Genomic DNA, 72,089 nt, shown 5'->3' on the forward strand with positions numbered 1-72,089 from the left:
CTTTGATTGTTATTGCTGCTGCTGCTGTGTGCTTTCAAGTCATTTCCAACATCTGGTGACCCTAAGGCAAGCCTATCAGGGGGGTTTCTTGGCAAGATTTGTCAAGAGGGGGTTTGCCTTTGCCACCCTCTGAGGCTGAGAGAGTGTGACTTGTCCGAGGTCACCTAGTGGGATTACATAGCCAAGTCAGGATTTGAACTCTGGTAATCAGAGTCCTAGTTCAATGCTCAAACCACTAAAGAAGAAAACAGGCAAGAACCCTTTGGCATTTAAAGAAAATATATAATTGCCCATGCAAAAGAACTTACATGTGCATAAAACACCAACAGGATTACAGCCAATCTTTTGTATAATTTTGAGTTGCACATGCATTTGTTACTAACAGGATCCTAGCCTTATGTAAGTAGCTGCTGGCTGTCCTATGGACGACCTGATGTTAAGTACCTTTTCCAGAGATATAAAGGCTCTTGTTTCAAACTCAGAACGAATTTCTAAAGGAGAGCTTTCTGCCCCCTTTGGAGGACTAGCAAGAAATATGATTGCACAAAACTTGTGCTTTAATTTTGCAAACTGTTCTTTTTCCTACTTTAAAAGTAGTCCATATGAAAACCAGTCTCTGGAGTGTAAGAATTTAGACTTCTTCAAGGTTGTGAGTGTGTGTAGTGACATTTAAACCCACAAACCTTTATCTTTGCAATAACAATACTTATGTGGTTTTAAGTGTTCATTGGGTGCCAGATTTCATTCTCAAGCAGAGTACTGGTTCACATGAAATCCTGCTGTAAGCTTAAATATAATAGTCTTACGAAGCGATGCAGAAGGGAACTAGAGGAAATGCTAGCTAAAAACACAAGCTGCAAATCAGCATGTGCTAATGCGAGCCTCAATCCCTTGGGAATTAGTGGGATTTAGCTTGCACATGCTGGATTCCAGGAATTTAGAACCAATAACTATGCTTTTTTCCAACCAGAGGCCTCCAGCGGCCTTTGATTACAACCTCCATCAGCCCCATCCAGGAAAGATGGTGATGGGATGTATAGTCCCAATGCATGGGGGGAAGATCAGGCAAAGCTGTGCTGGATCATTTTGCTTTTTACTTGTTGCTTTCTGGTATTGGACTGAAAACGAGACCGGTTCTGTGCCCAAATTCTCTGCACTTAATATATCTGATCTCCGGTATTATTTTGAATGGGAAGTTTGTTCAGAAATAATGCTTCTTTCTGATATTTAAAAGAGTTTGCAACTCTAAATGCGTAGCATTTTCCTTATGGTTTCTGCAATGATGAAGAAATGAGATGCTAAACTGCCCTCTTCTGGACATCAGGCTTTAGAGCATCAGGCTTGAAGTTTTGTTTCCCTTATATTTTAGGGATCTTTTGAAAGAAGTTATCTCGTTGGTGTCTCGAAAAGCTTGTTCACACTTTTGGGATGCTTTCTGTAGACCCAGTAAATAGTATGCATTCTATGGAGTTAATTTTGAATAGATTGACATGGTTCATTCCCCCACCTTTTTCATTTTATCTTTTTTTGCAGTGTTTTGAGGAATGTTGAAATTAGCCAAACTAGGAAGAGATCCTTCTACAGCATAATTATAGGACTTCATTCAAAACAGGGGTAGGAATCATAGCACTCCAGATGATGGATTCCAGCACCCAACACTCTTCACTATTGGCTATGGAGGCTGATGGGAGCTGCAAGCCAACAACACTTGGAGACCATTTCAACCTACACTTACTGCTTTCTTGTATCCTACCCAAAGCTAGGCTAGTTCTTGTGTCCAAGGTGTCTTATGTGATTCACAACTTAAAGGGTCAAGGGGCTTTTTGACCACTGTGCAACACTACCCAGTTTGCACCAACTGTTACACACAATATTACCATTACCCCAGTGGCTATTGGTGACTCCAGTGATGGCAGGGAATGTTGACAAGTTGCAGTGTGTCCAGAGGAAGGCCAGCAAAATGGTGAAGGGTCTGGAAACCATGTCTTATCAGGAAAGACTTAGGGAGCTGGGTATGTGTAGCCTGGAGAAGAGATGGTTAAGATATGATATGATAGTCCTGTTTAAGTATTTGAAGGGGTGTCACATTGAGGACGGAGCAAGCTTGTTTTCTGCTGCTGCAGAGAATAGGGCTCTGGAAGCTGATTCCTGAGAGTAACAGCTGTTTGACAGTGGAAGACACTTCCTCAATGGAGAGTGGTGGGGTCTCCTTCCTTGGAGGTCTTTAAACAGAGGCTGGAGGGCCCTCTGTCAGGGATGCTTTGATTGAGAGTTCCTGCATGGCACAATGGGGTTGGACACTTTATATTTTTTTATTATGGTTATTAATAATTTCAATTCGCTCATACACACACACATACTTCAATGCATATTTAAAATACAAGGCTTCCGTCTCCTGTCCAGCCTGGAAATCACACCTGGAAGCAAAACGAACATAGTAATCTGTTTTACTAGGAAGATATAGGTCAATGGTGCTGGCTAAGCTGGTTCGGGGATTCTGGGAAATTTTATCCAGAAAAAATAAATTTTCCAAAACTCAGGGATATTTTTAAGAAACTACAAAGTTTCTCAGGTTCCCTCCTGAAACTCAATATGTGGCATCCCACTTTATGTTATATAAAGCCATCAATTTTGTTTGGCACAAATTGTGTCCCATAGCAAGAGCACCAGATCTGAAGTCAGCTTCTCAGAGCTAAACAGGATTTATGACCCTCATCAGGGCCAGGCCCACAAATTATTCCAAGATTTATTCAGAGAGCCTTGTTCATTGGAGACTCAAATCTTGCCTTCATCTGCCCCCTTGTGGTGATGATAGGTATGACTATTATTGCAGGTCATGATTCCATCCCCAGCTTTAAAGGATAAATAATGTTTTAACAGTTCAACTGTAAAAGTAAAATCAATAGAATTACTATTCAGTTGATCTTTCCATAGGTTTTGCCTTCTTAATTTAGATCAGCTGATATAAATTTGCTTGGTGTAAATCCCCATACATGAAATCTTACTTGTGCTATATAACCCTGGCCTCTGAGGAAGTAGACTCAAGTCTATGAAAGCTCATGCTTCCAGCTTCTATCTTTCGGTTAGTCCCAAAGGTGCTACAAGATCCCTTTGCATACCTTTGGCTGAATGGCAAGATTCTGCCACTGAACTCAAAGACACAAAACTTACAAAATGTACCACTACAGAGACGTAGGAGATTATCACATTGAATTTAAAGTGACTTATCCCTGGCAGGATAAAGTCACATTTAATTTTAAAAGTGGGTGTTATTGCATGCTGCTGCAGCTGGTTAAGTGCAATCTGTATGCAGCCTGTGTCCCAGCTGTGCTTATCCAGCAGTTTTCAAAAATGGGAAGCCACAGGATAAGAGCGGTTGAGATCTGGCCTACATACTGGTTGCACTCGCCCAGCCACGGCTGTGTGCCATAACACTCGCTTTTAAAGTTAATCATGACTTTATCCTGTTGGGGATAAGTCACTTTAATTTTAATGCAATAATCTCCATAGTCAGTACATCCCTTAACCTTCACCTTTTTCTCCAGATCTTTCCATAAAATCCAAAGCCCTCCAGAGCGATGGGGGTGGCTGTTTGTATGCACATCCCACTGTGCCACCCTCTGCCACTTCTGTCGAGAGTCACAAGTCAAAACAAGGTGCCTGGGCATGTGAACAACACTGGGCATGTTGTTTTGGGGCTCAGCAGGGGTGACTGGCAGTGGTAGCAGGAAGCACAGTGGGACGCATGTGTGAACAACTGCCTGGTGTCAATCCAAAGTGCCCAGTAATGGTGGGAAGTCACAGCAGCTCCAGGCCCAGAATATTCAGGAATGCTCTAGGAATATTCTGGCCCATGCAGATACTACTTGTATCTGAACTGCAGAATTAATGCAGATTGACACCACTTTAACTGCTATGTAGCTTTGTGAGATAGTCAGCCTTCTCTGTCAGAGAGCTCAGGTGCCACCCCAAATTACAAATACCAGAATTCTATGGGAGGGATTCATGACAATTAAAGTGGTGTCAATGTGCAGTGTGGCAGGAGCCTTAGGGTCTGCTGGCGCTTGTTTTTGCTCTCCAGGGATGGCATGAGTGCGCCATTGGTAAGTGCTGCATGGCACCAGGCAGACACCGCATGGTGCTTACATCACAATGGTGGCACTCATGTACATGGGGCGCCGCCATTGTTACGCTACCACCACATAGAAGGCGGGCAACCCTAGTACATGTTCAGGCCAGCACAAAGCACCGGTCTGGATCAAGCCTTAGTTAATTACAGATGAGCCAAAAGGGCTAGGTTGAGGGCATGACGCTTGCATTCCAACCTGTCATTCCAACCTGGAAGGGCCAGGCCAAAAAGGAGCGGAAAAATTTCACTCCTTCTTGATGGCCTCATTCAGGACTATCATGGCAGGCTGGGCATGCAGTTGCTGTGGTCCCAGCATAAATGGCAGTGCCATGATCCCAGACCAGACCTTTTGGGCCGTCCACTTAGCTGATAGAGAGCTTATGCCCACTCTGATTTAAAGTGAATTGCTGATTGGTTTATATGAACGTTGTTCCCATTGGAAACCAGTTCCGATCCTACTTTGATTGATTTCTGTCACGATAAAGCGAGGCAAAAACAAAACAAAAAGAAACAGTTTTTCCAGACACTAGGTTTCTAGTGTTTCTTTTGATTCCGGAGCATGTTCAACAAGTGGGAATGACAGATCTGAATCACATTATTTTGGAGGGAGGGACTAATGGCAGAGGGGTGTTTACCTTCCCTCCTCAGTTTTTAGTAGATCCACTATACCCCCCCAGTGCTGCCTTTGTACTTGTGGTGTGACCTATGGGCACATGATTATTTTGTAAAAATAAAATAAAATAAAATTGATAGAAGAGTCGATTCATTGATTTTGCAACTCCTTTCCATCAGTGAGGCAAGTAGTTGCAAAACCAGTGATTTGAATTGTCTAGCAATTTATTTTAAATATATACGTAGTTCCCAAGTCAGGCTGCCCAGGCTGCTGCTTCCATCACTGATGATGCACAGATGACTGACATGTATTTCGAAGTGGCACAAACTAGCAGGGATGACAATCATATCAAAAAAGAAGTGATTACAAGGGGATAATGAAAAGATCCACTTTCATAGTGGGAACAAAGGACCTTTTGGAATCGAGAATACAAACCATACAAACAATATTTTAGTGGCATCTTTCATGGCTATCGATCTTTTTCTTCAGATGCATTGATGGAAAAACTAACTTGAAAGTTACTTCCCAAGATGTGTTTCTCTCTCAGTTGGCATTACTGCTCTAGTTTTAATTCCCTCTCGAAAACAAACACAGTTTAACTCTGGACTGATAACCTTTTGCCTGATCCTTAGACTGCATTTGATATCAAAATCCACTGCAACCTTCAGACTTTGATTTCTAGTCTTCTTTCTTGGAAAGGCTTAAAAGATACTGGGTGTCTCTCCCAGATACACAAATTCCATTGTACCAAGAGTTTACTTATGCTGGGAACAAAACTATTAAGGGATTTTTCAGAGTTAACATTCTCTGAAGTTTAAAGTGGTGAAATGAATGGTTAGAAAACCAAATACATTTCCCGGAGAACCATTCAATTTTGTCTTCAGTAACCTTGTTAGGTAATATGCTTCTCAACTTTCAAACAGTGGTTTCACTGAAAAGATGACACAATAATCTTGTGCTATCTGCCTTATGTGTAGAGATCTTTCAAGTCAAGAATATGCTTCTCAAACAATGGTATCTTTGGTGCAGTACAGACCGCAGGGAAGCTGCAGCTGCCAAACCATGCCAGTTACGTTGTGAGTGTGCCAATGGCGCACTCATGACGTTACTGGCGAGGCGCGACGTGTGGACACTATGCATCTGTTACATCACAATGGCAGTGCCTGTGTACACAGGGCGCTGCCATTATTGCGCCGCCAGAACGTGTTAGGGTTAGGGATCATGTGGTTGCTGTGCGGTCCCATAACCCTAGTACGGTGTCAGCATGGTGCTTTAGTGCCATGTGTACAGCGCCTATTTCTACATCTGCAGTGTAGAAATAAAGCAGTTTGACACAGCATTAACTTCCTTGGCTCAATGTGATGGAATTCTGGGATGTGCAGTTTTGTGAGATATTTAACCTTCTCTGACAGAGAGCTCTGGTGCCACAACAAACTACGAAGCCCAGGTTTCCATAGGATGGAGCCATGGCTGTAAAAGTAGTATTAAACTGCATTAATTTTGCAGTGTGGCAGCAGAACTGGTTTCTATGTCTGAGTGGGGATTTGAACCTTGGTCCTAGTCCTACACTAACTAATATCTCCAATTGTTTTTCCCCCCCTCCTGTTTGGTTTGTAACATCTTGCCTAGTGAAGAAGCCCATGGAGCTTTGAAAGCTTGCAACAAGTATATTGTGCATTTCAGTTGGCCAATAAAGGTATCACTGATGGATTTTTGACACTACTACTGTTTGACTACTGGATGATGTTTAAGGTAAGCGGAATCCTAGAAATTTCCCAGCTATTAGGAGGTGAAGAGCCTTGCAGTGACTCATTAAAAACCTTTAACATGTAGGGCATCAAATCATCCTGCAAAGCTTTATAGAAGCCATTTGTCAACCCATCTGGGCTTGGAGACTTGCCCATCTTCAAGTTCTTAATTGCATCCAACAATAAAGGGCCATTCAAAGGGGAGTTCTGTGCTTCACTAATTTTCTTAGGGTGAAGCATGTTAATAAAGTTCTGTATGTCCAGATCTTTTGATGATTCTGGCGCATAGAGAATAGTATAAAGACATTCAAATTCATTTAAAATACCTTCTACTTTAGATTTTATTCTCCTTGCAAATTGGAGATAAAACTTTTTGCTGCTCAACTTTTAATTGCTCTAGCTTAAAGTCCTCGGTTCTTGTTACTGTTCTCATAGTAGTAAGCCTTCATAAACAACAATGAAGTTTGTATTTTATGGAGATCAAGCTCTTCCAATTCCATCCTTTTTAAAAATTTAGTGCGAGCAGAGTCTTTGACTCCTGGGAGGCTTTATGAGAGTGAGTGTGCTTTGCAGGCTCCATCAGAAGTGATGCAATAGCAATATTATATTATTATTATTATTATTATTATTATTATTATTATTATTATTATTATTTTTGCAAAAACTTATCTGCCAACAGTCAGGGTCTGAAATACCAAATTCTACTTGTAAGACTCCTACAAGTGACTAAATTAGAACCAAAGGACAGTGGTTCTAATACTGCAGTGCTTCTTTAGATATTTTATTACTTTGCAGTAGAATGGACTTACTGACAAAAACGTGTTTGATGCGAAAGTAGGACTGATGGAGTGTGTGTGAAAAATGTGTAATCCTTTTTATTGGGATAAAGAGTTAGCCACAGATCAATTAAACCTGCTTCTCTTACCACTCTTAATAGCACTGACCACTCTTTTCATTTCTATGGCTATTTGTACAGTTTCATTATAAAGGTCCTTCCTTGGCATTAGTTCCCTCCAGGCATCTGAGGAAGTAGACCAGGTTTATGAAAGCTTATGCTATAGCGTCTTACACACAGTAAGTTTCAAACGTACTAGGAGAGCCCTTTGCATACTGAAACTCTAGATGAGACTAATCGAATTCAGGCCATTGTTTTAAAATATGTTATAAACTGAGTCTCGTTATTGGGAGAAAGGGGCAGTATAAATGAAACAACAACAATAGCTGAGAGTCTAGATCAGTGATTCCCAGATTTTGGCCCTCCAGATGTTTTGGACTTCATCTCGCATAATTCTTGAGTTGGCTGGACTTCTGGGAGCTGAAGTCCCAAATGCTCAGAGAGCCAAAGTTTGGAAATCCCTGTTCTAGCTATACTTAACAAAGGTCCAAAACACACCTCAGAAATAATTCAGTTTGAGACCACTTTGACTGCCCTGGCTCAATGCTAGGGGATTCTGGGAACTGTAGTTTTGTGAGACATTAGCCTTCTCTGTCAGAGGTTTTTCGTGCCACAATAAACTACAATTCCCCGGATTCCCTAGCACTGAGCCAGGGCAGTTAAAGCGGTCTCAAACTGGATTATTCCTGCAGTGTGTTTTGGACCTAAGTAGCCTTTCCTGGCCTGATCCCCATCCTGCTTCTCTAGGTAGCAGTTGTTGCAAGCAACAGGGGTCTATTGTCCTGTCAATTGGGGTACAGCAGATCTCCCTCCCACCAATGCTCTTCAATGTGACAATCAGAAGTAGGATCCCTGTTGCAATTCCTCCTCACACTGATGATCATTCAAGGGAGACAAGTGGAAATGTCAGTCTACTATGTCCTTATCAATAGGTAACACTGTCACTTGCAGCGGCTGCTGCCTAGTAAATCAAGTTTGAGGGATTTTTATGATTCCTTGCATTATTGAATAAATATGGATCATGAATGCAAATCAGATACCAATGCATTACCCTTAGCATCTCTGCAGTTGCCCACCCTTACTCACATTTGTGATGGCAATAGTAAATTCTGTCTAATAATAATAATAATAATAATAATAATAATAATAATAATAATAATAATTATTATTATTATTAGAGATATGTCTAGGAAGGAAAGAAAATACAGCACAAAGTGTAGCTCATGGTTGCTTTCTGCTGTTTTATTTCTTTTTTTAAAATTTGTACAGCTCTATTTTACAGAACACATTAATGCGGTTTGTCGCAGCCCAGACCCTGTCTCCCGATATTGACTGATTGTTAACACAAGTGTATAAAATGAGACCAAATTATCTTATTTTCTTTGTAAAAAAAAAAAAAGAAAGAAAAAAACACAAAGAACCACCTGACATTTTCCGTCGAGAGGCTGCCATGAACCCTTTTCACAACATCAGACCGTACCTCAAACAGGGCTCAAATTTAGTTGCAAAAGAAAGGCACTGTGAGAAAAACAAGAAGTAAAACCCCAAACAAACACTTTACATATATATACAGACTTGGGGGGGGGGGGAACCCGAAAATTATTATTACACTTTATATTATTTTAAACTCCTTCTGCAGCTTTGTTGGTTTTAATACACACTTTTTTTTTGTAAATTGTAAACCTTCACTTGCAAAAAAATACAAATACACACTCAATGCTCTTAGACAAAATATTTTCTCACTAATACAGATGCAATACTTTTTAAAATATCTTGTTAAGTGCTCTGTCACAAGAAAGTCTCTCTGATCGGTCGTCTGCCTGCAGAGACTCAGCGTGAGACTTCAATGCATTTTAATATATATATATTTATATATTTAATATATCTTTTTAAAGGTTTATATTTTTAATATATATATATATATACTTTATTTATATATTCATATATGTACAACTCTGCCATAGATTTCCTTCACCTTTGGTTAAAAAGTTAAAGCCCTCTCCTTTCTTATAGCATATACAATCTTTTTTCCTCTTTTATTAAAAACATACCATTCTGCATAAAAAGAAATAGAATTTGTTCCCGTAAAACGATATACATTCCTCATTTTCTGGCTGTGGAGGGCCGACATTTTGACACTCCACTACACAGACATTTTAAGAAAGGTCTCTATTCAACCGCTTCCTAACGAACACACCCAAGCTCACACACACACTCTGATGCAGATATATATATATATATATATATATATATATGGCCAGAGTCATATTGATGTCTTACATGAGTCTAACATCCCGTACAGAAGCGGTTGGACATTTTTATTTAATGCATAACAGCCACATTCAGACCAAGGTTGCAGAAGTAGAATTGTATAAGTAGTGCCATAGTGCCTGGATGGGCACATTGTTCATAGACACACAATCCACATAGAAGTGCACACTGCACATCAATGCACACTGTACACTGATGTGCAGGACCCTTTGGTGTCACATCTGATGTCTTGGTTCAGTGGCACAACCCAGCCATTCAACACAATTCATCTGTAACTCCGCATGTGGAGCATGATGTTATACCACCGTAATGCAGGATTGTTGCCATACATATACATATATATATGTCTGTCTGTCTGTGTGTATTGAAAAATTCACATAACTGGGAAACAAACCAAAAAAAGTTAAAATCAAACATAAAACCCGTGTATTTTCATTTAGTCATTTTCCTCTATTCCACCTGCCTGCATTCTGGGCTTCTAGAGGCACTCCATTGTGTGACCAAAAATAATAACGAAAGCAGTGGAGGCGTGGCTAAAGTGTTACAAGTATCCTTTGGACATCATTTGCCCCTTCCATGCCATCCTCTCCCAATCTGAGCCCCTTTGTCCTCCACCCACTGACTAGCCACGTCTGGTTCTAGCAGGTCTTGGAGAGTTCTGGTGTGACTTCTGCGGAGACGCGGTATTGCACCTTGGTGTTGGTGATGGCCCCGTGCTTCTGGCGCAAGTGGAGGCGGAGTTGGCTTTTGTGGCGAAAATGGAGGTTGCACTTTTCACACTGAAGGAGGAGCCGGGTTTGGAGGGGAAGGACAGGGAAAACAAAACAGAGGAGGAATTAATCCAGATTGTAATAAATCAATCAGAATTTGTTTAAAAAACATTTGATAATATTCTATATTGGTTATTTAGTTATATAGTTGGCCCTCCGTTTTCATGGGGATCCGTTCTGGACCCCTCCCATGTGAAAATGGAGACACACTTATATTCAAACCCCTTAGGCTTGAATGGGGTGCATGCCTATGGACGCGCACAAGGCGTGCACCACAGGGGTGAATCTCATTGAAACTATAGGAGGTCGCCCCTCTGTGAATATTCAAGACTGCGGACCTCAAGTCCACAAGAAAGGAGGGGCAACTGTAATGTAATAAAGTTTATTCGGTCATTGACCAGCAAATGAGGGGCAACTGTATACATGTAACTTAGTACTATATCCTGGACTGTTACAGTCTACTGTAACACCCAGCAGCCACAACAGGTAAAGAGGTTTTGGTCAGCTGCCCATTGCTTAACTGGGCAGCAAGAAGATGTCACTTTGAGCTCCTCCAAGAGCAAAACAGCAGAGGATAAATGGATGAATGGATGGATGGATGGGGAATGTACTTACATGGTAGGGCTTCTCTCCAGTGTGGATGCGAAGGTGACTTTTGAGCGTCTGCAAATGCCTGAAGCGTGTGCCACAGATTTCACATGGGTAGGGTTTCTCACCAGTGTGGATCAGCACATGAGCTCGGAGGTGCGCTACCTAGCAAAGGGACACAGTGATCAGAGACATGGTTCTCACTGAGGGTGTAAATCTTCATTCAATTTGTTCTTGGAGGCATAATTTCATCCAGGGAGGGAGAAGACTGGACATTTTTTCATTCTCAAACAGGGGAATGAAATAAGTGAAGATAATGGCCTGAAGCCCTTTCTTCATCTCAACTAGAGCAGAGCCACTGAATCACTTGTTGGATGGTGAGTCAATACTTATTTGCCTCCCATTAATTTTATGGGCCTGTTCTAGTTAATGTTAATAGGATTCAGACTGTACCTCCTTACTTCTCTGTATTCGTATAGTTTGTTCCAATTCGGTGTGAATTTCACAAGTTGTGGACAAATCCTGGAAAAATTACCTCAAAACTCCACTCAGTTTCTTTGAAATCTGAGGCCAGGGTGGGCAAAGTGTGGCCCATGGGCTAAATGTAGCTTTTGGGGCACACTTTTGTACTTATGTAGCTCCTTCTGAAAGCCCCTCACTCCCCAAAACTGTCCAGAAGCTTTGCAGAAAGCTACAAAATCATGAAAAACTTCCTCATCCCCAGTGAGAAAGTCCCTTATCACCCTCTAATACTTCTATTTCCATCCAAATCCTTCTCAAAATAGTAACAGGGAATCACACAACATCACTTCAGGTTGCCATTTTGGGAAGGACTCCAATGAAGGTAGATGTAGTCCATAGAGTGTGTTCGAAGGGGTATAAGCTGGCCCTTAGCCCTCCAAGCAATGGTTCACCCCTGCTAGAGACATAAAGAGGGTGGAACAAACTACTCTGTGCACAAAGTTGCTTCTGTGCCTTCCAAACACCACAGGAGGTACACAAGTGGCAAGATCTTCAACCACATGGATAAAGGAACTTCCATAACATGGCACCCACCTGGACAAATCTTGCCCCGCAGGTCTCGCATTTGTAGGGCTTCTCCCCCGAGTGGATCCGCGTGTGAGTCTTCAGGTTGGCTGGCCGGTTGAACTGAGCCCCACAAATACTGCAGCGATAAGGTTTCTCACCTGTCTCAACAAAACACAGCCTGTTTAGGGCCTCAATACAACAGAGAGCTGGCATGGTATAGTGGTTTGAGCACTGGATTGAGTAGAGATCAGGGTTCAATTCCCTGCTTGGCTATGGAAACCCCACTAGGTGACCTTCAGCAAGTCAGTCCCAGAAAACTCAGTGAATTTCTAAGTCCTCCAGCTCAAATCTATAGTCAACGACCAACAGAAGTTGACCATAGAATCGTCCTGGAAGATCTATAGATTCCTCTTTAGAAATCCCTAGGCCCTCCAGTGCAACTTTATGGTCAATTTGAAGGCCTCAGCATTACTCTAAATCAGAAACAACGTGAAGGCATACAACAAAACAACGAGGAAGCAGAACTCTTGAAAACATGCAGCCAAAAACTCTGGCGGTGCCCCGACAACAGGAAACCTGACTGTTGCATTAACAACCACCACCACAATAAAATTAAAACTATCTCCATGGTGCTAAAAGATGGACCTGACAGGCAGACATTGGAAAATTTACTTCTTGGGACTGCAATCAAACCAGCATGGTTTGTAATTTTCCCACCCTGCCCTATAGTAACAACACTGTGAGGTAGGCCACTGTTGCCTGCCTACTACAAATGGAGAACTGAGGCTACAAGACAGTAAATCTGGCTAAGTCCAGCCAGTGAGCCCATAACCTGGGTAAGGTAAATTGAATTGGTGATTCCCTGGCTCAAATCTCAAATATCGCTGGACATTTTGGATCCTTCCTTTGGCATAGATCACAGAGTGCTTTACAAACCAAGAGGATTTGTAGGGAACAAATATGGTTCACTCTCTCCCTCGTCCAAAATTTTGGGGAAAACAAATCACATTTTGAACTGCCATTCCCAAAACATTGGGAGTGGGCTAGGGGTTCATGGGAAACGAAATCCATATATTCCAGGTTCTGAAACTGGATTTGAACCCAGGTCAACCACCCCTTTCTTAACAGACCGAGCTGCTTGGGTTAATCCAGAGGCGCACTTGGTGAGGCTGTACCTGTGTGAACAGTTTTATGGCTGGCTAGGTTCCCCTTGTAGCGGAAGGAGGCTTGGCAACAGTCACACTTGTAGGGCTTGTCGCTGTGCATTTGGAGGGAGTGTCGCTTGAGAGCAGCCTCTTCTGAAAACCTGCAGTGACACTCATTGCAGAAAAAGGTTCCGTTTTCTGTTGGAGACCGAGAGAGGAAGAGGGGTTGGGAGTGAGATGAGCAAGCGCAGGGCCCCAAGTGCACACAGACACACATGGGAGGGGTGTTACTTGGGCTGTTGTTCTGAGGATGCTTAAATGGGAATCCCAGATCTTGGAACAACATGACTCTTGGAATTACAACTCCTAGAATCCACCAGGAGTTGCAGTCTGGAAAAAGAACTATCCAAGGTTCCCATTTCAGAGACAGAGTACAACTCCTTCCACATTAAAACCTGGAGTGGACTCATCATCCCACTGACCTGAAAGCCATCAACTACCCTGGGGCATACTGAGCTGGAAGCCCATAATGAATGCTCAGTAGAAATGTTTGCCCAGGGGTAACTGCCAGATTGCACAGGTGTCTTAGGTGGGCCTAGCAACAGTAATAATGGGGGAAATAAAAGGGTCCCCTACAGCAAGATGACTAGCACCACATTCACAGCTGAGTTCTGGTGGATCTCCAAGTGTGGTCATTAATATGATGGTGCCAAGCAGGACAAACCAGATCTTGAAAATAATGCATCACAAGTACACTTTGCCCTCCACATTTGCTGGTTTCCTGTTCACAGATTTGATAAATCATGGCTCTGATGAATAAGTTCTCTCTAGGAATCTCAAGGTCCTTTGGTACAATTCTATATTTCAGTTGCGCTGGAAGACCAAGAGTTGTGCTGCAGGGCCTAAGAATTCCCAGAGAGAACACTTCTCTATGAATCTCCAGATTCTCCAAGGTGATCCTATGGTCAACTTCCAGCAGAAGCTGACCAAATAGTTGTGCTGGAGAACCTAGAGATTCCTGGAGAGAACTCATTTCTGGGAACCTTTAGAGCCTCCAGCACAATCTATGGTCAATCGTCTGGTGGAAGTTGACCATAGAGTTGTGCAAAAGGACCTAGAGATTCCTAGAGAAGTGTTCTCTAAGGTAATATTGATATTTGTGGCTTTTCCACTTTGGGGGAGAGGGGGGCTGTGCTCCTAACCACCATGAATGTTGTGGAGGGGGCAACAGTAATCTATTTATAAACAACCAGTTTCTTGGGGCAGTAGAAACAAGGATGTAACAAAGTTAGACCTTGACAGTATTATGATGAGTAGAAATTACTTTATTGGGAGAAAGAGTAATGTTTCCTAGTTACTATTCAAAGTTACTTCTAGGTCTGAATCCTATTGGTGGTCCCAATTAGAACTGACCCATCAAAGACATCAAGTTTACGTAAGTGTTGTCTCACTATTCAAGAATTGGTTGAATGGATTTACTCTAGTTGGGGGTCTGCTCAAAGAATTCAAGCCTTGATGACATTGTAGAAGTTTTGTGATGGCGATTTTTCAAGTTTTATGCCATTTCTTCATCAGTTCTAGCTCTACTCCTCAAATAATGGAAAATAACCAAAGGAAATAACAAGTGGTAACCTAATGAGTTACTTTTCAAACACTGTCAAGAATAAAAGGAACATATATTTCTAAAAAGTAACTCTCCAAGCTGTGGTGTTTGAAGTGCCAGTTGAGGGGGGTATGATGCCACCAGTGGTAGCTTGCCCAAAACCTAAAACCAGGCCTAATCATAGAAATATAACAAACACACATCTAGCCCTAGCAAAAGAGTTTTGTATAGCACCATGTGATCCAAAAGGATGATAAAATGACTTTATTCCCCCAAAAGGAAGTTATGAACTTGATATTTCAGGAATTAGAGGCAAAGTCTAAATATTTTAAAGTAATTTCAAATGGGCACATTTTTATACCCAATCCCATTTTCAGAGAAGTAGACTCCTTGTTTTAATTCAGAACAGTCCAGGCTTTAGAATGCATGAAAGCAGCTTTTGAAGGCAAGAGAATTTGAAAACAAAACTGTCCTGTTTATTTGACCAGGGTGCCAAGAAAAAGGACAGGGACATCAGATTCCAAAAAGTGGCCATATGTCTTTGAAATTTAAACATGAATTTTGCAGTACTTTGGATTGGGAAAGCCACCAACCTATTATCTAAATGAAACAAGAAACAAATAACAAATAAACACTTGGCCTCCATTTTAATACAAGTTGATCTTTAACCAAATTGGTTTGGGGTGTAGGGTTGCCAGGTCCTAGGGCACCAACCAAAGTCTCAGTGGTCTACTAAGCTTAAATGAGTCTCCAGACAGGGAAAGAAATCTCAGGGCAACCAGCAATGAGAGAGGAGAAAGTCTGATAATTGTGGGCAAGGCAGTTTTAAAACCCAAGCTTCCACCTGGCACCAGAATACAGAAGTTTTGTACAGGCTGAGTCTCCTTTATCCAAAATGATAATTTGTATTGGCTGAATCTCCTTTTCCGAAATGCCCAGGACCAGAAGTGTTCTGGAATTCAGATTTTTTCAGATTTTGGAATATTTTCATATACATAGTGGGATACTTTGGAGATGGGATCCAAGTCCAAACATGAAATAAATTTATGTTGCGTATGCACCTTATACACATAGCCCAAAGGCAATTGTATACCTAATGTGTTTAATAAATGTGTTTGTGAAACAAAGTTTGTGTACACTGAACCATCCAAAAACAAAGGTGTCATTATCTCAGCCACCCATGTTTGGGATTTTTGGAGTATTTCGGACTTGGAAATTCCAGTTATGGGAGACTCAACCTGTATATGTGCCATGTTTGCACAACCTGGGGATGCCAAAAACTCAGGAGCAATTGGAGGGGACTGAGGAGAGAATCAATAGGTGTCTGTGAGTCCACAGCATTATTTGGAGACAGGCAGAGAGAATAGCTCCAGGCTGCCCCACTTCCTAGTTAGACAGGTTTTACCTGGATTTCACTTGTGTCCATTTCCACAATGAGTTGGCAAAGAGGTAGATCCAGCTCACCACTCAACTCTTACCTGCCTTATCCCATTATATCATGAGGACCTAGCTTCTAACAACACAAAGATCTGTCCTTATGGTGTCAGAAAAGTCTTTCTCCTGGTCTAAGGTGTTGGCCCTGAAATCACACAGAAGGGGATGTTTCTGCTCTGGCAACCCTATTTGAGGGCACCTGTCTTGTAAGGGGGTGGGTGGGTTTCTAGGAAACAGACATCTGCATGCTGCCTTTGGATGTTCATTGTTGCAAGAACAGGAAACGGAATGTCTAGGGTGATTTTCAGACTTACCGCAACTGGAATCTGAGTATTCAGACTGCGTCTCGCCCATCTCTTCTCCAAAGTTTGAGCTGGGGGTGTGAAGGCACATCTCAGAATGCTGGGGGGACTGTGAGCCACAGGAGCTACACTTGGACGAATGCAAGTACAAGGGGGACTGACCCTCACTGCTCCGAGGGGACCCATCGAGTGACCTGACCAGGAAATAATTGCATTTGTTACATCACTGGTTGTTATTAGTGTGTCTCTGGGCCATTTCTAACTTATGGTGACCCTAAGGCAAACCTACTATGGGGTTTTCTGGGCAAGATTTATTCAGAAGGGGTGGGCTGTCATCTTCTTCTGGGGCTGAGAGAATGTGACTTGCCCAAGGTCATCCAGTGGGTGTCTGTGGCTTAGTAGGAATTTGAACCCTGGTCCCCCAGGGCCCAATCCAACACTCAAACCAGTACACCACACTGGCGCACTAGTACCAATTGATAAATCACATTTTGAATGCAATGGGGTTAATTACTACCATTATGGTAACAAAACAGAAATGCTGGAGAAGTGAGGTTAGAAACATATACTCCTCTCCATGAAACTACTTCTTATTTATGACACTCTTCCCCAGTTCTCTCACCTTCTAGATGTGTTGGACTACAACTTCCCACATCCGCAACCAGCTCCTTTCTAGTAGGGAATGTGAAGGGTAGTCCAATACATTTCAGACCATAAGCTGGCAAGTGTTGGGTATGGGAGGCACATTGGTCCCCTAGGAGATGTTAGAGGGCTGCACACCTCTGATGCACTTTCTCTGAAAAGTTGCACTATGCACATGGAATGACTTGTTTGGACAATGAAGAATGGATATATCAAACTGAATGTGCCAAAAGCTGATTTCTGCATGTGGAATTATTGTGGATGCAATAGTGCACTTGGGTAGAAAGTTAATGTACATCATACATCGTGTACTGCCTTTGAGCATTGTGCAATGAGTTGGCAGCTATGTGCATTCACTATTTCTCATACACTGCACTGGGGGGCAGTACAGGGAGTGTGTAGCGCCACTGTAGCATAGCTCTGCCGGCCGATATTTACACTATGCTGAGACACTGAAGGACCTTAGTCCCACTGGGTAGGCCTGATGTGAACTGCTCTCATAAAATCTGCGGCAACTAAATTTTTCCCACTTCTGCTTCAAGATAACTGGTCACAAATCCCCTGCAACCCATAGTCTGTTTTTCCATTTACCTGTTCACAAGGTTGTTCAACCTGCTGGCTTGTGGGATTGTTGAGTCTTCCCCGTTGACGTTCATTTTGGTTGGGGATTGCACATCTAAATTCTCTGGCTCCATTGGCTGCTGGCAAGTCAGGGAGGGCACATAGGACTGCGGGGAGAGGGTCCCAGTCTCATTCTGCTCGGGGCTGTCTTGCTTGGCACTCTGGTTGAGCGAATTGAGAACAATGAACTTGTACTTCTTCCAGTTGCAAGCCTTAGGATCAGTTGGACTCTTGGCAGAGAAGGAACCGGAGCTTTGGCCGATGCATGCGTTCTTGCTGCTGCTGGACTCGGTTGGTGAATTGGGCTGGCAGTCCGATTTCTGTGGACTCTGAGGGCTGATGAGTACCTTCCGGTTCATGGGTGCATTGCTGGGCTCATAGTGCTGCCCAATCTCATCTTCTCCATGGGTCCGCTCTAGCTCTTTGCCTGCCTTGTCGCAGGCAAAATAGGAGTTGTTTCGGGCCAAAGGGGTGGTGGGTTTGAGTCCAGCGACAGAGGTGGTGCTGTAGTGCACATCAGTTTTGACTTCTTCAGCAGCAGCTTCTTTTGGAGAGTAAGTGGCAGAGTGGCACATGCTGGGAGAGACATCGCTGACCACCCTGGTGTATTCGGCGTTGCACGTCCGGGAAAGACCACACGGCAATGCTCGATCCCGTGGGAAAGGGTTGGCTCTTGAAACATCCGACAGGGGCATCCTCGCTTCCCGAAGCTCTTCATCAAAGAGGTAACTGTTGACAGGAATGGGGCTGTATCCAGTGTAGGAGAGAGGGGAACCCGAGAGGCTGCTGTACAAGCCAGGGATGTAGGCCCTCCCATCACAAACTGGTCCATTCCGAAGAGGGAGACCATTTTCTGACATTTCTCGGGTCCTGTAAGCCATCATTTCTGGATGGCTCAGCATGCGGCTGGGTAAAAATTCTTCCCGTGGCGTCTTCACAGCCGAAACTAGCTCTGTTTCACTGAAAAGGGAAAAGTGGGGTAGGATATGGAGAGGAAGAGAAGAAGAGTGGTAATGATAATTTAGAGATAACAGCACTGCTATTGATTCCAAAATGCAGGCATAATGTTTAGGTGGAATCTTTTTTCTTGTCATTTGAATCTGGGTTGCCCTTCAGGATAAGGCAGCTTCCTACATTCTCCTACAAATGTCCCTGTATCCTTATTCTACAACAGATGCTGCTGGACTGAATCTCTTATCATCCATCACCAATGACTAAGTATTCCATACATAACTGGGAAGCACAACACATGGCTCTGTTATTCGTTCTGCTCTCAAGGAGTCACTCATGAATTCTGTACTTGGGGACAAGCTACATTAGCAATCCATGATGACCAGAGAGAAGTTGTCCGTCCCACTCAAGTTCCATGTTTCCTCCAAGGCTAATTGATCTGGTGCACCTCACCTGGAATTGACCAGCCTTCGGCAGGTGTCCACCACATGCTCCATCTGCAGGTAAAGGGCGGTGGTCATCACAGCCATGATGTTGCTTTCCCGCAAGTTGAGGCGGGAGGTGTACATAAAGTCAAGGAGGATGCCAAACCCTTCTGGGTTGATTTCAGGGTCCAAATTGATGACGTTCAAATTGCACTTCAACTGATCGGTGAAAATGCTGTAGAAAAGGCCACTGGAAGGAAAGGAGGAAGGAAATAGGATTAACTCAAAGAGGGTTAGATTTATATCTGGAGTGGACAGGCTTGGGGGACCAGAAGGATTTGAGGGGGCTTTTCCTAACTCTAGGTGGGATGTACCACATCCAGTTTATGGAAAGTAGAAGTGAACTTTTGGGAACAGAGGATGCACAGCCTGTACCTGCCACACAGCCCAAGAGGACTGCATTTACTCTGGGCAACACAGTTCCTCACCTGCAGGCCATCAAGACTGTTTTGTGGGCTCGGAATTGTTCCCGGTTGACAATAATCACGACATCTGTCAGGATATCCCTACTTCTAAGGCGGTTGAGATTGAGGAGGACATCACTGGCGTGTCGGGTGAACTGGATACAACTGTCAGCCGGAGAAGCCATCTTGGGTCTGTCTGTAGACATGTAAGATGGAGCAAAAGAGAAAGCCATGAGCCACGGAAAGAATCAGCACTAACAGAATAGCATGGACAACTGCCAGAGGGGACACATAGCTATAGCACATCTTGAAGACCCAAGGCCAGGGGTAAGGAGTGAGGCAAGCCTCCAGCTGTTATTGGACTACAACTCCCAGCAGTCCTGGTCAAGATAGCCAATAGTGAAGAAGGCTTGGAGTTGCATCTAGAGGGTTGGCCTATGTGCCCACCCCTCCCTATGGGTCCAAGCTTCGAGAAGCTCCCACTTCCTAAAACAATTCCAAATAAATGTATTTGAAATGCAGGAAGTGTAGTTCCAACAGGCATAGTAATATGTCAATATGCCCCTAAATGCCCTTTTGGAGGCATTTTGCCCTATTTTCCCTCCCCCAGGCCATTTTACAGACAGAAAGAAGCTTTTATCAAATAGGAAGTGGACAGTGACTTCTGGTCACTTATTAATGTTAAGGAGAGCTTTTCCTGGATCTAAAGTCACCTGGGAGCAGGCCATGGAGAAAATGCCCCCATACCCCCTAGAATATGGGGGTCATAAAAACCTGGTTTATTTTTTGCAAGGGGCAAGGCCTTGCAAGGTCTCCTCAGTGGCTAATGCATCCTCCAGCATCCCCCACTTGACCTCCTTTGGGCTGGACGGAACTCCAGCCGAATCTAAGGATACAAATCCATGTTTGCATATCCTCCAACTCTCCTGATTTGGCAGAAACATTCCTGATTAATCCTCTGCCATTCCCTTTTTTCTCCAGCTGCTTTTAAAATGTCCTGGTTTCTCCCTTCTCCTCCTGCTTTGTCTTCAGCTTACTTCAATTGCTGCAAAATGCAAAAATAGTTTCCACTTCATTTACTCCAAAGAAAGGAGAGGAGAGGGTGGAATTGTACCCTTCCCAGTAGACTAAGGCAAAAGTAAACTGCTGAAGCCTTTCCTAACTTGTGTGTTCTTCATAATTAATATTTTTTGCCATCTTGACTGCACTATGATGTTTCTGGCCACATGTGTTCCTGTTTTCATCTATAAAATGTTGGAGGGTATGTGTTTGAAAGATCATTTTGCAAGGAGCAAGGCTGTTTCAGCCATGGGCCTCTTGTTATGGATCTCCTTTTTTAAGGAAGCCTTGCGGTCTGCTTGGTACCTACAAAAGCACTATTCAGAAGTTTTAGATTAGATCCCCATCAAAACAGTCTAGTTAGGCTGGTCTGATTTGTAGTTCGACACATCCAGAGGGACAGCTGCCGTGGGTTTCAGTGTATCAAGGGATTTTTTTCCTAGCTGTTGTTTGGTTATTTGTGAGTTGGACTAAATAATCATGGGTGTAAAAAAATAAATAAAGAATTGGTTCTGGAAATTTAATAGGAATAAAAGTGTGTGTGTGTGTGGGGGGGGGGGGGGGGGCGGAACGGCCAAGTGCTTTCCTCCAAGCCAAGGTTATCATGCCTGGGAAGAAGCCTTTGCTACCAAATTGCTCAATGACAGCTTCCGTTACACTCCACCCCCTCAATTCCCATCCAGAGATGAATATGTCAAGTTTTCTGTCAAGCAGACACCCTCCTGAAGGCGATTTCCAGCTGAGCCTAATGAAATATTCCATTTGGTACACTTTTGAGAGAAGCCAGGCATGAAATTAACATGGACGCACCTCGTGCTTCAATTCACAGTCGAAGGGTTCCTTTCAGACCTAGGCAGACAAAAGGAGAATATATTTGGTTAGATGGGAGCAAAATAAAGAGCTGTGCAACAATACAGGTTTGGTTTTGGGAAAGGGGGGCCTGGTTTTAAAAGCACTGTGTTCTATTGACAATTGCCCAACATTACAAGATTGTGGCCAAAGGTCTTATCTACTCCCCACAGTTTGATGTCAGTAACAGTTTAATATATTGCTGAATGCTAAAGTCAGGATTTGGTAGCATGAGCTTTCATAGGCTTGAGTCTTCTTCCACAGATGCATCTCACTAACTGAAAGAAAGAAGCTGTTAGCATGAGCTTTGATAGACTACAGTTTACAAAAGCTTGTTTCTTTCAGCTTGTTTTTTTTTTAGATAGTCTCAAAGGTGCTACAAGATTCCTTTGTGTACTGATTTTTCAGACCAAAAGGGAATTCTCCAAAGTCAGGATTGTCCATGACATTGTATTTCTGATTTCCATATATGCTTATGAAGGCTGGACAGAGAGGAAAGAGGATAGGAAGAATCATAGAATCTTAGAGTTGGAAGGGATCATAAAGGCCATCTAGGTCCAGCCTCATGCCAATACACAATTACAACACTCCTAAAAAAAAGCAACTTCTGCTTAAAGACCTCCAAAGACGAGCGTCTACCACCCTCCGAGGCAGTCTATTCCACTGGTAGACAGCTCTTACAGGGAATAAAACTCCTATGAAATATGGGGTTGGAGAAGAGTGGTATAGATACCATGGACTGCCCAAAGGATCAATGCATGGGTCTTAAAACAAATCAATCCTGAACTCTCCCTAGAAGCCATGATGACTAAACTGAGGCTGTTGTACTTTGGACATATCATGAGAACTTTACATGCATCAGAACAGTCGGTAATGCCTGGTCAGGTAAAAGGCAGTAGGAAAAGAGAAAGACCACATTACGGGTGGTTAGACTCAGCCAAAGAAGCCATGGAGGCCCTGAGTCTGCAAGGCCTGAGCAGGGCTTTCGATAAACTGGGTGACATGGAGATCTCTCATCCACAGGGTCATCAAAAGTCGAAGCTGACTTGACTTCAAATAATAATAATTTGAATAACAATAATAATAATAATAATAATAATAATAATAATAATAATAAGCAACCGAGGTCCACTTGACAACAACAACCAGTTTGATACCACCTTAGTTGCCCTGTCTCCAGCTAATCCTGGGATTTGTAGTTTTGTGAGCTACTTAGAATCATTTGAACATTCAGAGGATCCCAGCAGATTACAAATCCTGGGATGAAATCACAGAATGGAACCATAACAATTAAAGTGGTATAAAACTAGTATAACTGCAGTATAGACACAGTGAAATGTCTCTTGCCATTGCTTCCAATGGCAGAATATGCAAAAGTGAAGAACAGAAACAAAACTGCTTGGCATAGAAGTTATCCCTTCCACATACTCAGCTACAGAAACTATGCTACTATTGATGCAGGTTAAAATGTCATTTGCATCACACTGCTGTCACACGTTCAACGTATGATCAACCATCAAAGGAACTGTGTAACTCTCTAGATCAGTGCCACTTGAAATGGTGTGGCCTGTGGACCATGGCTAGGACCAGGGCCATTTCATGGCAAGTTTCCATGTGAATACAGCAACAGAATCATGGTGTTTGAAAGTACTGCAACAACCATCAGCCCCCTGCCATACTAAAGCAACCCCATTAGATGCCCTCCAACCTCTTTTTATAATCCTCCAATGAAGCAACCATCACATTCCAAAACTCACTAAGAAACAAATCACAGCTCAGCTTGGGTTTTTAAAAGCCTTCCTCAGGACAGACCCAACCTCCCTCTTGCTCTCCCTCCCTCTCTGTTACCAATGCTGGCTTTGAACAGACTCAATAAAACACACTGTAAAATCTCTGTTGTGTGGCTCTTGCAATCTGTCCCATAAAAAGCAGCCCCTCCCACACCCACAGGAGAAAACAAGGAGGCTGAAACTGTGATGCAGTTGCTAATTGCTAACACACACACACAATGGAGATTCCATGGGAGAAACATGAAAGGCTGAGGAGCAAAGTAGCAAGGCAGCCTTGGAATCTTGCTTAACTGTGGCTTTACACTTTAGGAGAAATTGCACGGATGGACCACCCCTCCATTTGCCGGACCCTGGGCAAAGTGGGGAGAGCGATACAGAAATCAGAAGAAACAAGCTCACACACCCTCCAACCGTCCAACCGTCCCGATTAATCCTCTACCATCCTACTTTTTCAGCTGCATTTAAATGTCTTGGTTTCTCTCTCCTCCTCCCACTTTTCCCCTTGTCCTTGGCTCAATTCAACTGCTGCAAATTGAGTTCAAATACAAAAGTAGTTTGCATTGGGAAAAAAGCAGAAAAGGGTAAGCGCGTCTTGCTTTTAATACTCAGAAGTAAAAAACATGCCCATATGCTCTTGGTCATTCTATTTCAAATGGTTATTTTGTGCCTTCAAATCAACTCTGACCCTCTGCTAGGATTTTCTTGGCAAGATTTATTCAGAGGAAATTTGCCCATGATCACCCCGTGGGTTCCCATGGCTGAGAAGGGATTCAAACACTGGTCTCCTAGAGTCCCAGACTCAACCACTACACCACGTTGGCTGTAGTATTTTCTGGGCAGGGTTGATTCAGGGGAGGTTTGCCATTGTTGTCCTCCGAGGCTGAGAAAATGTGACTTGCCTATGGTCACCCACTGACTTCCCATGGCTGTGCAGGGATGTGAACTCTGGTCATAGTCCAAGACTGAAACCACTATACCATGCCAGCTGGTTATCATCTCCTCCTCTCCCCAAAGGATGCTCATGGTAGGATGGCTGTCATCATTCTGTCCACAGGAGGGTGCCCTTGCACCATAAAACCATTCACCTCCCCTCTGTGGTTCTTTTTTATTCAATGAATTTCTATTGCATGCCAATCTTGCAAACGTATATCAGCTCATTACGGTTGGCGTAATTAAGGATTTAAACTTGCAAGAGAGACCCTCTTTGGCCAGAGTGGAAAGCTACTGGAGTCCCCATCCCAAATGGTCTTCCCTTCCCAATCAATGCCATGACCCAACCACACAGTCCATTTATGTATTCTTAAGACTCTGATAGAAATGTTCTAGCAATCTCCTGCTACTTGGAGACAGGAGGGTAAAAATACCCCTGGTGTATTTCATCACAAGGGAGATCAGCAAGCAACTTGGACCTGTCTTGGGCTGAGAGATCAAGTGCAACCCTTACTCTGGTTAATGTAGTCTGTGTGGCCTCCCTTGGCTGGATTGCGATTGGCTATAAGAGCTACTTTTGCTTTACTCAACCTGCACTTTGTCTCTTTGAGCAGCTTTCCTTTCCAGCACTGACTTTCCAGAGTCTTTGAGCATAAAGAATACCACCTCTGAGTACCAAAAATTCATTTGACTACTGCAGGTAGCTCCAGCTTTGGTCCAGCCTTTAAAAACCCGAGGGTGCATCTACACTGTAGAAATAACACAGTTTCACACCACTTTAGCTGCCGTGGCTCTGATTCACGGTTACCCTATGCAAATCTATCATGCGGTTTTCAGATTTTTTCAGAGGAGGCTTTCTCTGAATTTCCTGTGAGGATGAGAGAGTGCGACTTCCATGGCTTTCCATGGCTGAGTAGGGATTTGAACCCAGGTCTCCCAGAGTCATGCAGTTTGATACCACTTTAATTGCCATGGCTCAATGCCAAGGAATTCTGGGATTTGTGGTTTGGTGAGTTCTTGAGCTTTCCCCATCAGTGAGCTCCAGTGCCACAAGAAACTATAAAGCCCAGGATTCTATAATCTATATTTTAGTTCTGCTCTTGTTAAATTATTGTAAACTGCCTTGAATCCCAGTTTGGGTGAAAGACGGGGTAAAAATCTCTTAAATAAATGAATAAATAATTCTATAGCATGGAGCCGTAGCCGTGAAAGCAGCATCAAACTGTGTTATTTCTGCAGCCACAACTGCCCTGACTTTGCAAGACATGAGAAGCCCTGTTCCTAACAGGGTCTTTTGCAGGCCTCTCCTATCTGTTAAAGCTTATTCGGTGGCATATAAGCATGAGCCCACAGCTAAGAATTTGATGGCAGGCTGCCATGGTTTTGGGAAGGTAGAAGATCTGGAAGGCACTAACGTAGACCACAGCTATTTTTATTATGAGAGAAATGCAGCCACAGAGCTGTGGGGCTCTCCCCCTTCTTCTGCAAGAGAAAGGTTTTATCGGCAGCATTATCTTTCCAAGTACAAATGAGTTTAGATTAATTTTCAACAGAGGGATAAGAGAGTGGGGTGGAGGGCCAAGGCGTGAGCGCCATCAGCTTGGAGCAACAAATCTTTGGTTTTGGCAGCTTTGGCCGCCTCTTCTTTCCACCCCCACCTTGTGGCTAAGAGGCTACCAGAAATCTATGTTAAGCATTCCCTTCCAAGCTCAAGGCATAATCCAATTTCCTGCCAGGAGAGACAAATGCTTCTAGGAAACACAGCAGCATTTGGGGGCAAGGAGTTATCGGCAGCCTCTAAGGAGGCAGGGAGGAAAAAGTGTGGTTTCTCCTTATAAATGTGGGAAGTGCAGGAGGAATATCTTAAGGAGGCTGCAGCAAAAATATAGTGGGTCCTAGGTATCTGCTGGGGTTTGATTCCAGGACACTCCATGGATATCAAAATCTGGGGATGCTCAAGACCCATAATATATAATGGCATAGTAAAATGGTGTCCCTTATATAAAATACAGTGGGTCATTGGTATCTGCTGGGGTTTGGTTTTAAGAAACCCCCACGGATACCAATATTTGAGGATGCTCAAGTCCCATGATATATAAGGGCATAGCAAAATGGTGTTCCTTATATAAAATACAGTGGGTTCTTAGTATCTGCTGGGGTTTGGTTCCAAGAAACAGGTTCAACAGGCATCTTTCAGGGATGGTCTAGTTGTGTCATCCTGCATGGCAGGGGGGTTTAGATGGCCACTTCCCTCTCCCCTGATTCTATTGTTTTACTTGCTGTGTTTTCATTCCCTTGGTCACTTTACCTGCCCCTTTTCTTTGGATGCATGAATTGAATTTCCTAATTCTCAGATGAAGCTTTAAGTGACTGCAATGCCAGGAGATGGAGGACTAAAGTTCTGCATCATTCGGGATGCAGAATTCATATTTGGGATGCACAATGACCTCATTTTGTCCTCCCTCCACCTCCACACCTGCATCTGCATCTATCTATCTATCATCTATCTATCTATCTATCTATCTATCTATCTATCTATCTATCTATCATCACCTTTTTCTGGACTCAAGGAGTCTTATAAAGATTAACTGACATAGCTTTTAAAAATAAAGTAAAATAAAAACCTGGGAGCATCTGGATGTAAAAGATGACATCCAAATGAAGTCTGATACAGTAACAAACAACATCTTCCCAGCAGGAGAAGCTAGTACAGGGTGTCCAAAAATTATATTTCCAACTTCTTGCACCACACGCTTCCGATTGTTATCTGATATTTTATTTTATTTGATCTCTGATGTTCTCAATCTGTTGCCAACTTATTTTATCTAATTCTATCTTGTATTACTATCTATTGTTTTATATGTATTTTATAGAATGTATGCCATTGGCAGGTTTCATTTTTATCGTTTTTATTGTCTATATGTACAGCACTGTGTAAATCTACAGCACTATTTAAATAAAGTATAACAACAACAACAACAACAACTTTAATTGAATGCCCAGTTGATAATTTCTGGACACCCTTTATGATAGCCAAGGCTGTGGAATTGAAATCAGAAGCAATTTTGGATCAGCAGAAATGTACCAACTCTTAACTTCAGAAGAAAAACTTATAATACTGCTACAATATATGAAGATATATCATTTTATACTTGTTTTACCCCCTTTTTTGCAATTCATGAAATGTCTAGACTGTTGTGTTTTTACTCTCATAGAAATTTAAGCAAGTGCTCTTGTTTAGAAGTTTTAACCAAATAAATACATTTTACATTCGATCAACCCAAGCAGCCTGATGATTCACATTGTGTTTGCAAAATGCCTTTTTGCCACTAATTTTACTCCAGTCATTTTGATATTGAGGCAACATAGTGTAATTTAGCACTGAGTGCTAAACTAGGGCATTAGGAGACCAGGGTTCAAATCTCCTTTTGACCATGGAAACCCACTGGGTGTCCTTGGGCAAGTCACACTCTCTCAGCTTCAGAGGGAGGCAAGGGCAAACCACCTTTGCACTAATTCTGTCAAGAAAACCCTATTATAGATTTGCCTTAGGGTCACCATAAGTCAGAAGACACACAACAACAACACGTTTGTTATGATTCAATCTATTTGCCATTTGTGACGGAGTCCGAGCCAGACAGTAGAAAAATAGAGGAGTCCAAGGTTTGGTGCACCAAAAGCTCTGGTGGCATCCCATGAAAACGTGCACCGAATCATTACATAATTTTTAACACAAGGTCCAGAGAGGCTTCTTTACAAGGGAAGAAATTCAATAAATTTGTTTATTTTAAGCCTATTTTTAAGGACATGTTTCCTGGGCAAAACCAGTGTCCCCAGTGGTTACACAAAGCAATAAAGAAGCAATTCCCCAGACTAATAAACAGTGTGGGAAACCTGATAATTATGTGGAGACACCCTTCTGGATGCATGCCTGCATTGCTAAGAAGACCCTTTGCCCATGCAAACTGGAATGCCAGGAAAGAAGGGGCAAGTGGATCCAGTCCTTGTGCAATACCTCCTTTCTTCATATCTTTGCCCTGCTGTTGGCATCGCCAAGCAGTAAAACCAAGCTTGCCATAAGATTTTATTAAAAGCTAGGCTGAGAATCATTTATTATTCTTATTCTTTATTTATATAGCGCTGTAGATTTGCACAGCGCTGAACATAAAACAATAAATAGAGTAAACCTGCCTATGGCATACAATCTAAGAAATAATAGGATAATACATATAAAATATGTATTATCAGGCCTTCCAGATGTTGTTGGACTGCAACTCATGTCATCCTTCACCATGGTGTACGCTAGTGAGGGCTGATGGGAGTTACAGTCCAACAACATTTGAAAGGCCGCATGGGACCTGGCCCTGACTTCACACTGGAGAGCCAGCGTGGTGCAGAGGTTGGTGTGTTGGAGTATGACTCTGGAGACCAGGCTTTGAATCCCTGCTTGGCCATGTAAACCCGCTGAGTGACCTTGGGTGAGTCACAGTCTCTTAGCCTCAGAGGACAGCAATGGCAAATCCCCTCTGAAGAAATGTGCCAAGAAAACTCCATGATAGGTTCAATTTAGGGTTGCCATAAGTCAGAAAGGACTTAAATGGAAACAACCACAAATGGGATGTGGCCCTGACTTCAAGTGATCTTTGCAGCTAATGTTGGCGGTTCTTATTCAGGCAAAACCTCTTCACTGGTGTAAGATGATGAAAATGTTACGTTATGTAACATTTACCAATTCTTGCACAGGTAGGGTGAGAATGGGCCTTACAGTACCATAGCACAGAAAGGTTAGTTTTGTGGCTGCCAATCTCAGAAGGCCCCTCCAATGAGACCCATACATTCAGGTCCTCTGGCGGACATTTATTTCCATCAGCCAGGACTAGGTTGGCAACTGATACCCAGAAAATGTTTTCTTCAGCCACCCTGAGACTGTGGAATGACCTGCCAGAAGAGATTAAAGCATTAAAGACCAGCCTCTAGCAAGCCTAGGCTTGCCATATCCCGCCTGGGGGCAGGACTTTCCCGGTTTGGGGCGGGGCCGCACGGTCCCGCCCCGGTTTGGCCCCGCCCCCAGGATTGCCCCTGCTCCCGGGCGAGATATGGCAAGCTGAGGGAGGCTTTCCCTTGCCGCTTGGGCCCAGGCCCAGAAGGAAAGCCTCCCTGAAGGGGAGGAGTCCCTCCCTGCCTGGGCTCCGCCCCTGCCGAGGGTGGGGCCCAGGCCCAGAAGGAAAGCCTCCCTGAAGGGGAGGAGTCCCTTCCTGCCTGGGCTCCGCCCCCGCCGAGGGCAGGGCCCAGGCCCAGAGGGAACGCCTCGGAGGCTCCTATTCAAATGTAGGACACAAAAAAATGTGTCCTACATTTGAACATGTTGTCCTACATTTGTCCCGGTTTGGAGGTCCTGATGAATGGCAACCCTAAGCAAGCCTATCTAGATGATTGTTAAATTATGAATTTTTAAATTATGAGTCTTGAAGTATGGGTTGATTGCTTTAATATTATTAGTTTCATATCAGCACGCATAGGGATCTTGTAGTCTATTGAGACTATGGTAAATGAAAAAAAGAAGTTACAGCATGAGCTCTCATAGGCTTGGGTCTATCATTTTCTTTATTTTAGTCAATCTCAATATATAGTGATATATGTTCTTTTAAGTGATGCCATGTGTTGTATTTTAATCTGTTGTCATGATGTGGCCCAACCTCCCTTGTTGGTGGAATGGTGCCCGGATGATTTGCCAAGATGCCAGTGCAGTTCTAGTAGGGGTTCTGCAATGCGACAAAGCTCACCCCCATAGAGGCCCTGGTTCACCAACACATTAGGATGACATTCCTGTGGCAGGCATTCTTGAGAGGCCCTTTGCAAAAAGCTGACCCGACAGCTGTGTGACAAGCAGCCAGAAAAATATGGGCATTGACAGGTTGGGAAATCAGGGTGGAGTCTTGACATAGAAGGGGCCAGAATGCGTCCCAAGGAGGAGCAGAAGTAGTAGTCAGTGGGAAAGCGACCTAAACAAAAAGGAAGCAGGAATGGACATTGGCTGAGGTCCTGAATCAAGAAGACAGAGTTTACATTCACATGCACAGAGCTATGAAACAATGGTGTGTAGTGAATTGCAATGATGCACAAGACTCTTCAAAAAAATGCATAATGCAAGATTGCAATGCTCCATGTGCATCAGCATGTGAAATATGCAATCTGCCTGCCTGATGCACACCGACATCACTTGTGGAATGGCACCCCATATTCAGCACTAATTCCGCAACTTTCGACTTTCACACCATGCCCCCAAAATGTACAACCACATGAGTAAGGGAACTTAGGCATGCATTGGTCTCTAGGAAAACACCAGCCTTTTTCTTCTAGGTGGCAGAGGGAAGGCGGGATCTGCAAACCTACACATAACACACCTTGCCATTCATTATGCTATAATGCTGTTCAGTTCAGGTTGGAATCTCATCTTGTTATCTAGCCTCCTTGCTCCATCGGTTGCCATCTTCACTATTCTTTTGGAAAGCATCCTGCACACACAACCTCCTAAGGAAACATGACACATCGAGACAGAGGCAACTGATCTCCCCAAGAGATAGTGCCAGGTCTGAAGCACAGGACTCAGCATCTCCTGTGCCCACCTAAATTGGCAGAGTGAGGGGGAAAATTGGGTCACAGAAGCAGAGCAGGAGGTTGGAAACTTCCTGTACCCAAGACTGGCATTACCAGGGTGGAACAAATCTGGAAATGCTGCCAAGAGAGTCTAAAGGTTGCCTTTCTTAGCAGAAGATATGAGAGGATTAGCAGCTTCTTTGCCCTGGATGTGTCACTCTTGAGCTTTTAACTCCACCACTTACCTTAATGGGGAGGATTGACAGTGGCTTGGGAAAGTTGCTTTTTTTGGACTTCATCTCCCAGAATATCCCAGTAGACGGTCTGTAACTATTTGGGGGCGGGGATTGAGGGTGGCAAAAAGAGGCCATTGCCCATCCAAATAAGAATTCTCTCCCTCAAAACATTTCCCTTCAGTTCCCGAATTCTTAGCATTGCAGAGAGCAAGACACTGAAAAGCATTTGCACCTAGATTTGTCATATTTGCTGCATTTGCCTTTCATAAACTCAATCTGAAGAGCTGGAAGGGAACACAAGGGCCCTTTAGTCCAAATCCCTGCTTGCTTTGTTTGGTCACTTTGCCTGCCCACTTTCTTTGAATGCCTGAAGTCTTTCTAAAATGCTTCATTGCAGTTTTACGTTACTGAAATGCTAGAAATTTGGGGATTGAAGGGGAAAATCTCAGCATTCTTATTCCAGAGCAATGTCTCCCCTGCTCAAAAGCGAAGCTGACTAGGGCATTCTGAGAGCTGCAATCCAAAACGTAACTTTCCCAAGAATTAAAACAGGAATCATGTGGTCCTCCAAATGCTGTTGGATGGTAATTCCCTGGTGTCCTAGCCAGCACAGCATGCTGGGAGTCCAGCATCTGGAAAGATATGACATTCTCACCCCTACTAAGAATAGCAGGGTGTTGTTGTCTGTTGTTCCCCAAAAATAAATTTGCTGCTGTTATATGCCATCAAGTCAGCTTGGATTTATGGTGACCCTCTGAATGAGAGACCATAAAGAGACCCTGTTATGAACAGTCTTTCTCAGATCTTGCAAACCCCAGCCACAGCTCAATCCACCATCATGCTTTTGTCAAAAGCCAGGAATAAGCCAAACACCTATGGCTTTAAATCCCTTGGTTGCTTTGCACTAACAATGCCATCCACTGGTTTGCCTAGCTGGTTAAAGAAGAGAGGAATAGGACACGATGTGCACACCTGGAAAAAATATAGAAATGTTGATGGAAAGAGACCGATCACAGAGCCAGGGATCGGTGCATCTCTCTGACAACAACCCATAGGAAATTGTTGCTTGCAACCATTCATGCTGGCGGCACAGAAAAGTTCACCATTATCGATCCAACGATGGATGGCTCGTGGTAGAAGGTTTCACAAACCCATCCTGTTCAGTCACTTCCGAAATTCAATTGAGGATGCAGTGATGGTCCTCCCCCTTTGCTAGCTATAAATTAGCTTTCCATCCAGTACAGAAGTGCATGTACATACAAAGTGAACAGTCACGATGTTCTCACAGACGGGATCAATGTTGGGTCTATATTCAACTCAGAGCACCTGGAATTCCCCAAAGCCTAAGACTAGATCTGCTACCCTATTTTTCTTCTTTTCCTTGTACTTATATGAATATGTGGCTAAATTTTATTTTCACAGGCACCATTGAATGACTTTGGTATTTTTTCTCACTGCAGTTCGGCACTTATTCTTCATCAAATGAATGAATGAATGAATGAATGAATAAAGCAGTTTATTATTATTATCTTTACAGAAACTGTGCAGAAATGCCCTTTTTATGCAAAAAATAATGTTCTCTGCAGAGGATTTGTGCACAGTAACTACCACCTCCTATGCAAATACAGTGCATTTTTGGTGCAGAATTCAAATTGCAAAGATTCTCATCTGTGCAATATTCTCCACACCATTCTGGGCCTCTCATTTGGGTATTTTTAATATACTTTCCCTATGTAATTCTACAACCAACTGGCCAACACAATCTCTAAGGAACAGCTCTCAGATTCCAGCATTTTGGGAAATGTATCATAGTATTTCCTAAACTCTGGCCCAAATACCAGCTTAGCCACAGAGTCCCCATCCATCCTTGGGGTGACCTGCTATCATGCCACCTCTGTCTCCATCTGTAAAATGGGAATGCTCTCAAGAAGCTCAACGAAAATGCAGAAAAACATGGTGAAAACAAGGCTTGAAGAGATAACCGCTTAGAGTTTGTGTTGCTGGCAGCAAATTCAGTACCAAGCGAGGAGCAAATCCTGGGAGCTGTAGTCAGAAAAAGTAAGCTTTCCAGTAGTAAGCATGAACTGACAGCTGCTCTATCTTCTGCTCCCTTTTCTTCAATGAATGAGATTTCCACCCCCTTTCCAGCTCCACTTGCCTTCTGTTGGAAATGTGCGTTATTTGTGAAGCTACATTTGGAAGCTGGTGCTCAGGGGCGTAGCCAAGGAGGGGGGGTTTCTTGGGGTCCAGACCCCCCCTTCCATTAGAAAAATGAATGGTGTGTGCTGCTGCGCCACCGCACCCAAGCCCCATTATAATGGTGGCACTTAGTCTGGACCCCCCCCCCCCCTTCCTAAAACCCTAGCTACGTCCCTGTGGTGCTTGTGTCATTTTCCCTGCAATCCAGCCTGGATTTTCCCTTTCACCTTCACCTGCTTGCAGGATGCTGAATTCACAGCCACAATGGTGCACTAAACTACCAAAGAAAAGGGAAGAACACACATTTGGCCCCCCCACTCATGTGCTATGGCAATGAAAAACCAAAAGTTTGAAAACTTTAGTCGACTGACCATACAGGCCCAGAGGGCTGAACTAGGGGTAGAAAGGAACCCATTACTACACTTCCCCCCAAAAGATAACAATAGGTTCCCTGATGCTGGAGAAACCTTTCCCAAGAAGAACAGAGCAACACGGATTTCAGAAGCAATAAAGGGAATTATTCTGCACGAACATGCACATGGGATTGGGTTATTTTTTCCCCTGTGCAAATCACCCATCTCTTTGCACCATGTGCATTTCTGCAAAGAATAACTCCCCCCCCCCCCAGGAGTTTGCAAGCTGCAATGGCATCTTCAAAACTGAGCAGAAAATTGGGAAAACCACATCTGGAAGATGCTACAGAAATTATGCTGAATAATCCAAAGATATACACACCTCGACAAATCCAGATCTGGAAGGCAAATGTAGGAGAAGGATGGGTTGCTAAGTCAGTCCCAAAACCTTGCCAAAGGCTGTCGGGAAATTTTGAACCTCAACAGCTGGGATGAGCTTCTGAAATTTCATAACCTTCCATACTGATATTCTTGCTCATCACCTGTATCTCCCTAAACATTGGCTCTCTCTTTTATGTGGAACTGGTTCTCTAGGAGGTTTTCTAACCTTTCGCCACCACCAAACAACCACAACAAGCACAATAACAGCATAACAACTGACACTTTAGGTGGATTGCAGGGAGTGGGGTGGAAATCTTCCATCTTTGACACTGTGTCAAGCCAAGTTCCATGTCTGGACAATTGTACAAGAATCATTTCTTGCTAAAAGAAAATTCTAATGTTCTACATTCCAATGTTCTCAATTTCTGGAAGGGAAGGGAAAATTTCCCCTCAAGTTTGAAGATCATTTGTTGAAAACCTAACGAAAGGAGCCCAAAACTTTGAAGAGGTTGGACATACCATGAGATGACATGACTCTTTGGAGCAGATGATAATGCCTGGTAAACCTGATGGCAGTAGGAAAAGAAGAAGACCACATTATAGGTGGATTGTTTCAGTCCAGGAAGCCATGTCTCCCTTGAGTTTGCAAGAGATGAGCAGAACTGGTGATGACTGGAGGTCTTGCCATCATAGTCAAAGTCAAAGTTGACTTGACAGCAGTTAAACACAACAACAACAACAACAAATTAACTAAGAGACCGTATTGAGGGGTGCGTAAAAGAAAGTTGCATTGAACCTACAATGGGAGGGAGAAAACTTTGAATGACACAAGAGCGGTTTCATGAAATTTGCTACTCAACCCAAAACTTGAAGTGCCTTAGTAAAAATGGGATTTGGTGGCTGCAGCCACTTCCCCAAAGCCAACACACTTTCTTCGCTCCTGCCCCAGAAACTTCAAGTGATACTGATCCCCCCCCTGCAAAAAAATACCAAAGTGAAAGTTTGTGGGAGATCAAATGCAGAAGACTCAATCCCCTGCATGCATTATTGGCTACTAAATACACACAGTCGTGGCATTTTCCACGCACATCCAGGTTGTACCTTGCAAAAAGAGTTTCTTTTTTAGTGATGAAACGATTCAGCCAAAACCAAAGCAACTGGGAATTTAACTAGCCCTGCTACTCAAGGGGAAGGGAGAAGACCATCAGGTTTTGCAGGCGTTCTTCTCTGAAGCACAAGCTACATTGCAGAATGGGTACAGTCTGACATTGCTTGAACTGAAATGGCACAGTGCTACAGAAACCAGGGGTCTGTAGTTTGGTAAGATATTTAGCTTTTGCTGTCAGAGAGTTCTGGTGCCACAACTAACTACAATTCCCAGAATTCCATAGCATTGAGCCATGGAAGTCAAAGCAGTTTCAGACTGCATTAATTCTCCAGTGTAGCAGCAACCTTAGCTGCTATGTGTCAAGACATGGTGATCCTATCCTAGGCTTTTTCTTTGCCAGATTTCTCAAGAGGAGGTTGCCATTGCTCTCCTCTGAGGATGAGAATGACATGGCCAAGGTCCTCCAGTGGGTTTCCATGGCTAGTTGGGGATTCGAGCCCTGTTCCTCCAACTCCTAGTCCAACACTCTAAACCATTGCGCCACCTTCTCCACCACTGGCCTACATTTCACAACAGACACAAGTCCAGAGGGAAAGCCTATCACTTTCCATAGGGAAGAGAAGTAAGAGCTTGCATTGCTTCCCTTAAAATCCATGGGTTTAATAACGATGTTCAGGAGGCTCCTTTCTGAATGATGGTTTCTTAAGTCCATTGCTAAGCTCTGAGCTACCAATGCCTTGATTTCTGGATTTAATTCCAAAGTGAGAAGACAACACTACAAAGTACGGCTGCCCACCTTACCTCTCCAAAGTCTTGCAGAATCTGAAGTTTCTTAAAACTAAACCAGATAGCTGGCACCCTTCAAGCTGGGGAAGCTGAAACTTAGGGCACCAACCTCTCAGACGTTTCTTACACAAGCTCCATGGAGCAAGACTGGTGTGCTCCAGCTCACTGAGAAAGGCATCTGCACGGATGGTGTCCCACATTCATTCCTTCTGAACTGTAGGTAGCTACAATCCAACCTGCAAAAGCACCACTCCAGTCCAACCCTTCCGACTTTCCCTCTCCACCCAAAATAATAATCATTTTGGACTCCCCATTGCTTGATTTAATGTCTCCTGTTCCCAATGAAGTCCCTCAACTGCAAGCAAGTTACCTTCCCTTGGCCAAGAAACGTCAAGAAAGCCAACCCAAGAAAACGCATTTCCTTCTGCAGTCACGGACCATTAACCAAACTGGGACTTTAATGTCTAATTTAGGATCATGGATAGGAGCAGGCAAATCGATTCCTTCACCACAAAAGGGATTTTCTTTTTGTCATGGAGAGGGAATACTTGCACATTTTCTTGTGTGCACGCAGTAGGAAGGGAAGCTAGGAAGGGCTCCTAACCCATCCATTCATCTAGAAAATTGTTGAGGTTTTACTGACTTACACACATAAAAAAATGTTTCCTGACACCATTGTAAGTCCAGAGAGGAACAAATGCTTGCTAGCATACTCTGAAAGAAATAAACCATAACTGTACATCCATCCATCTCTCTCTCTCTCTCTCTCTGTCTCTCTCTCTTCTTGAGAAACGGATTGAGTCCCTATATTGGGAGAAAGGTGGGGTAAAGGTAGATGATGATGATGATGATGATGATGATGATGATGATGATGATGATGCTTACAAGTACTTGGAAGTAAATTTATAGCTCCAAAGTGAACACCCTCCACCACCTAGAAATGCTTCATGACAACTTGTCACTGCAGACCTGAACTAAACGAGAGTCTTCATTCACACATACAAAACCCTGAAAGCCCTTGGAAACAGACAGACAAGACCTAAGATGCAGAATTAATGCAGCTTGACACCACTTTAACTGTCATGACTCCATCATATGGAATCCTGGCATTTGTAGTTTGTTGTGGCACCAGAGAACTCTGACAGAGAAGGCTGGATAGTTCACAAAACTACAAACCCCAGAACTCCATAGCATTGAGCCATGGCAGTTAAAGCGGGGCCAAACTGGATTAATTCTGCAGTGTAGATGCAGCCCGACATGTATACACATACTTTGAAAACCCTGCAGATTTCCCTTCCATCATCTACATGCAATTCTAAAAAGGATCATCCTGAGAACACAGCAGCCAGCAATCCATGTGCAGCACTCATAATCTACCACAGTCACTTTGAGGAAGTGACACCAAGCCTCAGTTTCCCCAGCTATAAAATGGGCCTTCCTGTGATCTAGAGCAGCTTTTACCAGTCTGTCCTTGTCGTGTGCTTCCAAGTCATTTTTGACTTATGACGAACCTCAGAGGTGAACCTATCATGGGGTTTTCTTGGAAAGATTTCTTCCGAGAAGGTTTGCCATTGCCTTCCCCTGAGGCTGAGAGTGTGCAACTTGCCCAAGGACACCCAATGGGTTGCCATTGCCAAGCCAGGACTCGAACCCTGGTCTCCAGAGTCTTAGTCCAACGCCAAGCCACTACACCACTTTGGCTCTCTTCCCATGATTAGAGGAGCTGTTTCCAATCTTGCAAGTCTATTGGACTACAATTCCCAGAATCCCCCTGGCTGTGGTATGATGGCACTTGTGGTATTTCAACCCATCTAGCTGATGCCAAGTGAGAAGAGTTGATGTGGTAGATAGACTTTTCTTTTAGAAAGGAAATAATGAAACTTTGATAAGGCCTTTTGCTTATCAAGATGTGTTGAATAAACAGATCTATATTATTATTATTATTATTATTATTATTAAATATATTTATAAATATGTTGTTATTGCGTGTGTTCAAGTTGTTTCCAACTTATGGTGACTCCAAGGCGAACCTATTGTGGAGGTTTCTTGGCAAGATTTGCTCAAAGAGATGGTATGCCATTGTCTTTTTCTGAGGCCGAGAGTATGTGACTTGGCCAAGATGACCCAATGGTTTTCCATGGCTGAGTGGTGATTCGAACCCTGGCCCTGGGAATACGAGTCCAACGCTCAAACCACTACACCACCCTGGCTCTGAAAGCACTTCTATAACTACAACATAACTACAATACAGTCATATTATTGCAATATAAAGGATGCATTCACACACTTTGAGATACATATTCGTTGGCCATATAGCACACAATACAATAACTTCCAAAATCTGGAAAACAGCGCTACCTTTATTGGACCAACCAAAAAGATACTAAAATACACAATGCAAGCTTTCAAAGCTTTCTTCCTCAGGCAAAGGGGTTAAAAACCATACAGGAGGGAAGATGGAGAATACATAATAAGGCTTGGCCCGTGTTAGTCCCAAGCCTGCATTTGCACCCAGGAGTAAACCCAGCCAAATTGCGGCAGAACAGAACAGGAACATAAATAAAGAAATAAACATGGAGATTTCTGCTTTAAAACGTTGATTGACATCCCAGGCACACGCCCCCTTTCCCCGCCTGCCATGGCTTATTTCATAATAAATAAACAAATAAACAAACAAACAATAAAGCCAAACAAAACTGACAACTTTGCCAAAGAGAGGGAAGCCCAAGTGGAGCGCCGCCTTGCTATGCCACGGCCGGCCACTAGGGGTCAGTCTTGAGCCACTCAGGCAAAAGCCAAGTTTTGTTTCACAACCCAAAAAAATCCCAATTCCCCCGTTTTCCCCTCCCCTTCTCCTTGTTTTCTGTCTCTGACTCCACCCCCAAAATAAATAAATAAATAAATAAGTAGATAAATAAATAACAGTTAAAAAAACCCAGGAAGGGGGTGAAAGGAGACGGAGATGCATCTCAGCATTAGCCTCTCCTGGAGCAACTGCAACTATTTGTTTGTTTGTTTCTTTATTTAGTTTGCAAACAGGAGGCCAAGGCCTTAACCCTTTGCTTTCCCAATTATGTCCTTCTCCACCTTCACTTTCTCTTGGAGAAACCAAGCAGAAAAGCACAGCTTTCTAACTCTCAGAATTACAGCCCTCTTTTGCCCCTCCTGAAGCAAACATCCATCATCATCATCATCATCATCATCATCATCATCATCATCATCAAATTGAAAAGGGAAGGTTTTGAAAAGTGAAACCGGTCACTTTCTCTCCGGAAAAAAGGGGGAGAGATCAAAACCCAAAAGGAGGCAGAGGTCACTTTCGCATCCTGAGTCCTTCCTTTGGGAAAGGAATTAACTCCAAGGAATTTGCCAGGAGTTCATTCCTCGTCAAAGGAACTAATTCCTTGTTAGTTCTTTCCTGGACTCCAGGAAAGCCAGGGAGGGGAGGCTTTAGAAAAAGGAACTTGGGCTCCACCGCCTGCCTCCTCTGGGAGGAATTGATAGAAAAGGAATGAAAAAGGAACGTCTTTTTCAATTCCTTGTTCCTTTAGAAAGAGGGAAGGAGAGGGTCTTTCCGCAGAGGAAGCGCAGAAGGAGGAGGTCCACTCTCCGCCTCCTCTATTTGATTCCTTATTCATGGAAATGAAAGGGAACGTTTAAAAGGAACGTGTTCTTTTCTGAATTCCTTTTTGAAAGAAAGGGCGGGGGGTGTCTTCCCGGAGGAACTTTAGCAAAAAAGTAACTTGGGGTCCACTGTCTGCAAAGGTCTCCCTTCTTCCAAACCCGAAAGACACGCGTCATTCGTCAATAGCTTTTGGCTGCCTTTATTCCAGATCTTGCCTTACTCCGGATTAGTTTCAGGGATTACTGGGCTCACAACCGGGGTCTGCAAACCCTGATCCATCCGGAACCTCCCTGCCTTCCGTTCCTCCCCGAAAAAACCTCCCAGCTCCAGGAGACTGCATTCACACGAACGCCTTGACACGGGTCAACCGGTCGTGGGAACGCGCCGTTCCTTGTCCTTTCCCCTCTCTCTGGCCTGGATCTTATGCTTTAGCCTTCAATGGGGGCTCCCTAGAAGAGCCGCACTCGGGTCAGCCCCACTGGCCCTAATGGGGACACCCCTAAAAAGATGCGTGTCCGGGATTTCACACGTGACGCGAGTCATTGGATGGCGGAACGGAGAAGAGCCGTATTTCAAATTAAGACCCAATGAGGGTTGAGTTGAGTGCCTTCGGGGCTTCTCGGACCCAAAGCCACACACACAGAGGGAGCATCCAGACTGCTGAATTGATCCGGTTTGACACCGCTTTGACTGCTAGGGAATTTGGGGAATGTAGTTTGTTGGGGCCGCGATCGAGCCATTCCCACGTGCGCCAAGAGGGAGAAAAGGGGGGAAGCAAAGAGCATTGCCAGCTTTTGGGACTCGCTTTCGATGATGGCGATTAGTAGTAGTACAGTAGTAGTATCCTATGAGGAGGAGGAGGAGGAGGATCATTACTAAATAACAGTGCCAGTATTATTAGGATCATTATTAAGTAATAGCCTTAGAGCCCCTGGCTTTGGAGGCAGAGAAGAGCCACTGGAAGTCACGCAACGGCGGAGACAGACACACACATCCGACACGCGTCTCAGCCGCCCAGAGCCACGCACGTCGGAAAGCCTCCACGGGGGAAACACGCGTGTCGCCCAAACCCACGCGAGCCTCTCTATGCCTTTTGATCGGGCTCCGGGGAAGGATCGAATCCTCACCCGCTCCTAAAACACACTGATTAGCATCCGCACTGGAGGTTTGATCCGGGTCGATCCCGCTTTGCCGGCCCTGCGACGGCATCCTTCTGGGCCTTCCTTGGCGCACTGAGTTCGAGTTTCGCATCCGAGGAAGGCTGGCTCGCCTTTATCGGAGTGCTAGGCACGTGTGAAGGCTTGGGCCCCGACACGCATCTTGCACGCGTGTCCGGGTTGCCTTCCCACGCTTTTCTTCGCCCTTTAGAAGAACCCGGCTGACTCCAATCCCCGTCTGGATGCCTCTTTTATGCTGCATCCACGCTGCAGAATTAATCCGGCTTGACACCGCTTTAAGGGCCCGGGCTCCATGCGAGAGAATTTGGGGAACTGCTGTTTGTTGGGGCCCCGAAGGGCCTACAGTTCCCCAAATTCCCTCGCATGGAGCCCGGGCCCTTAAAGCGGTGTCAAACCGGATCAACTCCGTCGTGTGGATGCTCCCTCTGAGTGTGTGGCTTTGGGTTCCAGAAGCGCCAAAGGCAGTCAAGCCAACCCTCCTCGGCTCTTCTCCATTTTCTCACCCAGTGACACGCGTCGCGTGTGAAAACGCGGGGCAACGCGGGATCAACCCGGATTATCTCGTTAGCGGAGACGAAGCCCCGGTCGTGAGGCTTTCCCCGGGGAAGGAAGCTTTCCTCCTTCCGCCTGGAAAAGGAGACTCCGAGGCGGAAGAGGAAAGCAACTGCAGACACTGAAGCCTTCCCTCCGGAGCCCAGGCCGACCCTCCCTTCCCCGCCGCCCGAGGCTTCGGTCTGGGGCTCCGGCCCGGACTCAGGCCCCGCCGAAAGGAAGCCCACCGAGAGAGAGAGAGAGAGATACACACACACACTCTCACACACAAGTACACACATGTGTAATATTTCCCTACAATAGAATATCAATATATTTTCCCTAATGGCTGAGATAATAAAAGAATATAATATGACATTTTATATATATATATATATATACATTTTCCTCATTGGTGGAATATATACATATATATATATATATATACATACACACACTATTTTAAATATTATATATATATATATATATATACACACACACATACATATAATATTATATATACTGTATATTCTATATACTATAATATGATTATAGATATACATGTATAAATTTTTCTAATGGCTGGGATATATATATATATATATATATATATATATAAAATACACAGAGAGAGACTCACAAACACACATATATTTTGTATATGACATATAAACACATATATGTCTGTCTGTCTGTCTGTGTCCTCTTTGGAGGAAGGGCCGGGGGAGAGTGCTGGGCGCCGGAGGGGCTCCCGGAGGCCTTTCCCTTTGGGCCCCGTGGGAAGGCAGGCTTTCTCTCGGGAGAAGGAAGCCTCGCTGCCTCCAGCCCTGCCTCCTCCTCGTCTTTCCGAGGCGAGTCCGCTTGCGAAGACCCCCAAACGCCCAAAGGCAGCCCAGGGCTCCTTCTCGCCTCGCCTCCTGACCCGCGGGACCCCCGGCCCTTCCCACGGGGATCAGGCTTTGCCCAGGCCGCCGCCGAGGGGACCCGGATCCCCCCCAGAGCCTCCCCGAATCCCCCTTGGGAGCCCGCTTCTCTGATCCCTTCCTGGGGCGGGGAAGGAGGCACGCCTGGAGCCAGGGACACAAGACTAGAGACACACAGCCCAGGGGCAAGTTGACAGCAGCAGCAGCACTCTGGGCCTGGGAGCCCTTTTCCCTCTGGGTGCTCCACCTGCTCAAGCGGGGCCAGCCATCAGGACCCCCCCCCCCCCAGTCCTCCTCCTCCTCCTCCTCCTCGAGGCCAAAGGAGACCCAGATTGGGAAAGACACTAAAGAAAGCCTCTCTTTTTGGGAAGGGAAAGCCTTCCAAAGGGAAGCCTGGCTGCCAGGGAAGGAAGGAAGGAAGGAAGGAAGGAAGGAAGGAAGGAAGGAAGGAAGGAGAAGGCGGCGATGGGGTCCAGAAAGCAAGAAGACCTCCCTCCCTCCCTTCCTTCCTTTTCGAAGAACAGCAATTCTGAGAAAAGCAGAGGGAGGGAAGGGAAAGGAGCGAGAGGAGGAGGAGAGAGAGAGAGAGAGAGAGAGAGACGGGGATCTGCTCAATAGAGACATATATATATATCTATATAGGGAGGAATGACACACACACATACATCTATCTATCTCTATACACAGAGGCATCTGTCGGGTCTCTCTAGGTCTGCGATGATGGTGCTGGGGACCCTTCTCATTTGGGGGCAAGGACCAGGGACGGTGGGGATGATGGGGGTCTAGGGAGCCTCCGGAGCCCCAGCCGCCGCCTCCTGGCCCCCCGAAACCACCCCCGAAGCCTCCGCGAGCCGATCGCGCATCATCACCTGGTCGTCCGCACTTTCCTAGAAACTCCTTGCATCACCACTTCTAAGAACCCCCGTTCTAAGAATCAACACCGCTCAATTCTCGGAATTTGAGCGGCCGGAGCTACCATTGGCCAGGCCCCGGGGAGGGGCCCGGCAGGGAGACCCCGAATCGGGGGCCCTTCCCAGACCCATGGAGCCCGCTTTCCTGGAGGAGGGAGCCCCTTGAAGCCCCCTTCGGAAGTGCTTTCACGATAGGGGTCCTGAAACCTCGGGGAAGGGTCTCCAAAAGTGGAACTCTCCTTTTGGGTCCCCCCTTGGCTTTGGGAATGGTAGGCTCCTCTGATGTCACGTGGGAGGGGGCCTGCCCCATTGTGACGTCACCCTGGGCCTGGATACAATGTTGCAGCGTTCTGTCCCCGCCCCTTTCGCTCCTTCCTTCCCCCTCCCCTTCTTCTTCTTCTTTTTTTTAAACATTCTCTCAATCTTTCTTTCTCTCTTTCCTTCTTCTTTTTCCTTCCCTCCCTCCCAATTCTGAGAACTTAAATTTGTTATTCGGTGACCTCCAAATCCAGGGCGAGAGGAAGGCACTCCTCTTCCCAAATTGACCCTCTTTTTGTATATATATTAATTGTTTTTAGGGGGAAATAATACAAAGATAGAATGTTGCAAGCCTTTTTTTTTTTAGGAAAAAGAGAGAGGAGAGAAAATACATTGTATCTTTAGATTTGCCAGCTCTTTTTGGGAAGATTTGGAGCTTTTGCAGAAAAAGAGGATTGGGTTTTGCCAAAGCAGCAAGAGGAGCCCCAAAGTCAAGGAGGAAAAGAGGGAGATGGAAAGAAAGAAGGAAGGAAGGAAGGAAGGAAGGAAAGAAAGAGAAGAGACCTTGGATCTACCAGAGAAAATGCCATCGACAATTTTCAGGGCAACAATAATCGAAAAGGAGAAGAAGGGAAAGCAACCAAAACATCTAGAACTCAGGAGCCTTCAGCTTCAAAGAGTCAAAAAGAAGAAACTGGAAAACTGGAAAGAGACGACAATATCTTTTCATTTTTGTATTTTTCCTTGCTTGGGATTTTAATGTGAGTCTATGGCAAGTATCTCCACTTTCTTTCTTTTTATATTATATATAAAATAGAACTGGAATATTGGTTTCTGTTTTTCTCCCCAAAGAGGGATCTGTGACTGTCATTTTTATTTATGATTTATATTATATATATATATACACACACACACACACACACACACACACACACACACACACACTATGTGTAAACCTTCCCCTCTTTCCCTGGGCTCCGGCTTCTCCTGCCCTTGTCTGCTCTCTGGCTTCCGAGGCCTTTCCAAAGGGGTAGGTGGATGTTTTGCAAGTTTGGCAAAGTAACTCTTGCTCCATAGGAGTGTGTCTCCCTGTGTGGATGGATGGATGGAGAGAGAGAGAGATAGATAGATAGAGAGAGAGGTCGTGTGTTTGCTCCAAGTCTAGTAGTTGCTCCCAGGACAGTTCTCTTGAAAGCGTTGGGGGGCCCTGGGGCTCTGGTTTTGACCCATCCAGGCCTTCCAAAGTGGGAGGAATACTGTTCTTCTAGTAGTTTATGGGGATGTGGGGCTGGATGGAGTTGGAAGGAAGAGGGGACAACCCCACAGAATTGAGCCTGAGCTTTGGGAAAGTCAACGCAACTTGGCTTCCTTGACCTGCTGACTGACTTTGCTACAAGAAGGCCCAAGATCTGACCCTGAATAAGGCAAGGGGAAAGTTGGTGGAGGAAAAGGGAGGGGTCTGTTCATCCCAGGGTTGATATTAAAAATCCATACTTGTGGGTTCTGCGCCTTCAAGTTGCCTCTGACTTATGGCAACCCTATGTTCAACCTATTATGGGGGTTTCTTGGCAAGATTGGCTCAGAGGAGGTTTGCCATGGCCTTCCCCGGAGGCTGAGAGAGTGTGACCAAGGCTTAATGGCCCACTCTGGTCCCCAGTCTTAGCCAACATCCAAAGCACTATGTCACACTGGCTTTTTATATTTCTATCTTAAACTTAATTGACTTTGACATGGTTTTAACCATTTGCGCCTCCTTGAGCAATTTGGTTATCTCCAATGATTCAAACTGGGCCATTATTGCAAACAAGTTTCCATTCTCTAATGCACTTTGACATCACTTTAACTGCTGTGGCTCTAGGCTTGAAGACCCCTCACTTCTGTCCCAGCCAAATTCTTATTTTTCTCTCTGCCTTCTGGTTCATTAAAAATAAAATCAATGTTTTTGGTATCTCCTGCATGACCCCCCCCCCCTTGTTTCCAGGGAAAACCTGTCAGAAAATATGGATTTAAAATATTGCAGTGTTTATTATTTCTCTGCTGTCCCAGAAAAATCTCTGGCAGGAAGGCCCAAAGAGGAACATCAGACCTAGATGTGTGTGGTGTGCACATCTCTCTCCAAACTAGATGGTGTGTGTATATATATGTGTGTGTGTGTGTGTGTGTATGGTAGTGAGTGTGTATAAAAGGAGATGTGAGATGGGATGTCAAAGGAGAGGGACTGTCCAAATCTTTGGCTCATTTTCGAAATTAGTTTCCAAAGCATTTTCTTTCCTCCTCCAAGTGCAATGATTCCTTCTCCAGCTGGGCCTAGTCTGTACGCTTTTGGACTCGAGTGGTTTTATCTATTATTTGTTTATTTAACGATAATAAAGCTCTTAATCGTGGGGAGATTATGGATCTAAAAATAACTTGGTGATTCTCCCCCCTTCTTCTCCTCCTCCTCCTCTTTCTTCTTCTTCTTCTGACATGGATGAAGGTGAGATCCAAGGAATTAAAAAAAAACCCTCATAAATTATGAATGGAAACTGGTTTGCAATAATGGCCCAGTTTGAATCATTGGCGATAATCAAATTGCTCAAGGGAATTGACGAAAGGGCATGCAAATGGTTTGGAAAGGCTCAGCCTTAACTTTGCATTACTTGTTTATGCATTCCCTCTTTCTGTGTATGTGTCTGTTTGTGATTGTAATGCTCAATTGAGATCTTGGACAGATGTGCTGGCAATACCTTTTTGGAATGGGAATAAACAAGAAACGATTAGCAAGTGCTGCTCCTCCCGGCAATTAATGTGGGGCAAGGGAAACCGGCCTTCGAATGCCGTTAACATTTATCTGTAATTCAGGAACAGGGAGCTCTCGCCCTCCTTCGACAGACAGAAGGGAAGGCTGCATTTGAAGACTTGCAAAGATTACTCTGGGACAGCAAGCAGGTGAATTCAGCAAGGACCTGACTCTCACTTTATGCAGGAAAAGATGCAATACATTTACCTGTAACTATATGTTTCCCCCCTAATTTTTACAAAAAAATCCTGGAATGGAAAGGCATGCATTTTGAGGTTGTAACTGAGTTATTTGAAAGCTGCACTTGTAAAAGAATGTGGTCAGATTAACTGTTTGCTATCTCAGGAACGTATTGCATCAAACTCTTTAAAGCTGTATCAAATGCATTACTGTAAACCACGTCCTTTCTCCCCTACCCCAATAAAATCTTATGCAAAATGTTTTAGCTTGTAGCGGATTGAGCCTTGAGCTATGACTCTGGAGACTAGGGTTTGAATCCTTGCTCAGCCATGGAAACCAACTGGGGGGCCTTGGGCAGATCACACACTCTCAGCCTCAAAGGGAGGCAAAGGCAGCAAAGCCGCCTCTGAACAAGTCCTACCAAGAAAACCCAGTGATAGTTTCACCTTAGGGTTGCTGTAAGTTGGAAATCACTTGAAGGCACACGACAACAAAAATGTTAACTAGTACTGTATGGGAATCAAACGGATGTTTGTGTATATATAACGGATCACCATATTATCTTGGAATTTTTGATTCACTTGGGATTGTTGATTCATTTTCTCCTTTCCTGCCCCCTCCCCCCCAAAAATCCTGCAGCTTTAGCTACTGTGGACTTTCTGTGTTGCAACGCTTCCCATTTTTGCACCTGTCTTTCTAACACCCCCCTCCCCCCCCCCTTTGACATTTCTCTCTCATCTGGCATACATTCTCCAGCTCCATTCAGAGCCCAGGGCTAACATTCCCAAAAGAGGCCGGAGGGGGCACTGCAGAGCGAAAGGAAGAAGCCATCCCATGCAAGAAAGCATTCTCTAGATACCAGCCTTCTCCTGTGCCACCCTCCAGACCAGCCAAAATGCAACAGTTTGCTGTCATTGCATACAGTTTTGTATCCTGCAGCTTCCTTTTACAAACCTGGGAGGGCGGGGGGAAATATATTTTAAAGGAAAAATCCTATCCTTGCATGCAAAACATTTTTTAAAACCAGTAACTGGTTTGTGAAGTGGGACGTTTTCCCGGCTGGCATCCATAGTTTTTTGTGGATTTTTGGGGCTATGTGATCTTGTTCTGGAAGAATTCGTTCCTGATGTTTTGCCTGCATCTGTGGCTGGCATCTTCAGAGAAAGATCTGTGAAGATGCCAGCCACAGATGCAGGCGAAACGTCAGGCATGAATTCTTCTAGAACACGGCCACATAACCCAGAAAGCCCACAAAAAACTATAGTAACTGGTTTTATGATGCATGTTTCTGAAGTTGCAAATATAGCCATATTCTTTATCCACGGAGTCAAACACCTATGCTTTGAAAATATTCAAAAATTCTATACATTCCCAAAAGCAAACCTTGATTTTGCCATTTTAGAGAAGGGACACTATTTAACTTTGCCATTCACTTGATCTTAGCCAAAAGGCCGAGAAACTTTACCATGTTGTTTTTGGTGATTTTTATGCTTTTTTTAAAAACTCTGTTTTTGTATTTACTGTTTGGATATATTTTATATTGTGACGGCTTTTAGCTTTTAACAATAAATTTCTACTACTTTGCCATTGTATTTAATGGGACTTGAGCATCCATGGATTTTCCTGGAATCAAACCTCAGCAGAGGCCAAGGACCAATGTAGTCATGCATGGCTCCCTTTTCTATAAGGATCTGGGGTATTTTCCCTTCTCTGTCCACTCCCAGCTGCATATCCAAAGGAGATATTTCATTGGACAAACCACAGTGGATCATCCTCCCAGCCTCATCAATAGTAGCAGAATAGCAACACTCCTGCGGAGTGGCACAGTGGATGGAGGCAATGCATGCAAAACATTTCCAATAAATCCCTGGGAATGAATATAATGAAACAGATACTGTGGTGATGGCACTGAAAGAGCATACGAGATACTTTCTTGTTCCCAGTTTAGAATGAGTGGGAGATGATGGAATTGCTAAAGAGCCTATCCTGAACCATAAACCAGTGTTTGTCTCACTGCTATCAATTTCTGCACAATTTATACACTGTCCCCCAGAAAGTAGTTCATAAATGTGACCCTGAGGCAGCCCATCTCCTCCTGTAATATTTCCAGGAGCAAAGAAGGGGAGTCACCCACTTTTGCAGGGGTGCATGGTTGGCATATATTTCTTTGCTTTTATTCTTTGCTGCTGGGAGGAGAGTCAGGGTTCATTTCTTCTCTTGCAAAGATGCCTGGCTGTGTATTGTTTGCTCCAGTTCCATATGTGTGAAGTGAGGGCAGCATTTTTTTTAAAGAACATAGAACGAAAGAGAAGGAATAACAAACAGATCTTGCATGTAGACGTTTGCCTACCCCCATAAGTGTGTGTCAGGTGTGCATTTGGCCTTCCCAGAGGACAATTTTCTGAGTTATCCAAACATTACCCTACCCCAAATGTTAGGGTTTTTTTTTACTACCAGTTAGGCAATCTGATTCTGCCTCCAGCAAACAAAACAACAACACTGCATGCATCTGTTTCCCATTTGGTTGGATCGAGGCTACTATTTCTGACCTAATGGATTTTTTTTTAAGGGGGATGTTTTCAGTATTGGCTCTCTGACACTGAGTGTCTTAGTCCTGCCCTAGCCCTGAGTTTGAAGAAGTTAGCATATGGGGTTTGTAGGAGTCCATCCATTGCAACACCAATGTTTATTATTTTTAAAAAGGCTGTTGGATTGTCTTGCTTTCTAAAGTGACCATTCGGCCAGCAAGCAGACAAATTAAAATACATGGTATAGAATAGAATATGAGGTTTGCAGAAGGAGTCCATCCATTTGAAGACCAAAGTTCATTTTAAACAAAAAGTTATTTGACTGTCTTATTTGACTGTCTTGCTTTCTAAAGTGACCATTCGGCCAGCAAGCAGACAAATTAAAATGCATGTTGCAGAATCCAAGAAGCAGCCTCGAAACATCCCTCTCTGAGCAGGCATTTCCCCCGATACAACTTGGAAAGCCTGATGCAGAACTGACTTAAACTGCACAACTCAGATATGTGGTCAGTCCTCGGAGCCTGTTTATTCGGAAGCAAATCTCATGAATTTTGATGGTTCTGGGGGTCACTTCGGTGGGTTGCTGCCGGGAGCAAATTTATAGTTAAATGCATCATTCCCAATGAGGCGTCAATAAACTTTGGTTTCATTATCACAGAATTTATTTTGGGGGATCCGACGTGGGAAAAGCAGATACTCCATTTAAAGACGGGATTCCGAAGTGCCAGAAATCCACAGGTTATTTGTAACCATGGCACCACCACTTCGAAAGGAGACCAAAACATAGATTTGAAACAGACATCTTAGGACATTGATTCTTAATAAATAATCCTAGTTGTTCTTTGTTAAAAGATGTTTGAAGGTGAAGGGCTTCTATTCCCTGATTTGCTGAGTTGGAGTGAATTCTAGAGGACAGGGAATTATTTTTCCATAGATCTATACAGGATGGATGAGCAAATAAAATTGTGAAAACAAAGCCATAGCTTATTAACAAATATGGACCATGCTACAGTGTGCCAAAAGCTGAAATCAGTCATGAAGAGCTCCTCTTTTAAAATCCAAAGGGCAATAACTTCGGACAAACCACACAAATATCTATAACTGCTGGGAATATTCAAAAATATCCCAAATTCACCTCTGTTTCACAGCTGATGGCCTTCTGACTGAATTTTTGGGGTGCAAATATTTGAATTGTGCATCTTTAAATGTAGAATTTGAAACATTAGCCTGACCGGCGTCTCGCTGGTTGCGTTGGCAAGGAGGAAATGTGAAAGCTCCTCAGCTGTCAGCTGTCAAGTGCTAAATGCTGTGCCATGTCATCTAACAAATGTCACGGCTTGTCCACTTTCAAACAATGTCAAATATCAACCGTCAAGGATCAAATATTTAAAAGCAAACATTGCAAGGGATTTTTTTTTTTTAGACGGAGACACAGGTATCAAAGAGTTGGCAAATGTGGGTAGGAACATTGAAAGGATATCCACTACCAGCATTCGTCAGGGATGAGTTTTTGAGAGTGTGTTCTTCGAAACAATTAGTTTCCGCTTTGTAACAACCCAAGGCACAAAGGTTGCCGCTGAGGCAAGAGAGTGCTTTGGTGATATTGCAGTCTGAGCAGAAGGAAAATTTCTTCATGGCTTTGGGTACAAAGATCAGTGAGAGAACCTGGATGCAAGTTAACCCTATCCACCGAGACATTACAAGGGAAACAGAACTGGCAGAAGGCTGAACTTGGAAGTGCTGGTTCTTAATCCTCCATGAAGAAGTTACTTTTTGTCATGCCTTTCTTGAGGCGGAAAGTTGAGAAGTACAATATTCTGTCCTGTTTGCAGGCTTGCTTCCTTCCACTAACCAGCTAGGCCCATCGGTTAAAAAATGAAACTTTTTTCTTTACATGCAATCTACTTTATCTCTTAGGGCATGCCATAAATTCAGGCTCTGTGTGTTTGTGTGTTTTCCTTCCTCCCCCTTTTAGTCTCCTACTACATTCCTCTTTCTTTCAAAAAGAAATGTAATAATTGCCTAATTATACCTTCAGTTACAACCGTTTTAGTGAGGAAAACACTAAGCACCAAAAATGCAAGCAATATTGTCTCGGGTTGATTCCAGCCTGATTTGCAGACTTCCAGCGTGTGGTTCTCAAACCACGAACTAGTAACATGTAAATAAAAACACAGTATCTATCTAGTTGCACATGTGGCCAGATATTTTATTTTTATTCTTTATTTTTTGTATGCAGTATCTCCAATATTTCCCTGATTTCTAAACTGAGTGGTTGCCAGTCATGATCACTCTGGTCATTCTTATTATATTTCAAGATAAGCCAATCTGGAAGGCATGCTTCTCATTATTCACGATTAATGAATCCATTTCATGAGCAGGGTGTGATGTTGTGCATATATCATCCGGTGTGGGTTATCAAATCCATCAGCCTTTCTACCTTTTTCTTGGGCTACATTTGGAGTTTTGGATGAAGAAGAAAATGCTCTCCTTGGTTTTCAACAGGTCCAGAAAATGCAAATCCAAGCACACACACACACACCTATTTTTAACCCCTTCATCCCCTGAGGTGTCATGGGGTTGGGGTTGTCATGCTGCCAATTTTGCAACAAATACATCCTGCATCTCATAAATGTAGATGGGTTACAATATCCCCCCCCCTCCCCTGCCATTTAAATTTTGCCTAAGCTGTCAAGGCTGTGTGATGCACAGGGAGCGATCTCCTTCAACTTTATCTTGCATTCTCAGTCTAGCCTGCTTTTAAAAAGCAACAATTTGAGTTGAGAGTTGTGTGTGGGTGCTGGCTTTCTGAGCGGCAACCGAGCTGTTTTAAAGGCTGGGAGGTATTTATATTTCATTTTCTCCAGTAACACCTTCCTTTTTATTCGGTTGTTTCCAGTGTCAATATCATTTGCACCAGTTTGCGGGAGGCGTCGCAGATCTTATCTCCCTGACATTCAGTTTTTAACTGCCTGTTTGCTTAGGGTGCATAAACATCACATGGCCTTATGATTTCTTTTAATTATGTGTGTTTTCTTTTATATTATCCTCGATGCACAGATCCAGCTACTGAGTCCTGCTGGCCTTTGGTGCCTTTCTTGTTGGGGCAGTTAGACAACCCAGGGCAAAAATCCCAGTGCATTTCCAGCAAAGAATGCTGCCATGTCCACAAGAGTAGAATCGTCCTTATTTTAGCCCTGTGTTTTTGCTGACTTTCTCTCTTTTTCTTCAGAAAAATAGAATAACATAATTTCTGTCTTCCAACAAGTCGTCTGCCAGTGAAGCTGGCTAAGATTTTTAGGTTATTTCAACCAATTGGGCCTGCCTTGGATATTATAAACTCTTTATACACGTGTGTTATAAACGTTACAAATTTGTGTTATCCCAATATGGGGATGTTACTTCTTTGGACTACAATTCTCAGCGCATCCCTGGCCATGCTGGGTGGGGGATTCTGGGAGCTGTAGTCCAAATAAGTATTCCTCTTCACTTTTGCCTTTTCATATAAACAGGAATTTGATGATTAATTGATGATGCCAGGCCTTTTTAATGGAAGGGTGTGTATGTGCTGTACTTTTATCCTTATATTTTAAAATGATTTTATATTTGTTAACTTCATGGTGTTTCCATAGGATGGCTAGTTTTAATTGTCTTTTTAATTGTTTGGTTCACAGGCTTTTCATTCTATCTTGCTTTCACCTTGTTGTAAGTCACCTGGTGTCCTGAACTGGGGGAAAAGTGGAACATAAATAAAATAAAATGAATAAACAAAATGCTTTTTCCAAGCCTCTGTTTTCTGCACTTCCAGTGGACACACAAAGACTCAAAGGGGACATTCGGAGCTCATGGAAAGAAAGTTATCTTTCATGCCATGGTCCTGCAATAGGAAATGCTGAGTACTGAGTTTGAGACAGGGGCAGAATTTTAATTCATGGAGGTCAGGGCTCTGCGGATGCTGTGATATAACGTTTTCTTCCCGACTGTTAAAATGTCTTGCTGTCTGTTCTTCAGCAAAGTGAAGAGATCTGACCATTCAGTTAGGTCACTCTATTTTGTACAAGAAATTGCCATTTCTTGTATCCCTGCATCCAGCCCCAGGCCAAGGGATGAACCTCAACAGTTCTCATTTAATAGAAGGAGTCTGTGTTATTTGCTTTCTTTTCTTTAAAGAACTAGGTATACAATTTAATAGAATTATTACTGAAATCCATTTATTTTCTTTTTTAAAAAAACCACACTGCAATTTATTTTCTCCCCCAAATATTTTGAATTTTCTTTTTAACATGAGGAAAGATTTACATATTGAAGAGCTAATGCTAATAATTAAAATCCTGGAATCCTGAGATGATAAAATAATTAAAAATAATATACCAAGATAATGAAGATGATGAGGAAGATCTACTGCTTCTGTCTCCTGGGTTTTTTAACTGTAGTTCATGGATCCTTAGGGGGTCTGCATAAGGACTTCAGAGGGTCTCTTATAAAATGGTGTCTCTTATATAAAATGGCAAATCAAGGTTTGCTTTTGGAATTTATTTATTTTTAAGAATATTTTCAAGCCATGGATGTTTGAATCTGTGGATAAAAGATCCATGGATACAGAGGGCCGACTGTATATATGGACACACACACACACACACACACACACACACACACACACACACACACACACTATACATTGAGGGCAGGGAACCGTCTAATTAAAAAGATTGTATGTACAGCGCTGTGTAAATTTACAGCGCTTTGTAAATAAAGGTTAATAATAATAATTATTATTATATATACAGAAAATAAACATGAAAGTTCTTCCTTTGATTTCTTTCCTGTTACTCTGAATTTTTCTCATCAGTTTGAATTTAAAGGTACAAGTCCACTCTTTTGGTATACAAATATAAGTGTGTGCCTGTATACTCACTCCAGACTGAGCCTATGTCCATTTCTGAAGCCATCCAATAAATTCTACACATGATTTGGGGATGTATATATTTTTGTGCATTTTATTTTGCCCATAAATTTAATCAGATTCTCAGAAGAGTTCATGAGACACACAATCCTGAACCGTTAAGCACCACTGTTTTAAAATCACTAGTTTGCCAGGCTTGCTACATCTGCCCTTACATACTTGGATCTCTGAACTGGGACCTTATACACATGCAAAACTTTCCATATCTGTCACTGTCACCTTTCTGTGGAAGTCCCAGCTGTTCTTGGCCACTTACTCCCAAGTAAATCCAGGCAAGCCTCCTGAGTTTGAAAATAAAAAGCCTCCAGCTTTGACCTTTCTTGGAAATGAGACTGTTCAGACCTGCAAACTCTTCCTTCCGTCTGGTAAGCCCAAAGTTGGCTCCTTAGTGAGCATGGTTTATTAATGCTGATGAAGGATGACAGCTAAAAGGAGACTTGAGATTTATTTGTTTGTTCAGAGAAGGTATAACTCTGGATATCGGGGGCAGAGAGAAGCAGAAAGCCGAGGACTTAATGTCCTGCCTGTGAATGATCCATCTGGACACAAGAAGCTGGATTAGGGGGACACTTGGTTTGATCCCTAGGGTTGGTTGCTTTTTTTTTTGGTGCAAGAAAAACACTCTCTTCTGTCATGTTCCTGGCAGAACCTCAAGGTTAGTCAGTAACATGTGGACAATCCGAAACCCGAGCAATTCAGAAGCGTACAGAGAAACAAATCATCCATCACAGAGGCCTTTCCAGACGAACCACGTCTCCATGAACAGCAAAGGAGTGCATTTCATTCCCATCCTTCCCACCACCTGGCATGGATGTACGGATTTATTTTTCTTGCTTTCAGGTTATTTTTAAAGAAGAAAGGATAGGATGCAAAGTCTATTTTTATTTATATTGCAAATGTAGCCGAAAAGCAGTAATTGACATTTTACTAAATTTTACCAAATGCCAATAAAAGGCATTTTACAGTCTCATTTCCTTAACTTGGTAAAACAGTACCCTTGTTGTACTGAATTTTTTTAATCTGCCACTAACAAGAATAGGCTCATTGAATCAATTGCTGAATGGTGAATCAACAAATAGGGAAATCCTATGGATCCAAATAAGTCTACTCTAGTCAGGACTAACAACCAGAGGCAAGCCTCCGTTTTTGGTCTTCCGTCTTTGACAAAGGCCGCATTTACACTGCAGAAGTAAAGCAGTTTGACACCCCTTGAACTGCCGTGAGCCAATGCTATGGCATCCTGGGATTTTTAGTTTGGTGGGGCACCAGAGCGCTCTAACAGAGAAGGCTAGATATATCACAACACTACAGTTCCCAGAATTAGATAGCACTGAGCCATGGCAGTTAAAGTGGTATCAAACTGCTTTATGTAGCAACAACTTTTGACCTTTTTTGTCATTTTTGACATTTGTGTGACATGCCACAGTCTTTACTGCTGGAACTGTAGTACAATGCCACATCTCAGTGGCTCTGTGTGAGTCACGCAGAAATGCAACAGCAGTTGTGTTCACCATAAAACAAAATCCCAAATCCATTTCAAATTCCAATAATACCTTTACAAGGCCTAGGGATGGGAAAGCACCAAACTGCATAGGCTTACTTTTTTTTGCCAGTGGGTCGGTATAATGTTTATTTTATTTCTCACATGTCTTTATTGCCCCACAGCCTGCTAGGGCCCCTGAGGTGTTAAACAAGAAACAAAAGGCACTTTTTAAAAAGATGAAAACTGTATTTAAAAATAGACAAGGGATGAATCTACACTGTAGCAATAATGCAGTTTGACACCACTTTAAGTTCTGTAGCTCCATCCTATGAAAACCTGGGATTTGTAGCTTTGCAAGGTCTATAGCCTTTACTGCCAGAGGGCTGGTGCTTCACAAAAGTACAAAGCCCAGGATTGTGTAGGATAGAGCTATAGCAGTTCAAGTGGTGTCAGACTGCATTATTGCTACAGTGTAGATGTACCCTACAACAGTTGTCTTGCAAAATAGTTTGAAATTACACACAGTTAAAGGATTTAGAGCAGCTACCCTGCTTGGAAGGGTAAATGGCTACCCCAAATAATGCAGTCTTTGGTGATTGCTCCAGAAGCTCAAGAGGGATTGGAATAGCCTGACATTATCTCTTGAACGCTCCATAGCTGGGGTCGCCACAGAGACGCTTGTTCTCACCATTTTAGCCTCTTGGGACAATGGGACAGTTAACAGGGCCTTTGCTGAAGATCATACATTCTCAGGGTGACCAGACATCCTCCTTTTCCAGGACATGCCCTACATTTCAACCTTCTGTCTAGGAGTAATTTCAAAATGTCCTCCATTTTGAGCATTAGTAAGAAGAATGAATTTACAGATTTTGATCCATCCACCGAATGAACTTAAGCAGCACAATGGGAAGCTTGAACGAAAAGTCCTACTGTGTCATTGGGCCTTTCTTTCCTTTAATGTCTTAGTTCAGTGAATGCGTGCCTGTGGACAATTCTACGCCACTTGTAGGGAATCTTCAGGCGACGGCCAGCATTTATTAGTGGTGTCTTCATTTCTTTTAATCCAATTTACCCAAGGTGGAATACTGCTGGTAAACTGTCTTTTAATGGATTCTTTTTCTCATAGCAATGCAAATTGAATTTGCAGAATCCTTCGCAACGATCTTGAAGTGATCTGATTTGTTTCTAATTGCTGTCAGTCAAGTCAACTCTGATTTATGTCAGCCCTATGAATGGGAGATCCTGTTACCAACAGTCCTGCTCAGGTCTTGCAAAGTCAGGGCTGGATGCGTTCCAATGCCCTAGGGATTACTCAGTTGGTGTAAATAAATCCTGGTACAATGTGGGATGAATTTGTGTTGTTCACATGAATTTTGAATGCATTATGATTAAGTTGGGTGTTTTTTTTACCAACCCCCCCCCCACCCCCCCCCCAAAAAAAACAAAACAAAACTCTGGATCTCGTGGGGGGGTTTTTTTTTGGTTTTTTTTTTAGTTTTCCTGAAAGATTTGCATTATTCACACTTGAATAAAGATGGAGTCAATGATGCAAACATATTCGAAGCACATTAAAGGAATGCAGTTTTATGCTGGGTCTATTTGCATCGCTTATTCACACATCCAAGGATCCGAATCTCTTAGAAAAACTTGGGTGGGGGGGATCCAACATCAATTATTTCGGGTTAAGTGGATATTTTGGCAGCCCCTTCCCAAATTTAATAGGATGCATACTTCTACTAGGCCTAAGGAAGGGGGAAGCACAAAACAGCATATGCTTAATTTTATGCCAGTGGATTGGTATAATGTTAGTTTTATTTCTTGCATGTTTTTATTGCTCCAAGGCCTGCTAATTGGATGCATTCAAAATGCATGTGAACAACAAAGATGCAACCCAGATTCTACCTGGATTATAACACCTCCAACATGCTTTGAATACAACAGCACTGTCTGATCGTTATTTGCGGTGCTGACACATGTGAGCATCAGAACTCACAGAGATGCGGTTCCGATAAAAAAATATTAGTGTGAACAGCAAATCAGGAACGCGTGAGTGAGATTACTCTCATAGTCGCGTTGCAAAACAAATTGTATGAATAACCCCCTTGAAGAGTTCTCCAGGAATGCCCTATTTTGCCTGACTTTTTTTCTTTCTCAGAACAGATGATGCTATGCATGGCCTACATAATCATGCATCTTTGATCATCCTTCCCCCTCCCACCCTTACATTCTCTGCTCCTGCTGATCATCATGGCACGATAAAGAGGAAACTGTCCTCCCATTTCCAGTTCTGTGATTAAGACGAATCTTGAGGTTCAAAGCACTGAAACCAGCAGGGGTTTCCCCCTCCTCTCATAAAATCCTCAATCAATCGAAAACTTATGCAATGATCCCTTTTGAAATACCTCTTTGACTCATGCTGTCCCTGTGTTTAATAACCAGCTTATGGTGCAATCTCTTATTTATTTTGTTTATTTATTTGTTTAAGCAAGGATCATTTAAGCGATGAGTGAGAACTGATGTGTTATTTTACGAGACAGGATCTCCTTGTCTCTGAATAATTCTCCGACATAAAAGAGGCTGCCCTTTCACCAAAGAGAAAGAGAGAGAGAGAAACAAATCTACCAGCTGAACCTGCTCATATTTTCTTGGAAAGAAGTGAGGTTTTCACCTGGACAGGGCCTGGAAAAGTTACTTTAGGGGGATGACAGCACTCCAATTCCCAGTATGGTTACTGGCATGGGATTCTGGGAGTTGTCATTCAAAAAAGGAACTCTCCTAAGCGCTGCATGAGGCCCTGTGCAAAGAGGGGCACAAGCTGAGTTATCCTGATCCACAATGCTTGGGAGCAGAAGTATTTTGGGTTTTGGAGTTTTTTGACTTTTGGAATATTTGCATACACATGATAAAATACCTTGGAGATAGGAGCTAAGTCTAAACTTGAAATTCCTTGGTGTTTCCTATAGACTGTCCCATATAGACTATAGACACATGGCCTGAAGGCAAATTTATGCACAAGATTTTAAATAATTTTGTGCATGAAACTCAGGGCCTAAACAGACTAGTGATAAATACCAGTGTGGGGGCAAAGTGGGGGCATGGTGATTGCACACCATGCATCTTGACTCCGCCAGTGTGATGCCGCATGCGCCACCTTATGGCAGGAGGCATCACACTGCATTTTTGGCACACTGCACCAAAGACCCACAGAAGAGCTACGGCGGCAGCTGCTAGTGAGCCTTTCCATGGCACAAAAAGGAACTGCTTTTTGTGGCTTCTTTTTGCGCCACAGAACTGCCAGGTTGGGGATTTGGCGCGCGGTTGCCGCATCCCCAACCCAGCTCTTCCAGGGGCAGGGCAGAGCCACCTATTAGGGTTGGTCTGTTCAGCCCCGACTTTTCTGTACACTGAAGCATCAGAAAGCAAAGGGGGTCGCTATCTCAGACTCCCACATGGAGAATTGTGGAACATTTCAGATTTCGGAATTCTGGATAAGAGAGACTCAACTGGTAAAACCGTAGAGATTATTTAGAAATGGTGCTTCAGACCACCACTGAGGCTATATACTTGGTCATAGGAAGTAGGCCTTGCATGCCAAAGAATTCAGGTGCAAACAGTGGCATCTTGAAGGAGAACTTGCTTTGAGAGCAGCAGTATTTGCAAAGATTTTGAGGAGCCACCACCCATTAAAGCAGACCAGAAGTAGGGCAGGTACATCCTATGGACAACATGTGCCCCTCCAGGTCATGTTGAGGCCTCCAGGGGTTCCTTACTCCCCCCATTTTTTGGAATTGATGACACAATGTGACTTCTGGTCTCCCTCTTGGTTATAAAATGCTCTCTCTTGGGCCTAAAACAACGTGGATGGGGCGAGACGGAGAGACACTCAAGTTTCCTTCATCTGCGCCCCCTAGAGGTGAGGAGGCCATTTTGAGTCCTTTTTCCAACAGGCTTATCCAGATGATTTTTTACACTGTAATAATAATAATAATAATAATAATAATAATAGAATGCGATCTCAAAAGATGCAATTTTGGCTTCTGAGATCCCATGAGACACATGTGCAGACTCCAGACCATGCATAGTGGCTCACTTCTGGACTATATAGTTCTATACTACAATGTATACATGCCAGCTTTGGCTTGAATCCTCTTAGATAGTCTCAACTCATCCCTGTGAATTACCTGTTGACTGGTGAATCAATCCCACTGATCTCTATGGGATTAGCAATAGGCCACAGGATTTTTACTTACTTACTTACTTTATTTATCCATTTATATGCCACTTTTCTCCCAAGATGGACCCGAGGTGGCTTTTAGAACAAATTAAAAAGTTTATAATTAAAAAAAAAAACAATTTAAAATCCCCACATTAAAATATTATAAAACCATTTAAAAATCATACAAAGGTTAAAAACCAATAAAATATATATCCAAACAAGAACCTTTCTGACTTAGCCATTAAAAGCTTGCTTAAATAAAAATGAAATCCTTGCACTTATCCCACAGCTGTAAAGTGGGATGGATCGATGCTACTTTATGTTTCTCCAGGTAAGATAATGGTAAAATCCTCTTTGAGGGTACAGTCACCATGACAGTTCGACATTTTGACGTTTAGTCAACATTTTAGCTAATTGTGGAATCTTGTGGCACCTTCAGTTCAATTTTGGAAGAAAGACAGTAAATACATTGAGAAACATTAACAAATTTCCTACTGTTTGGTACGGAAGAAACATCAGATTTTATAAAATTGACTGCAAGGGAAAATGAATCTGACAGCTTTTCCCATTCCTATTTGGAACATTTTTATCTGTGTGTATATATATGTGCCTTCAAGTCGCTTGTCAATTTATGGCAAGCCCATGGATTTTGTAGGGTTTTCTTAGACAAGCAATACTCATATCATACAAAGGCTTCAGTCCTATTGCTTGTTCTGTTCTGAGTTGCAACACTTGAATTTACCTAATAATTTAATTATTAAAAATGTATATCTATATCCTGTTCTCTGTCTGAAGATCTCAGGGCAATGGACATCTATCGGGAGTTTACTCTAGTTGGGAGCAACCAACAGACTTTTCTCTCTCCAAGTAACAGGTTTATTTTCAAGCCTAACATCTCTGTCTCCCTGATTTTATGACCTGAAATTTGGCTTTTCAATTCCCGCTGATACATTTATTCACCGTTACGTCCGCAGTGTTTTTCTCCAAAGTCTTTTTTTAATTTGCGTTTTATGGCTTGCGAATCTTAAGCTGATTTACAATAATATTAATTTTAGCCTGGATAACATGTGGTCCTAATGGGAACCATGGTAGGTGTTATGAGGACAACGCTCGTAATTTGGAAATGGATCTCAGGTGGGGGATGAAAACGTCCAAAAGAGACCAAGCTGTTCAAATATACTCCATTTTAAAAAACAATAATTGCAAGCTAATGTCCAGCACATGGTTGTTTTATGCCTTTTTACCATGAGCATTCTTGCCATGATATTTATTACCCTGAGTAGGTTTGGAAGAAAAAAAAACCACAGGGAAGAATTATATCAACTTCATAACTATATAATCTGTTACTTTCAAAAGACATAAAGGAGATAAACGCTATATGAATTTTGTTTTCTGTGATAGTTGCTACATAAGCTTATAAGTCTTAATTGGGTTGACTGTAAGATCAAACAATAACGGCACAATTCTGTGAATGCCTACTTAGAAATAAGTCCTCTTAAGATCAATTAACAACCTTAATTGGATGAAGGCAATTGTAAAGGATAGGGCTACAGCTTGGGAAATTAGATTTGAAAAGTAATTATTTGAAATTATGGTTCTAAGTCCACCAAGTAGTTAGTAATTAGTATGCTTGCCTTAAAAAAAAGTAACTCTTCACTTTCTCTTTATGAAAAGTAATTAACCGACATGTTTCAAGTGACTTAAAAAATAATCAAAATCATAGAAGCCAGTGGCCTTGGGTTCAAAAGATGCCAAAGCCCCAAGGCCGCATGTAACTAAATCACAGTGACACTTACATTGTGAGAAGAGTATTGTCCCTCCTTGTCATACATTTATAATGTCATTTGGCACAACATGGATGTATGAGGAGCAGGGACAATATACTCTTTTTCCAGTGCAAGTGTCACTGTGGTCTAAAGATATAAAATTTACATTGTGTAGTGATTTAATAGAAAACCTGTATTGCATAAGATGATATATCCAGGGGTAGTCATGTTGGCCATATAGCAAAGTACAGTATCATCCAAAATCCACATATAAAATGTGGATACGTGTTGGCCTAATAAAGGTATCACTTTTTTGTGGATTTTGTATGAGATGATGTACGGATGGTATCTAACTCTAAATAAGCTTGCAAAAAAATCCCAGACTGTTTCAAATCAATGTTGGGGATGCCAAGATAAGGAGGGCTCCCTTTTTCATATATGCTGGACATGTAAGAAGGCAAAAAATTACTACTGTAAGATTCATATGTTAATTTAAAATATTTTGCAACATTGCCAGAAATATTTTTATTGGATGTTATGGATAAAGAACTGGAGACTAAATATGGATCACTTCTTCGATTTATGACAACAGCAGCAAAAATATTACAGTATTTGCTCAAATTGGAAATGCACTTACGATGGAAGCGTGGCTTGTTACAGTTGCCGACTTAACCTAAATGACCCAATTACCATGGGCTCTAATTGATCAGCCAATGTAAGGACATTTTGAAAGACTGGAAACTGTTTATGGATATTTTTTAGCAGTAAGAAATCTAATGATGGAATAATCTGTGGTTATGGTTATTAGTAATTCTTGTAGAATTATTTCATTGGATCTGTGATGGTAGAATAATATTTTCCCCCTTTTTTACTATTCACAATAGGATTGTGTATTAGTTAGTTGTCTAATTTTTCCTTTCCCTTTTCTTTTTGTTTTTTTCTGTTCAGAGTGTATATTACTTTGATTGCAAATTTGATTGTTCATATTCAAATTAATTTTAAAAAATTTAAAAGATTTATTTATGATGTAATTTAGTGATGCCACAGGCATGGCCAAAAAGAATTAATTACATATAACAATGAATTGATGCCCATTGCCTGAAGGAACTGACTACACATTACAAGACCTAACACATTATTTGCAATAAGTTACTATAGACATTTATCTGGAGCATTCTTCTTTTCTTAGAGTTGCTCACAAACTTTGAAGCCAAATTAAAAAATACCAGCTGCAATATGGGATAAAGCTGATTTAACCAAGAGCAGCCATGGTCTCAATCTGATATCAGCCAAACAACCAACTCATGTGAATTTAACATAACTGAATTTAATTTAATTTTTGATTTAATCTTTTAATAAATAAAATAATAAATAAAATTTTTATTTTTATACCACACCTTCCAAAGATCAGGGCGGTTTACAGTAGGATAAAAACAATACAGGTAAACAACATACATTAGTATAAAAATACATACAGTGAAATAAAAATAAACTAAAAGCCCCGTTAGCCGATCCTCTTTTACTTCAGACAAAGAGTATAAAGGAAAAGGAAGATGATTTTTCCCCTAACTAGCTTTTGTGCATCATATTGTTCATTAACAGTATGTATATTTAATGCCAAGTAATACATTATTATTATTTTTTTACCATTTTGTTCAATGCAGGCAATTAGTCGATGGACAAACTTGTACTTTTTAGGGATAGTGGAGATTTCTCGCTGGTCCAACTTTTATGCTAACTGACTCAGACTGACCTTCCTGGACTGATTTCATTGAATTGAATTGAATTCGATGTTCTTACCAAAGTATACTTTTGAACTTTTTATGGGACTTGTCCCTGTATTAAGGAGAGGAAATGGAAGTGTAGAATTGCATTTTCTCGTAATCAGTGTTTGTATATCACATTGTTAAATTAACTCACATTTGAGAATTTTATTAACATCCATCTTTCGGACTAATAGACCATTTACCCAATTGATCTGTTATTTTATTGGCAGAGGATTAAATGACTGGCGATCTTCTAATTCATGTAGATGATGAACAATTTTGTTTGGACTGCATTTTAAAGAAAACAGAATTAATTCATACATCCAGGACCTTTGGTAGAAAAACACAACAGGCCTTTGGATCCTAAAATATTTTTCAGTGTAGATCTCATCCCAAGAACTGTATACAAAAATGTACACATTAGGAAACATTGCATTAAAAATGCATTTATTGGAGAACTCTATGAAGAGAAATGGCTTTATTAGGGGAAATGTATGTCAAGGTAAAAGTTGGAAAAGTTTCTTTTTTGAAATATCAGTGTAGCGTATGGTGTAGATTGTTGTGGATTTTGGGATTTGTATTCCAAAAAGTACTCTTTCCAGGTTTTAGGTGTTAGGGAAGCTGTGTATAAAAAGGAAGGCATTTGTGAATACAAAATAGGAGGTGGTGACCACCTGCATAAAAAATGTATGTTGGGGAACCAACACATTAAAATAAATGGGCATTATGCATGAAAAATGGGGGCATTTTGTGGTTTAAAAAAAAGACCTGAGGAGTGATTTGGAAATTGGAGATGACTTATATTGAAATACACATGGAAGTGGCACTACGGAGATATAGACTTTTCCTTATGTCTGGGATGGCTGGCTGGTAGCCCAGTGTTTACTGCATGGTCACACAAATTTGCTCTGGATTCTGTGTTTTCAATTAGCTTTGTGGATTGGAACAATATAGGGAAGGGTTTTCAAGTCCCGTGGCTATTATGATTACAAAAATCTCAGTCAAAAGCCCTCCAGGCAGTGGGGATACTACCCAGGGTGAACAGACGTCCTCCTTTTCCAGGACATGTCCTACATTTCAACCTTCTGTCCAGGAGCAATTCCAAAATGTCCTCCTTTTGGAGCCTGACAAAGAAGCATGAATTTATACAAGTGGTTTTTTAAAGCTTTCATTTGGTAATGTCCTACATTTTTCTTGAATGGCCTACGTTTTATGGTGCCTTGTCTTCCTTTGCAGTTTGGACATCTGGTCACCCCATACCGTCTCCTGTTGCACATCTTTGCCTAAAGGGATTGTGTGCATGTGCGTTTGTGGATATGATAAGAACAAGGAGAGATGGTGAGGTTGTGCAGGAGGGGTACGGATGGAAGAGAATGATCTCTGGACCCCCAGTGAAATTGCATGAAGAAGGGGGGGGGAAAGCACTGCACCATAAACCAGCCTCATTCAACCCGTTATCCTCGATTAATTAGTCCAAATGAAAGAGCGTGATGGTGTGTGCCCGCTCTCTTCTCTGTGTGTGCCAAGCGTGCCAAAAAAGCTTCCATTCATGCACTGACGAATCTCGCAAACTGTTGCTGGTGCACAGTTTTGTTTGGGGAGGAATGTGTGCGGCGGATTGCTTTTTTAATATATATATTAAAGTATGGACATGGTAGCAGCTGTTTTCCCTGGAGAATGCCTTCCTGCCCCCCTCCCCAATTCCTCGTGAATTTTTATTTGATTCTTTGAAATGCCAGCCTCTGCATTATTTAGTTTAATACGTTATACAAGGGCGGAGGAACGGGGGGAGCGGGCTGGGGTTCGAGAATTTGGACACGAACATTACACAGGCCGGGCTGCAGATGTTTTCATCCTGCTGGGTGGAAATGACTGTTTTCCTTGCTACAAGCCAAGGTCTCTCAGTGCAAAATTTCTGGAATCTGGAGACATGGATCCCGGTTGCTCTAGCAGCCTGATGAGCCTCAGAAAGCAAAGAAAGGCTGGAATCTGTGGCAAAGAATGGTTTTTTTAACTAAAGAAGGAGAAGAGAAAAAGGCAGAGGGGGGAGAGGGGAAGGGAAAAGGTAATATTTCTGCCCATTAGTTTTTCTTATTTATTTTTACTGGCATGTTGGGTCCTTTTCCTCGCAGCCAAAGGGAGCAAAGCAGAAAAACCTGACCGGCCTGCTACAGCCGGGGCCTTGTTTTTAACACACCCTGTGTATGCACACACCTGGCTGCAAGACTCCACACACTTTGCCCAGAGGTCAGCAACGTGCTTTGGGGACTGGGGAGAGCTGGTACTTTTCCACTTGCGCGGCACACAGTGGAGTTCCCTGTTTATTCCAAGGAGAAACCTTTAGACAGGGTGAGCTGTCAAGGCATCCGTGTTCCCTGGCCTAAGTTTACTCAACCCAAAGGCTAGATAAGAGGGCAGGGGCCAAAGGATGGAGGGACAGAAGCTGGATCGGCTGGGAAATGCGGACAGCAAAAGAAGAGATTTCTTTTTGCGAGAGCTCTTGAATGAATCAGTCCTACTTCTCCAGAATCACAGCTCTGGGAGCCATCCTGAGATGGAATGAGCAATAAGAGGCAAAGAAAGTCATAAAAGCACATTAGATGGCATCACTCAAAAATAAAATGAAATAAAATAAAAATGACATGCAACAGAACAGCAATCAAACGGGAGCAAAATTGTCACAGCCAATGCCAAACAACAGAACAGCAAAGATTAAAATGCAATTTCAATCACAGGAGCAGGGTAAAAATAAAATAAAGCATATGGAGGGGAGGAGAAGGGAGAGAAAGGAGAGAAGGAAAGGAAGGATTAGATAAATGAAATGAATCAAGTAAATGCTGGATCATTCAAGGAAGGCAGGCATGTATCAAAGATTTTGGAGGCAATGTGTTCAGAACTGCATTCAGTGCTACACTTTTGGGGAGTAACTCATCCACTTAAAGGAGAGTGAAATTGAAGTTATCACACACAGGGTCAGCGTCTTAGGGATTAAATATATGATTTTTTTAAAAAAGTATCCAACACTACAGCAGAATTCAAAGATATCGCTGTCTGAAGAAGTAGACTGAAGTGTACGAAAGCTCATGTTGCCAATTTCTCAAAGTTAGTCTCAAAGGTGCTACAAGAACACTACAGCAGTCATCCTATTAGTGCCTTATCCATGGGCTTGCTTTCTCATGCATGCAGTTGCCCTTTTTTTAGCCAATGCATAATGTGTGGATTCTGCTGAAATTGGAGTTATGCATGTGACAGTGTCACACATAATTGCATGTCTCATGTTGCACATCGTACATCAATGTGCACTGATTGCATGTTGCACATTGGTAATTGTGAAATGCACATTTGGTTATGCAATATCAGAATTCCGTATTGAGATGTCATACTGCAATCAACAATCTAAGATATGCGGATGACACCATACTACTAGCGGAAAACATCATAGTCATGGAGCAATTATCAAGGAAGATCAAGGAAGAAAGTCCAAAGGCAGGCTTAATGCTGAACTTAAAGAAAACAAAAATAATGACCATGGAGGATCTACATAAATTCAACCTAGTCAATGAGGAAATAGAAATAGTAAGAGTTCCCATACCTTGGATCAAACATTGACCAGAACAGAGATTGCAGTCAAGAAATCAGAAGAAGACCAGGAATAGGAAGGGCACCAATGAAAGAACTAGACAAGATCCTAAATAGCACAAATATAGTGTGCCTCCATCATACGCGGGTGCCTTTTATGCGGCTTTCAGCTTACACTGAAAGCCATGCAACAGGAGAACAATGGCATGCTCATGGTGTGTGTGCCACACTGCGTGCCATGCACAAGCCCCATTATTTTCAATGGGGCTCGAGCATACGTGGAATTTGCCTTACGCGGAGGGGTCCGGAACAGATCCCTGCGTAAGGCAAGGGTGCACTGCATACAACTGAGCACTAAAGTCAGAATTGTCCAAGCAACTGTATTCCTCACCACCATGTATGGATGTCAGAGTTGGAAAGTGAAGAAATCCAAGAGAAAGAAAATCAACTCATTTGAGATGTGGTGTTGCAGAAGAGTGCTGAGGATACAGTGGACATCCCAAAAGGCAAACAAATGGGTCCTAGAACAGATCAAGCCTGAGCTCTCCCTGGAAGCCTCACCAGAAAAGGCAATAATGCTAGGAAAGGTAGAAGGCAGTATAAAGATAGGACAACCACACTCCAGATGGAAAGACTCAACCAGGGAGATCAAGCACATGATTTTGCCAGATTTGAGTAGAGCAGTCGAGGATAGGTGAGGCTGGAGATGTCTCATTCACAGGGTGACCAACAACCAACTGCAATCAAGGTGTAACTTTGTTAGTACAAAGTTCAGCTATGTCTCTTTGACAGAGGGTCTAAGCCTAAAAATACATAAGTTGTTGTTGTTGGTGATCTGAGCCTATTCAAACTGGAAGGATTCAGATTTTGAATCTGAGCATCCAGGGGTCTGCTGTTGGATAAATGCCTCATATGTCCCAAGGGAGCTCTGGTGTGGCCCCTACCACCCTGGAACCCTGCTCCAGAACCCTTCCTCCAGTCTTATTATGTAACTGACCAAATTTGAGTTTAACTGAAATTTGTTCTTGTCTCTGGTAAAGGCATCAAAGCAATGAGTGCGGTCATGCTTGGGCCAACTTTTTTTTTTTAGATGGTGGTCCTTGTGGCAATGGTCCGATTATCCTGCCACTTTGAGAGTTTGCTGGTTCAGTATGTGGCTCAGAATATTATTATTTCCTCAACACACATAAACAAAAGTAGATCACTGGCCGGCCTAGTCCTAATCTTCAGATTTCTTGGCTGCAGTCTCCATTCTTATTAAATGACTGAGCTAAGATATGAAAAATCTTGAGCTATTTGAATGTCATCATCCTCTGTTTTAAAGTTATGTAAATCACACGTGTCTGTTATTTTTGTTTTCTTAATATTCATCTCTAAACTTGCCTTTGTACTTTCTTCCTTGACTTTCTTCTGTAACTGTTCCAAGTCTACTATTTTCTGCTAGTAGCATGATGTTATTTGCATATCTTAAATGGTTTTTGTTTTTTCCTCAAATACTCTCACCTCCTTCCTCCAAGTCTAATCCTGCTTTATGCATGATATGTTCAGCATACAAGTTAAACAGGTAAGCTGATAAAATGCAGCCTTGTCTGATCCTCTTGCCAATTGGAAACCATTCAATTTCTCTGTATTCTGTCCTAACAGTAGCCTCTTGTCCTGAGAGTAAAGGTTGTGCATTAGGATAATTACAGTAAATGTTGTGACACACTCATTTTTGAAAGGAGCAATCCATAGTTTTTCATGTTCTACACAATCAAATGCTTTGCTATAATCAATAAAGCATTGGCTGATTTTCTTCTAAAATTCTTGGGAGTGCTCCATTACCCAACATATGTTTGCAATATGATCCCTAGTGCATCTTTCTTTCCTTTCATGAACCCAGCTTGCACCTCACTCCATGTATGGCAAAAGTATTTGTTGCAGAATTTTTGCTTGCATGGGAAATTAATGCAATGGTCCCCTGGTTACTGCAAGCCTTGGTTTTCTCTTTCTTACGGACTGGAATGTGTATTGAGCTTTTCAGATATGTGAACCATTGTTTTGTTTTCCATATTTGTTGAAAGAAGTAGAGTAGATTCTGTCTCTGTAGCTTGAAACAACTCTAATGATATGTTATTCTGTTCCTGTTCCTGTCCCTGTTCCACTTTAAGTTCACCTTCCAATGGTTCGTCAATGAATCTGTCATTGTTTTTGCTGTTATTCTTAACTTCCTTTGAGTTGACTTGAACTCATGGCAACCCTGTATATGAGACGTCTCCAAGCCCCCCCTGTCCTCCCTTACTCTGCTTAGATCCTACAGACTTAGGCCTGTGACCCCCTTAAATGTGTCTAACCACCTGGCATGCTGCCTTCTACCTTTCCTAGCATTATTGTTCTCTCCCTGCTGCCTTCTACCTTCCTTAGCATGATTGTTTTTTCTCATGAGTTGTGCCTTCTCATGATGTGGCCAAAGTGTGACAGCCTCAATTTAATCACCTCGATCTGTTCAAGGGAGTTTTATGGCTTGATCTGTTCAAGGACCCATTTGTTTGTCTTTTTGGCCATCAATGGTATCCTCGATACTCTTCTCCAGCACCACGTTTCAAATAAGTTGATTTTCTTTTGATCTGCTTTCTTCACTGTCCATCTCTCACATCCAGACATGGTGATGGGAAATACAATGGATTGGATGATTCTAACTTGCATGCTCATTTGTATATCTTTACTCTTGGCTAGGATCTTGTCCAGTTCTTTCATTACTACCCTTACCATTCCTAGGCTTCTTATTTTTTGACTGCAGTCTCCTTTCTGATCACTGTTTGATCCAAGGTATGGGAAGCCTTTAACTATCTCAATTTCCTCTTTGTCTAGGTTGAATTCATGTAGATCTTCAGTGGTCATTCCTTTCATCTATTTTATATCATTCTTTTCTATATCATTTCCATCATCTTTTTATTTCTTCTTGGTCACATAAGATGTTCTGCTTCTGGTTGTATATCCTCCCCATTCTTGCTCTAAATTTCCCTTTGATTTCTTGGATCTTGTGGAAGAGAGCTCTTGTTCTTCCTTTTTTGTTGTCATCTTCTATTTCTCTGCATTGACGGTTATAGTAGTTCTCCTTGTGCCTTTGCACAGTTTTCTGAACAATTGTATCCAGGGTTATGACTTTATTTTTGTCACTTTTTACTTTTGCTTCTGTCTGTCCCTAACATCTTGAAGAATTTTGCTTGTCATCTATTGAGTCTTCTCTTCTTTTTGGCTGTACATAATTTCTTTTTGCATTCCTCCTGTCTTCAGTGCAGAGTTCTTTTGGCTCAATTAGGCTCAGTGGAAATCTATTTTATTTTTATTTTTTGCATTATCTTTAAATTCTGCTGGGTTCTTCAGGTTGTATTTTGGAATGATGGATGGTTAAGGGTTCTTCTTTAGCTTTACACTAAATTTTGGTATTAGTAGTTTGTGGTCTGGGCCACAATCTGCTCCTAGTCTTCTCTATTTTCTGCTTCCAATTATGTAGTCGATTTGACTTCTATATTAGCCATCAGATGATGCTTATGTACATAGTCACTTCTTTGGTTGTTTGAAGAATGTGTTTGTGATGAATAAACTGTTGGCCTCACAAAATTCAGTGAATCAGTCTCCTGCTTAATGCCTTGATCCTAGGCCAAATTTTCCAACAATCTTTGATTCGACCGTGTTTCCTGCTTTTGCATTCCAGTCACCTATGATTAACAAGAAGTCATAGAATCACAGAATCATGGAGTTAGAAGAGACCATAAGGGCCATCCAGGAAGCCCTGTTTTGGTGTGTGAACAGTTTTCTCCTGGACTGCAGCATAGAATCTTTCCATTTCTTCTACTTCTGCTTCTTCAGCTGCAGCATAAACATGGATTATGATTATACTGATACATTTGCCCTGAAGTCTGATTGATATTAGGCTGTGCATGACATCATTGGACTGCTTTTGCCACATCTCTCCTCACTATTCTTACCAACCCAGTTTTTTCTTAGATTTTCATTTCCTCAGTAAAATATTTTGTAATTATCTGGCTCAAAATGTCTCATGACTGTCCACTTTAGCTCACTCACCCCAAGTATTGTAATGCGTATAAGTTCCATTTCCTACTAAGAAATACTAGTACTTCTTACTAAGTCTAGCTTCCCCAGATTCATGACCCAACAACTTAAAGGACATCCAGCTGTTGATATGCTCAGAGGTGAAAGAAAAGTTTGAAGATGCACAGCAAATATTATAGGAACTCTTCCAGACTGCCCCTTAACCTTGTCTCCCTGCCCTATGCCCAACCCAATGTGCTTTTCATTAAATTTTTAAATTATTCTTTTACTTCTTACTGCAGTTCTGCAGTTCTGCTAATGTGATTTAAGTTTTAAAAAGAAAAGAAAAGAAATAACAAAAATAAATAAAGGGAATCTGGCTGCTTGGAAATAATGGGGGGTGAGGGACAGGGGAAGAGGATGCAACGTTGTCACCATGTGATTGCTAATATTGAAATTGCTGCAGCAGTGACATTTTACACATGAGGAGTACTGAGACAGCTGTGCTGCTGGGAGCTGATGACAGGTTTTCCCTATCAATAGAAAGGAAAGCCCTGACCACACTTGGCAGACACAGCAGTAATAGGTCGGAGGTAACATTGTGTGATAAGTATCGCCAAAAGCGCTATTTTATGACTATAATTGTGATTTACAAGCTCCAGGTGATAATGTCCTATGATTACATCATGCCTTCAAAAACCAGAGTGAGAAGCCTCAAGAATGTCAGTCGGGGGTGTTGCTTTCTGGGGAGGGGAAAATGAGGGCACACCCTACTCACTTTGAATTCTGTACTCACCAAATGAAAATTTCCTTTGGTCTCTCTGTTTCTAAGGGGTTTGTCACACAGAGCTCCAAACGTCATGCTTCCGTCACCCAAATGTCATCAAAATGGAGTGGAAGCATCACCAGTGTGATCATGCCTGGCGCTTCTAAAGTGAAACAGAAGAGTTATCGCCATGGAATCATCAGCGGAGAAGCCCTCTTCTTATTATTAATGGATTAATTCATTAATAAGAAAAGTGCTGCTTCCCTGATGATTCCATGGCAATGCCATGGCAATAACACTTCCGTTCCACTTTGGAAGTTCCTGCAGCATGATCACACTGGTGATGTGTCTGTCCCATTTGATGATGTTTGGGCGACGGAAGCGCCGTGTGTGATAAACTCCTAAGTGCATTAGTTCACTTATGCATGTGGCTGTACTTCTGTGACTAGTGCATAATTGTCAATATTCAGTTCACAGTTGCATGAGTAGAGTTCAACAAGTACAATCATTGTTTGCTATGTACTGGCTAACTTTAGCTCAGGAATCCAAGCCTTAGTGTAAAAACAAAAAGATTTATTCAGAATCCAAAGCAGTTCACAGTATGGCAATGTTGTGAGGACTAAAACAATTTCAGTAACACAGTACATTAAAAGCACAAAGCATTTCAAACCTTTTTGCACACTC

At 42.7% G+C, this 72,089-nt stretch overlaps 1 protein-coding gene and 1 long non-coding RNA gene across 5 annotated transcripts; one reads left to right on the forward strand and one right to left on the reverse strand.

Moving 5' to 3' along the window:
* Positions 1–8,606: 8,606 nt before the first annotated feature.
* On the reverse strand, positions 8,607–43,173 carry BCL6 (BCL6 transcription repressor). Of its 4 annotated transcripts, none has more exons than XM_089508672.1 (10): positions 43,045–43,173; positions 21,500–21,538; positions 19,655–19,826; positions 19,195–19,416; positions 17,761–18,750; positions 16,540–16,721; positions 13,219–13,386; positions 12,071–12,201; positions 11,042–11,179; positions 8,607–10,435 (listed from the first exon to the last, which is right to left on the reverse strand). In XM_089508672.1, the coding sequence occupies exons 3-10, from the start codon at positions 19,813–19,815 to the stop codon at positions 10,295–10,297; spliced, it is 2,133 nt and encodes a 710-aa protein (XP_089364798.1). In that variant the 5' UTR covers positions 19,816–19,826; positions 21,500–21,538; positions 43,045–43,173; the 3' UTR covers positions 8,607–10,294. The 4 variants fall into 4 exon arrangements, with proteins under 4 accessions (XP_089364798.1, XP_089364799.1, XP_089364800.1 ...); XM_089508673.1 differs by lacking the exon at positions 43,045–43,173 and adding an exon at positions 36,289–36,669; XM_089508674.1 differs by lacking the exon at positions 43,045–43,173 and adding an exon at positions 34,544–34,729.
* Positions 43,174–43,253: 80 nt separating this feature from the next.
* On the forward strand, positions 43,254–47,905 carry LOC149317920 (uncharacterized). Its single transcript, XR_016279944.1, has 2 exons — positions 43,254–44,116; positions 46,186–47,905. It is a non-coding gene; the product is annotated as an uncharacterized LOC149317920 (long non-coding RNA).
* The last annotated feature ends 24,184 nt before the right edge of the window (positions 47,906–72,089 follow it).

The sequence above is a fragment of the Sceloporus occidentalis genome, unplaced genomic scaffold (genome assembly GCF_023333645.1).
Source record: "Sceloporus occidentalis isolate IW3139 unplaced genomic scaffold, rSceOcc1.0.p SCAF_2, whole genome shotgun sequence".
NCBI classification, from domain to species: domain Eukaryota; kingdom Metazoa; phylum Chordata; class Lepidosauria; order Squamata; family Phrynosomatidae; genus Sceloporus; species Sceloporus occidentalis.

Excerpts from the sequence above, each read along its gene's own strand:
- BCL6 (XM_089508672.1), bottom strand. The coding sequence starts at position 19,815 with ATGGCTTCTCCGGCTGACAGTTGTATCCAGTTCACCCGACACGCCAGT. Across the intron at positions 19,417-19,654 it reads ACAGTCTTGATGGCCTGCAG|TGGCCTTTTCTACAGCATTT; the intron begins GTGAGGAACTGT and ends CTTTCCTTCCAG. Across the intron at positions 12,202-13,218 it reads CCATAAAACTGTTCACACAG|GTGAGAAACCTTATCGCTGC; the intron begins GTACAGCCTCAC and ends TTGTTGAGACAG.